The following is a 72,089-nucleotide window of genomic DNA, read 5'->3' on the forward strand; positions in this document are numbered from 1 at the left end:
AGCTCCTCTTTAGTGAAGCTTTTGGCCCAGAGTCTTACCTGGAGTTGGATTCATTCATGAGCACCTTCAGGGAATTCTGAGCACTTAAGAACATTGTAGATATGCTTGCTCAGTGATCATAGGTCTTTTAAAAGGGCACACAGACATCTCAATAAAGCACACAGTCAGGAGCTCCTTTCTTATGGTTTGCAGTAGCAATGATTTCTGCTCCCACCTCACTGAATGCTAAAGGCTGACTCCTTATCCAATCACTGTAGCTCATGGAAGAGTATCATGTCATGCTTTACTAAGCCCATATGATTTCTATTGCTTCTACCAGCCATAGGAATGATAAGGCTTCCCTGATTCCAACGTACTTCTTTATTTCCAAAGACGAACTGGAACTATTTCTCCAAAGAACCCCATTTTCTTGTCAAATCATTTCAATATTCTGTAAACACAAAACCACATGGACATAATTAGGCTTCAGGTCAGGAGATTTGAATCATAGCTCTGTCATATATAGGGCTTAGTATTAATTATCAGCTCAACACCTAGGAGGCAAGCCATCCAAGGACTTCTGTGAAGGATCCTCTAAAAGAAGCTTCTAAGAATGCCTTTGAAGGATTTTCAGTTACCATCACTGGTGTGGCATGGCTCATCTTAACTCTGTGCTGGACCGTTCCCTGGGCAGAGGCTCCTGAATTATATAAAATAGAGAGGGCAGGCTGAGTACTAGCTGGCATAGCATTGTTCTCTACTCCTGCCTACGTGTATACTGTGACCAGCTCTTTCAAGTTCCTGATGCCTTCACTTCCCTGACAGATGAACTGTAACCTGGAATTATGAGCCAAAAAGCAAACAAACAAAAATTAAACAAAAAAGACTTTTACTTCTAAGGTGTTTCTGTCAGGATGTTTTATCACCCCAGTGTAAAAGAAACTAATACACATTTTAATTTTATGACATGGGTAAATACTTAGCATATTGAAAAATAGCTTATTATTATTCAACAACACAGTTTCCTTCTCTCTTGTTTGCAAAATTGTGCTCATTTTCCCCCACAATTAGGTACAGTCAACTAACTGTGGTTTGAGCAGGGAAACTGAGAAAAAATTGCAGCACTGTATACAATTCTCCATTTTCCTGGCCATTAACGAGATAGACTATCTTTTAGGTATTTACACCCTGTCCCCTTAAGGCTCTTTCTAAAGTTTTCCATATTAGGAAACTACACTGACATTTTCCCTGAATAACATTATAAATAATCGTGTGCTTTGTCAAGACACTAAAATTTTAGGTTCTATGTTAGCAGGTACCACCCCCTTCCTCAACCAATGTTGAAGGGTGGTGTTATACACTCTGTTCAGATGCTGATTTCTGTGCCTAAAAGTCACGTTTCAGTCAGGACATGGGCATTGTGATTTTTGGAGAATTTCCTGTGTCAGTGTTGTGTAAAGAATTCTTCCCAATTATCTCTGATTGGTTACCAAAGAAGCTGAAGAGGAGACAGAGTAGACAGTAGGCAGGACTTCTGATCCCAGTCTGGAGGTCCCAGGTAGAGAGCAGTGGTTAGAAGAAGAAGGTCCGTATATATATATCCGGGCACAGGGTCTTTTCTGAGACTGACACTCAACCAAGGACCATCTATGGATATAACCTAGAACTTCTGCTCGGATGTGGCCCATGGTAGCTCAGTAACCAAGTAGTTTTCCAAAGTAAGGGGAACAAGGACTATTTCTAACAGGATCTCAAGGGCAGGCTCTTTGACCTCCCCCCCCCCTCCCAGGAGAGGAGCAGTCCTGTTAGGCCACACAGGAGGACTTTGCAGCCAGCCCTGAAGATACCTGATAAAACAGGGTCAAATGAAAGGGGAGGAGGTCTTCCCCTATCAGTGGACGTGGAAATGGGCAGGGAAGAGACCAGGGAGGGGTTGGCGAGGGAATGAGGGAGTGGGATACAGCTGGGACACAGAGTTAAAAAAATGTAACTAAAAAGAAAAATAAAATAAAATAAAATTTAAAAAAAATTTAAAAAAAAGAAGAAGAAGGTCCCTGGGCCATGCGGAGTTGCAATGAGGACAAAGATGGAGCAGGAGCTGCTAGAGCGAGACTAGAGGACAGGTTCCAGAGCATATGGCTGGGAAGTATTCCAGGATAGCATAAAAGGGTTAGAATAAATGAGAATCTGCCCAGCTATTGTGCATGAAAGCTTATTAAGAAATGTAACACATATCTGTCTCACTATTTGGGAGTTAGAGTGGGTGATTAGAAACAAATGGTGGCTGTTATGACTAGAAATAGATATTAAAGAATTGGAGTCTTCATGTTATACATAAAATATGTGTGAAATATTGAAGCAGTAACAAAATTCTTGCTATGTTTCCATTAATATCTAGTCATTTCCTTTTTAGTTGAGGATAGATGTGAACTAAAGATAGCTTCAAATAAAGTATTCTTTGAGAATATTTATGGAATTTAAACTTACATACTTTTTAGTTTCTACTTATCTAATGTGTGAGACTTTACCTGGTTAGATGTGCTGCAGACATCTATTTATACCAGATCAGAAACCAAAGACAGACCAAAGTATTCATTCTGCTAAGTCCAACTTGATGAGCCAATGAGTTTAATGGAAATACGTACAGGAACATTGGGTGATTCCAAGCCAGCTGTATTACTGAAAAGCCCACCAGGCAGGAGTGATGAGTTATAAAACATATACGCTGGAGTTCTCAGTACAATTTCCAGGCAGCTCAACAGGCCAGAGGGAGTTTTCTCCTCCAGCAGTTGTTTAACTTTCATAACTTCAAGGAGAGACTTTGTGCATCTTTTTAATTTCAGAAAATTTCTGAGACAGCTGAATTGTTTGCTTCCCAAGTCTGGAGCCTAACTATCTCCTTCCTAGAGGAAAGGAAGAAAATGTTTCATTTTGGAGGAAATTGTTACGCACTGTCCCTGTGCTTCCACCATTCTCCACCCATCTGACAGAGCAAAACACAAACACTCAAAAATACTTAAACGTTATTATGACTTTTCAGGGGTGAGATTCTACACAGATGACCTTGGAAGGAAGAAACTGGGTACTGAGGCATAAACCTGGCAAAAAACTCTGTTTGTTTTTTTTTTTAAACCAGAGTAGGGGTTACAGATTGTTACAGTATCTCCAACATCAGTTTTTACCCTTGCTAGAACGTTGGCCTGTCCCTTTGTCCCTTTAAAACAGTACTCCCATTTAAAAAAAAAAAAAAAAAAAAAAAAAAAAAACTAAAGATTGATTTCTTTATATTTTATGAAGGTTTTGCCTGCATGGATCTACATACACCATGTGGGTTCCCTTTCCTGAAGAAATCAGAAACGTGTGTTGAAGCCTTTGGATCTAAAATATAGAATAGTCTTGAGGGGCACTGTGTGTCTTGAAAACTGAACATGGGTCTTCTGGAAAAGAAGAATGTACTCTAAAACACTGAGCCATGTCTCCAGCCCCAAGCTGTCACTTTTAAGGAGTCAGATCCCACAGTCTGGAAAAACCCAGCCATCCCCACCAGAAGTTCGCTACCTGGTATGCACCGTTGGAGAGTTGTTTTGTGCTGTAGTTTTTACAGCTCTTAACTTATGGTCCTAGACAGAACTTGATTCTTCCAATGGTAGTATTGAATCAAATGTTATATCCCCCTTCCAAAACAAACAAACAAACAAACAAACAAACAAAAAATGGTGGTTCTTAACCTTCTTAATGCTGTAATCCTTTAATATAGTTCCTTGTGATGTTGTAAACCCAGTCATAAAATTATTTCACTGCTACTTCATAACTGTAATTTTGCTACTATTAGGAATTGCAATGTGAATATCTGTTATGCAGGATATCTGACATGTGACCCTCAAATTAGTCACGACCTACAGACCTATAATGTTATAAAAGTCAGGGGTTCCCTTCATTGTGGGATCTGTTTGTAGATTTTCTCTGAGGTATCTCTCTAACCTCATTTCTTTCACTTTCTCTCTCTCTCTCTCTCTCTTTCTCTCTCTCTCTCTCTCTCTCTCCTTTCTGTCTCCTATTCTCTCTTTCCCCAACCTTCTTATTTTTAACTTTTGATAAAACTTCTCTCAAGGTTTTAAAGGAAAGTCCTTCCTTCCTTCCAAGGCCCCTGTCATGTTTACTTTTATAATTTGTAGTACCATACTTTCCCTCACATCTTTCCCTCCTATTTTGAGGCTCAATCGTGGTCCTAAGATCTCTTCTAATAAATCTAATTCCTGAAGGTTAATTATGTATACCCTTGCTTCCCAGACCAGCAACTGTATTATTATTACTACTATTAGTAGTATTATAATTTATTATTTTCACCATTTAGTGCAAGAGACATAGAGATACTGAAAAATTAAGTTTTACTTAGCTTAGGGATACATGACATTTGTTTACTTGAGCTTGAGAGTATATGTGACTCATGAGTTTCTGAAAATCAAGAGTGCTGTCTAGGTTAACAATATAGTCAAGGATTATCAGTTTTGGTTATAATGTTTCCAACTTCACATTTTTACTCTTAGTATCTAGTGCTTGCTGTGTAATAAGCATTTACTATAAATTAATTGAATACATGATGAAATGACATAATGTTCATGAGTCATAGAAGAGGTCTCTTATCAACTTACTTCAAAAGAATGAGAATTGAGAGGACATCCTCTGGCTAAATTTACTGACATTTTAAAAAGTTTTGTGTATTCCTGGCTTATTAATGAGTAAAGAGCATAGCTGAGTTTACCCAAATTATCAAAAATCACTTACTTCAAAGTTTAAATATTTAAATCTAGGCATACTTGCTTCCAAACTAGTAGGTTATAAAATTTTCTATTCTATTTGAAATATTTTCATGGAAGACGATTCAATGAGTTCCCTCAATAAATAACTCTAATATCTGAACAGCTTATCTGATTATCTACTTTCCCTTGAAGCTATTTCTCCTTGTTCTGTCCTTGGTGGTAATAGGAAAAAAAAGTAATAACCACCATCCACTCATTCAAAGACTTTTCAAGGTAAATTATAGAAGACACAATTTCCACTTACAAAGAGCATACACTCTACCAGAGGAAAAGAACAAATGCATTAGATATGCTTGAGTGAGAGAGAGCTATTTGGAGGAAGGCTTATTAAATGATTCCTTATATATGGTAGCACTCTGGGAGGAGATCATTATTTGTCAGTAAAACAACAATACCACTCAGTCTCAAAAAGGAGAAAGGATGTCTCAGGTGTCCTAGTTAATAACTGAGAGGACTAAGAGAATCAAATTATTTGATATTTGATGTTTGTAAAGGAACACTTCTGTTTTATTTAAGCTAGCAAAATAAGGTTTCTTCTAGAACATCTCAGGCTACAGCCAACTATCTCATATATAAAATCAATCTGATATACATATGTATATAAACACAAATTTATATGTTTTTCATACATATGTATGTAAACACAAATTTGATTGAGAGAAAAACAGACATTGAGTTAAGGAATATGTATTTGTGAAAGGGTCTATATTTTTCTGTGCAGCCAATACTCAGCATTATTAAGCCTCCCCATTCTTTGGAACTTTGTTTTGACACATATTAAGCTGTGATAGTATAGAATGTACATATACTTGAAGTTTGCACTGTTAACTTACAAAATCAATACTAAGTGGGTTGAGCTGCTAGATTTGTTTCTTGGATCAAACTTATAAGTTAGGGACATTAGATTTAATGTGGTAACAACAAAGTCAACAGCCATGGCAAAACTTCCTCTCAGCCTCATAAGAAGTGCAATGGGTAGTAATATCCTAGGGATAACAGTGCAAAAACCAACAGGGCATTCTATTAAGGGAATGGCAAATTAATCTTAGCAAAAAGAACCTCATAGTTGATGGTAGAGACCAAGTTGTAAGAAAGAATCAAACCTAAAGCTTCTCCTAACTCCTCTTAAGAATCCTTCAAGGAAAAGGCCACTTTGCAACAAAATTCAAAAGGCAGTGTGACATAGGAGGAATACCAAAGTTGCAGAGATGTCTTAGTAAGAGGAGACAAACATTAAGTGGATTCTGGTGCCAACTACTAAGCCTCTATCTAAGAGAGGCTGGATTTAACATTGAATTTGTCTTTGTTTTGAGATAGTTCACATCTGGTCAAAGCACAAGTCTGCCTAAAATTGGATGAGTGAACATTTGGCTCTGCAGCGATGCACTGAACCAGGAGCAGCCTGACCACATTCCCCAGCCCAGCCAGAGCTGATATCCAATCTTGTCATATTCATTAGTTTGAATCTTTCTTCCTCTAGATAAGATCTAATAAGGGATTTGAATTTTCTATGTTCTTCTCCCTTTAGTAGACCTCTGATGGGGCTATTAATGAGTGTGAAATGGCTAGAGGGCAGGCAGCCTTAGAGAACAATAGATAAAACAGATGGCAAAATGAATCCACAAACTGGATAAGGCCATTTAATAGCCACTCATCATCATGATTAAACATTCGGGATGTGAATTTTCTGCACATTAAATAGACAGTACAATGAGAGCCTTTCTGCAGTTCAGTTTTAACACATGTAAAATATGGAGCTTGGACTAGCTTGGCCATTACTAAAGTGAGTAATTTAATATAAATATATATAAATTAAATGAAATTAAAAAAAAAAAGACTGCTCAAAGGAGCGCTAGGATCCATACATGATCTTTAAAGTTACCTGAAGCTATAAGAGCAGGTGTAGGCCTTTCCTCTAACCAAATCACACTATTCTTTAATGTATATTTTAACGTATACCTTAATGGTACAGTCATATTAAATTCTGTAACAGAGGAACAACAATCCTGTTGCCAATATTAAGTTGTTATCCTGGGAAAGGCAGAGTGTAAGACCACCAGTGATTTCACAGTCTGCGACTCTGCTGGGTTACAAACAAGAAGAAAATACCTTACAGCTCACTGAAGGTAGCACCATATCTGTTTGTTGGTTTTCATAATCAGAATTTAACTTTCAATTACCATTTTCAAGAAGACACTAAATAAAGAGCATGCCAAATTCAAGCATGTTTATATTTTTCTCTAATACCTGCTGATTAGGACTGTGATTAACAACTGATTATAACAAAATGGAAGACAGTACTTTGTGACATAAGACAGTGTGAACATTTCAGAAGTTTGCATGATTGGAATTTTGGGTGGGGGTGACGCATATGGGAAGATAACGGAGAATGCCCCTAGCCTGCTCTCTTTCATTTCCTCGTGCATCTTCTCCCCCTTACCATGGGCCATTGAGGTGCTGTAATTTCCTTTGAATTTAAAATGTTCTATAAAATGTCATGATTTTAAACTTAAGATCATATTTATTGTTAATGGGAGAACATATGTACATGAGGAAACTCTCATGCTATGATGTGTGGTATGGAAATCACAACACATCTTTCAGGAGTTGGTTTTTTTCTTTCCACCTTTACATGGGTTGTCAGGCATTGGTAGCAAGAGTCTTTACTCCCTGAGTCATTACACAGGCTCCACATGCCTGTGCTTTGAATGTTTGTTCACCAGCTTGGGGGTGCATTTTGAGGGGCTCTGAAGACTCTGGTTGGTGGGCCTGACTAGAAGAAATAGGTCATTATAGTGAGGCCTTTGAAACTTGGCCTGGCCCTTGGTTTCTAACACTTTTTCCAGTCCTCTATAATAGGCATAGCTCCCACCACCCAGAACTCTGCTCTTCTACATGAACTTCTATAAGATGCCAGTCCCGAAGAGATGGGCTGTGTTTTCTAAATGCGCCTTTCCTCTTCAAATTGTGTCTCAGATATTTTGGTTGCAGAGGTAAAATAGTGACTAATAGTGTCTGAACACAAGATTAGTAACAATATTTTTTATCAAAGTACACATCTTAGTACAAAGAAGGGTTCACATAAAACTAAAAAAAAAGAGGTCATAAATTGGAAAGACAGAGACACACAGAGAGAGGGGGGAGAGAGAGACATGGAGGATTTGGAGGGACAGAGAAATTGATGTAATTGCATTATAATTTCTCTCTATGTGTGTGAATATATATGATATATACTGCATATATGTGCATGCACCTTTCTTCCATTTATTTTAGATGTACTTAAATAACAGATATAATTGTTACACTCCAGCTGTGTTATGTATTTGAGTATGCTAAGTACCATCCTTTTCTGCCCAGAGTGGCCAACAGAAAAGAATTTCTGATTCCTAAACACATCATGGACTCATTGAAAAAAAAATCATTCAGTGTCAGCAGCAGTGAAAAAATTTCAACCTGTAATACTTCTGTCTTTTAAAAATATTTTAATGTTTTATATATCCTCCTAGAATATTCTTTTAAGATATCTACAGAGATATACTATTAAAGATAGCATTGTCCCTCTGAAATCTATTATTTACATCAAAATGGTATTTTGTAAATATTACCTATATATAACTGAATTTAAAGAAGCCAATTTAACCATTGATACTACATTAGAGAGAGAAATGAAGAGAGAGAAATGAAGAGAGAGAAGAGAGAAGAAAGAAATAGTATGTAAATATCTGAGCTTGAACTTCAAGTCAAAATTATGGAGACAGCTGAGCAGAGGCTCCATCCTGAACTCTATCTTGTGGTCTTCTAGCTGAGAGTCGTCAGATTTGGCTTCTTGCACTCCTACGGTTTCAAAATGATGGTTAACTCCAATGAGGAGACCATTTTAGTTCCTTGCTTTTGTTTGTGTGTGTTTATTACTAGTTTTGTTTTATATTCACTATGCAACAAAGCTAAATCTTATGGTTACAATAGAGTTTTTAAGCCAACAATGACTTAACTTTAACTGAGGAAACAGAACAAAAACAAGGCAAATGAGTCTCCTAAGAGTCTAAACTATTTGATCTCATAATCTAAATCTTTTATAACACAAGCCTCTTATTTTTAATAGCTGTCTTTTTATTTCCATGCTAAAACCGAAAGTAGTTTAACATAATGTTAGAGCTAAATTTGATCATGTGCTTGACTAGTGAGGCACCAATTTTTGATGCTTTCATGTTACTCTTTAGGTCTCTTTCCCATCAGCTTGAAGAGTTCTCTTTAGCCTTCCTTATGGGACAGTTCTAGTAAACATGAACTTCCTCCAGTTTTGTTTGGATAGTGTGTACCTCTGTTTCTGAAGGATGGTTTTGTTGACTGGTAGTTTTTCCACCATAACTGGACAATAGTAGTCCACTGTCTCTGGCCTGCAATTTCTCTGTCAGCCATCCTAGGACTCCCACATAAACCATCTCCTGCGCCCCCCTCCCCCGCAACTCTCTTCTACTTTTCTGATTCTCTCTTTGTCTTTCAGTTTTGGAAGTTTGGTTATGTCACAGAATAGCTTTTTTTTAAAGTGAATATGTTGGGAAACTTTTGATGTCTCTGTAGTTAGATATTAACACATTTCTTCCAGCTGATATACTTTCTACCATTGTAACTATAGACGTTTCCTACATCTTTATTCTTGTTTTATTTAGACTCCGACTATTTGAAAATTTGCTATTTTGATGCTGACTCATAAACTGCATAAGCTTTTGTCTTTGTAAAATTCTTTTTCATTTTTTTTAATATTTTGAGCATGTAGCTCTTGGAATTACTGATTAATCTGCTTGCTCCACTATGCTGTTAATGCTTTTCATTGCATTCTTTATCCTACTCATGGCATATTCAGCTCTGGAATTTCTTTTTCACTATTAGTATTATTACAATCTCTATTCAATTTCTTATTCTTCTGACACATTTTCTTCATTTTGTTGAACTGATATTGTTTTTAAAGTTTACAGAGGTTTTTAAAAATGATTATTTTTATTTCTTTGTCAGGTATTTTACATATCTTCGTTCTTTAGGAGTAATCATTGATGCTTTATGTTGTTATTTTGGTTGACTAGTTTTGATTGTGTTTTTTCATATTTGATAGACTGTGTGCTGCTGTTTATGTAATTAAGGAAATGAGTAGCTACTCCAGTCTTTTTTTGTTTGCTTGGTTTGGTTTCTAGACACAGAGTTTCTCTGTGTAGCCTTGTCTATTTTAGATCACTTTGTAGACCAGGCTGGCCTTGCACTCACAGTGGTCCACCTGCCTCTCCCTCCTTGAATTCTGGGATTGCAGGTATGCATCACTGCACCCAGCTTTACTCCAGTCTTAATCTGACTTTGTCTAGGAAAATCCTTCAACAGTTAGCTTGCATTGAAATTCTGGGCAGAAGGTCTAGGTTGATCTGTAAATCCAGGTCACTGCTGTCAACTTGGGACTTTAGTGTGCCTGAAAGGATGGTTACTGAACCTTTCTGTTGCTGTGGACAGAATAGCACCCCAGTTTGCCAATATTAGATTAGTAGCAGTTTGCCTTGATAAAGAAGTCTGTGATGCCAACATGAAAGCCAAGACTGTGTGGTCCCACTTGGCATCTAAAAAATAAATTAAATATCAAAATAGACTAAACTGGATTGAAGATTTAATTGTTAGTAAGAATCAAAACTAAGCATCTACTGAAAGAAAATAATGGTAATTCTCTGTGATGTTGGTTGATGCAGTGAAGTTTTAGGTGTTACCCCAAACACTCAGATATCAAAAGCAAAAAGAGATTGGATTATATCAGACTAGAAAGATTTTGCACAACAAAAGAACTAATTAATTATCAGATTGCAGAAACAACCTATGTAGAGGCAGAACATTTTTAAAACCACACATTTGATAGAGATGAATAGTTAAATACACAAGGTCAAACAACTCATCAGCAAGAATGCAACAAAACAAACTAATTTAATAAATGAACAAAGAAATACATGTATTTATCAAAACAGGACATACAAATAGCAACAGTATATATAAAAATATTCCAAGTCCTTAATCATCATAGAAATTCAAATTAAAGCAATAGTAAGAAAACACATTGTTTTGAGTAACTATCATCAGAAGACAAATGTAGGCATGTATGGACAAGGTTGTGGAAGAAAGGGAAACCTTGTGTACTTCTGAAAAGTATGCAAATCTGTAAAGTCATTATACAAAACAACATGGAGGTTCCTCTAAAAATTATAACTAGTATTGAACTACCACCAAGAAACACTTTCTCTGAGGGCTTGCAGAAATAAAGGACCAACCAAAGACCATGCATTGATTGCACCTAGGCCCCCTGCACAGATATAGCCTATGGGCTGCTTGTGTTTCATGTGGGCTCCCTAGTAAAAAGAGCGAGGGCTATCTCAGACATGGACTCTGTTGCCTACTTTTTGATTACTTCCTCCTGGGGGGTCTGCCCTGCCAGGCCACAGGAGACAAGGATGTGCTCAGTCCTGATGTGACTTAATTTGCTGTGGTGGGTTGGTAGTAGGGGCTCCCCTTTTCAGGGGAGTATGAAAGGTGGGAAGAGGGGTAGGAGGAAGAGAGAGGCAGAGTGGAACTGCAGGTAGAGGAGAGAAGGAGCTACGATTGGGATGTAGAAGGGAAAAATAAAATAATAATAATAAAAAAATTTCCTTGCTGTGTGTGGGTGTTTATCTGCAAGTATGTCTGTGTGCAACAGTAATGTCTGGTTTCCAAGGAACCTGAAAGAGGGCATCAAATCGGAAGGTTGTAAGAAGTCAGGTGAATGCTGGGAATCAAATCTGGGCCCTCAGGAAGAGCAGCCAGTACTCTTTTTTATTATTATTCTTTTTAAAAAATTCTTTATTAATTACACTTTATTCACTTTGTATCCCCCCGCCCTGTGGTTCTCTCCCTCTTCCCATCCCAATCCCTCCTTTCCTCCACCCTCTGCATGCATGCCCCTCCCCAAGTCCACTGATAGGGGAGGTCTTCTTTTCCTTCCTTCTGATCCTAGTCAATTAGGTCTCATCAGGAGTGGCTGCATTGTCTTCTTCTGTGGCCTGGTAATGCCCCCCCCCTCAGGGGGAGGTAATTAAAGAGCAGTCCAATCAGTTTATGTCAGAGACAGTCTCTGTTCTTCTTACTATGGAACCCACTTGGATACTAAACTGCCATGGCTACATCTGTGCAGGGGTCTTAGGTTATTTCCATGCATGGTCCTTGGTTGGAGTATCAGTCTCAGGAAAGACCCCTGTGCTCAGATTTTTTTGGTTCTGTTGCTCTCCTTGTGGAGTTCCTGTCCTCTCCAGATCTTACTGTTTCCCACTTCTTTCCTAAGATTCCCTGCACTCTGCCCAAAGGTTGCCTGTAAGTCTCAGCATCTGCATTGATAGTCTACAGGGCAGAGCCTTTCAGAGGTCCTCTGTGTCAGGCTCCTGACTTGTTCCCTCTTTTCTCCTTCTTCTGATGTCCAGCCTCTTTGCCTTTCTGGATAAGGATTGAGCAACCAGAATGCTTAACCATTGAACCAACTCTTTGGCTCCTATTACCCATCTTTTAAGTAGTATAAAAATGATTTAACTGAGCTGCATGTGGTTTCAGATGAAATCCTGTACTACCAAGAATTTATATGAATGTTAACTGTCATGGTGCCTTTGAGTCCTTCCTTTCTTTCTCCCTTCCTTCTCCACTCTGTTCAAATATGTGTGGGTGCATATATATCTGTGGGTGCATATGTATGTGTGTACACTTGTGTGTGGAGGTCTGAAGTTGACATCAATCATGTTCTTCATTGCTCTCCATTTTCCCTATTGAAGTGAAGTCTCTCACTGAACCCAGAGCTCCATTTGGGCTAATGTGGTTAGCCATCTCGCTGAGTCTGTGCTTCACACACACTGGGATAACTGACAAGCCATCCCCAGGTGAAGCTCAGTTTTCCATGAGTCCAGAGAGCTGAACTTTTGCAGCCAGCACTTTACCAGGTTCACCACCTTTCCAGTCCCTGAGTTACACAATGAGTTAAGACATTATCATTCTTTCTGATCTTCTTCTGATCTCTCTTGGTTCCATATGTATAACATATGTACTGGGATATATTTGAGATGTTCCTTCCTTTTGTCAGCAGGGAGCTGAACACGTTGCTTTGCATCAGTGCACTTATCCAAAGTGCCAAACATCATCATTCTTGGAAGATTTCCAGGAGCTTTGCAAAGAACAGCAACATCATCAGGTAACATTGAGTCAATAATCCCATGTGCAGGGCGCTGAGATGGATACTTGGAGAGCTAAGTAAAGAAGGAGAGAATGCTTTTAGTACTTATGTAATACAGGAAACAAGTCCAGATGATACTGCAGAGTTTGGGGACTATGCAGATAAAAGCTGCATTTAATTATAAAGGAAATGAAGTAATTAATAGTGAGTGCACATGTTAAGATTATGAAACTAAAAAGGAGTGACTGTTACATATAATATTTTGTAATTTGAGATATTAAACCCCCTTTTAATTTGTATAATGGGTGAGTAAAAAGAAACATGCATAAAAATGTTTCACTGTATCTGACAATATTGGAAAGACAGTACATATTCTATATGTGAGGTTATATAATTAAATTTTTAAATGTTTAATATATTACTTTTTTAATGGTAAATAAAAACGTGTTTATACCAATCATCTATTTCTTCATTCCTGGTTATATCCCTGGCTTATCCTTCACAGTACTATGATATAGAACCAGAGTCCCTGAAAACTGCATCTCCCAGCTTCCTCCCTCACTTTCAAATAACATTAGAATGGTCCTCAGTAAGATAATTAGAAATTAGAGAAAAATGAAATGAACAGCTTCTTTTTTCTCCTCCTTACCCAAATTGTACTAGTGGTGATTCTGTGTCCTGAGTACCATGTGCCATCTACCTGCCATTAATCTCACTCTGAGTTAGAGTCATTGGTTATTCAGGGCTGATGGAGAGGTGTGTGGAAGACAGGGGAGGGACTGATGAATGGGTAAAGTATTCCTGTTGATAAGAATTCATTTAAGAGAACTATTTCACATTATAGTGATTAGCTGATAACAATATGCTACTTGAAAATTATTAAAAGGCTTACTTTTAAATGTTCTTACTGCAAAAATATGCAAGTTAATGCATATAATTAGGTTTGATCTCATACTTCAAAATATGATGCCATACATCTTATATATGTAGAATTTTATTTGTTAACTAAAACTAATTTAAAGTCAAATTAAATTCAACATATGTCAACTTACATAAATGTCTTAAATCTACCCAAGAAAATAAATTCTCTAGCTAATAACATTAAAAATCCTTCAAATATGGGATTTCCAAGATGGTGGCAACCTGTTTGTACCATATCTAAGGGGCAGAAGATCGGAAACTATGGACTCAGTGAGTAAAGAGGCAGCTGGATCCAAAACACCTACTTTAATGTTTTCTGGACTGAAGGGGACATCCTATAAGTTGAGGATGTTCAGATGTAAGCTTCCCATGACCAAGCCCTGTGTCCAGGAGTCACGAACTGTGGTCCCCCTGAACTTTTCACCTACTCCAGTGATTGCAGTCCCCCAGTTCCAGGGACCTTCTGCTCCAGTGGCCACACATCAGATTACTACCACACCCCCAAGGACAGTGTCTGGATTCCTAGGACAGCATCCCAACCTCCAAAATACAGTTTTACTAGTTCCCCTGAGGAGACCATATGGAGGATAAAATCATGCAGAATCTCTGATTCCAAGATGGCAGAGTCTAGGTGAATCTGAGTCCCAGGAGCACAGCGTGTGCTAAGCCTATAAGTCACATCTCAGCTGACTTCTGAGGCACCAGAGCCCCTGCGGCTGCCATCTGGAACACCCAGGATCCCGAGGCTGCCACCTTAAATACATTCACCCCTTCCCTCTGAGGCACTAATGCTCATGACCTTGCTTTTCAAGGTACCTGCACCCTGCCTTCCAAAATACCCATCCCATCATGGCTGCATCGGAAATGCCAACACCCATTCATGTTACCCTGAACCTCTATCCTTATCCTGAAGACTACTCTGTACTCCAAAGATGGGCATATTCAGTCTTCAGTGCAGCTCTTCAAGTTGAGGAGATCAATAGGTACTTATCTAATCATAAAGGTCCAAGAAACCCAGAAGGTTCCAGGAATACATAGCCAAGGCTACTGGGAACCAGATAGCTAAAGGCCAGCATAAGCAAACAATCACAAAAACCAGGACATCATGACTTCACCAGAACCTCTCCCCCCCCCCAAAAAAAAAAAACAAAAAAAAACAATGGATATCTTAATGCAACTGCAACACTGGAGAAGTTAAGTCTATGCTTATGCAGTTATTAGAGACATACAAAGAGGAAAAAATATCTCCAAGGAAAAAACAAAAACAAACAAACAAAAGGAAAACATAAACAACCAAATAAAGGCCATTGTGGACAGAAACCACAATCAAACAGGTGAAGGAAATGAATAAAACTGTTCAAGTCCTGAAAACAAAATTAGAATCAATAAAGAAAACACAAACTGAGAAAAACCTGGAGATGGAAAACTTAGAGAAGAAATCAGGAAACACAGAGGTAAACATCACCAACAGAATATAAAAGATGGAAGAAAAACTCTTAGACATTGAAGATATAATTGAAGAAATAAGCACATCTCTCTGAGAAAATATTAAAACAGAAAAATTCATGACAGAAAACATCCAAGAAACCAAAGACACCATTTAAAGATGAAACCTAAGAATAATAGGAATAGACAAAAAGAAGATTCCAGGCTCCAAGGTCCAGAAAATATTTTTAAGAAAATAATAGAAGAAAATTTGCTCAATCTAAAGAACGAGATGCCCTTAAAAGAAAAAGTCTTACAGATAACTAAATAGAATAGACTAGAAAAAAACAAATTCTCCCACCACATAATAATCAAAACACTAAATCTACAGAACAAAGAAAAATATTGAAAGCAGCAAGGGAAAAAGGCCAAGTAGCATACAAAGGTGGAAATATCAGAATCAAACCTGACTTCTCAACAGAGACTATGAAAGCCAGAAAGACCTGGGCAGATATGCACACACTAAGAGACCACAGATGCCAACCCAGACTACAGCAAAACTTTCAACCACCGTTGATGGAGAAAACAAGATATTCTGTTAAAAACCAAATCTAAACAATATATATGCAGCAACCCAGTACTACAGAAGATACCAGAAAGAAAACTCCAAATCAATGGAGGTCAATTACACCCAAGAAAACACAGGATATAGATAACTTCATAACAGCAAAACCAAAAGAAAACAAGCACACAAACACACTATCACCACCAACTCCACAATAAAAGGAACAATAGATATTAGTGACAACAATTATTAGTCACTAATATCTATCAATGTCAATGGGCTAAACTCTACAATAAAAAGACATAGGCTAACAGAATGGTTGCAGAAACAGGATCCAACATTCTGCTGGATTCAAGAAAAATACCTCAGCAACAAAGATAGACATTACCTCAGAGTAAAGGGCTGGCAAAAGGTTTCCCAAGCAAATGGACCCAAGAAGCAAGCTGAAATAGCCATCCTAATATCTAATAAAATAGACTTTCAATCAAAATTAATCAGGAGATGGGAAAGGACACTGCATTCTCATCAAAAGAAAAATTCACCAGAAAGATATCACAATCTTGAGCATCTATGCCCCAGATTCAAGAGCACCTGCATCCGTAAAAGAACCCTGGTTAAAGCTTAAATCACACAGCAATCCCAACACATTAACAGTGGGAGACTTCAATCCCACTCTCAACAATGGCAAGATCATTGAGGCAGAATCTAAGTAGAAAAATAATAAAGCTAACAGAGGTCATCGATCAAATGGACCTAATAGATGTCTACAGAAACTTTTCACCCAAACACAAAAGAATATACTTTTTTTTTCTCAGAACTACACAGAAGTTTCCCTAAAATTGACCATATACTCAATTACAAAGCAAACCTACACTGATTCATAAAAATCAATTAACCCTTTGTCAGATCATCATGGATTAAAGCTAAAACTCAACAACCACACAAACAACAAAAAGCCTATACATTCAGGGAAATTGAACAGCTACCTGATCATTGATCACTGAGTAAGGGAGAAAATAAAGAAACAAATTAAAGTCTTCCAAGAATTCAATGAAAATGAGGGCACCCAAACTCATGGGAGACAATGAAATCAGTGTTAAGAGGAAAGTTCATAGCATTAAGTGCTTTCATAAAGAAATTGGAGAGATTCCATACAAGCAACTTGACAGATCATCTGAAAGCTTTAGAAACAAAACAAGCAAACATACCCAAGAGGAGTATAGATAAATAATCAAACTCAGGGCTGAAATCAATAAATTAGAAACAAAGAAACATTTCAAACAATCAACAAAACCAAGAGCTAGTTCTTTGAAGAAAATCAACAAGATATACAAATCATTAACCGAACTAATTAAAAGGCAGAGAGATAGTACCCAAATTAACAAAATTAGATATTAGGAGGGGGACATAACAACAGACACTGAGGCAATCCAAAGAATCATTAGGTCTCATTTAAAAACTCAGTATTCAACAGAATTGGAAAAATTTAAGGGAAATGGATGATTTCACTTGAATTAAACTTGAATATTTAGAATCATCTGGGGATTTTATTCACTATTTACTTATGGGTTTTGTTATTTCATTTAGTTTATCTTTGTCTTCTTTAACTTCATTTTGGTGTTTATTATTTCTGTAGTCCTTGAACTTTTTGAACATGTTTATGACTGTTCTTTTGAATTTTCTATCTTGCATCTCAACTCAAGGATTCTTTTTTAAATATTTTTTTCTTATTTTAAATGTATTTATTTTGTTTATACATTATAGTTTATTTACTTTGTATCCCCGATGTAACCCCTTCCCTCATCCCCTTCCAATATTACTCTCTGTCCTTCATTTCCTCCCAGGCCTCTCCCCAAGTCAACTGATAGGGGACTCCCCAAGTCCCCTTCCCTCTGACCCTGGCCTATCAGGTTTTATCAGGACTGGCTGTATTGTCTTCCTGTGTGGCCTGGTAAGGCTGCTCCCCCATTAGGGGGAGGTGACCAAAGAGCCAGGCACTGAGATAATGTCAAAGACCATCCCTGTTCTCATTACTAAGAAACTTACTTGGAGGCTGAGCTGCCAGGAGAAACTCTCTGCAGGGATTCTAGGTTATCTCCATTCATGGTCCTTGGTTGGAAAACAATTTCAGAAAAGAACCTTGTGCCCTGATTTTTTTTGTTCTGTTGCTCTCCTTGTGGAACTCTTGTGCCCTCCAGTTCTTCCTATCTCCCCTTTCTTTCATAAGATTCCCTGTACTCTGCCCAAAGTTTGGCTATGAGCCTCATCATGAACTTCGATACCTTGCATGGTAGAGTCTATAAATGCCCCTCTGTGGTAGGCTCCTGTTCTGTTGTCTATTTTCTCCATCTTCCAAGGTCCATCCTGTTTGCCTTTCTTTTTTTTAAATTTTTTATTAATTACACTTTATTCAATTTGTATCCCACAATAAGCCCCTCCCAATACAACCCTCCCTCCCCTTTTTGCATTCATGTCACTCACCAACTCCACTGATAGGGGAGGTTCTCCTCTCCTTTCTGATCTTAGTCTATCAGTTCTCATCAAAATTGGCTGCATTGCCCTCTACCATGGCCTGGTAAGGCTGCTCCCCCCTCAGGGGGAGGTGATCAAAGAGCAGGCCAATCAGATTATGTCAGAAGCAGTCCCTCTTCCCATTACTATGTAACCCACTTGGACACTGAACTACCATGGGCTACATCTGTGCAGGAGTTCTAGGTTATCTCCACAAATAGTCCTTGGTTGGAGTATGAGTCTCTGGGAAGTTCCCTGTGTTCAAATTTTCTTGTTCTGTTGCTCTGCTTGTGTAGTTCCCATCCCCTCCAGCTCTTACTATTTCCAACTTTATAAAGAAAATTCCATTCACTCTGCCCTTCAGTTGGCCATCAGTCTCAGCATCTGCTTTGACAGTCTATATGGCAGAGGCTTTCAGAGGCCCTCTGTGGCAGGTTTCAAGGTTGTTTCCTGTTTTCTTCTGGCTTTCAGAGGCCCTCTGTAGCAGGTTCCGAGGTTGTTTCCTATTTTCTTTTTCTTCTGATGTCCATCCTCTTTGCCTTTCAGGATGGGGATTGAGCATTTTAGTTAGGGTCCTCTCTTTTGCTTAGTTTGTTTAGATGTACAGATTTTAGTGGGTTTATTCTATGTTGTATGGTTATATGAGTGAGTATATATCATGCGTGTCTTTTTGCTTCTGGGACAACTCACTCAGGATGATCCTTTCCAGGTCCCACCATTTACCTGCAAATTTCATGATTTCCTTATTTTTCATTGCTGAGTAATACTCCATTGCATAGATATACCACAGTTTCTGCATCCATTCTTCAGTTGAGGGGCATCTGGGTTGTTTCCAGCTTCTGCCTATTACAAATAAAGCTGCTACAAACATGGTTGAGCAAATGTCCTTTTTGTGTACTTGAGCCTCTTTTGGGTATATGCCTAGGAGTGGTATGGCTGGATCTTGAGGAAGTGCTATTCCTAATTGTCTGAGAAAGCGCCAGATTGATTTCCAGAGTGGTTGTACAGGTTACATTCCCACCAGCAGTGGAGGAGGGTTCCCCTTTCTCCACAAACTCTCCAGCATGTGTAGTCCCTTGAGTTTTTGATCTTGGCCATTCTTGTGGGTGTAAGGTGATATCTCAGGGTTGTTTTGATTTGCATTTCCCTAATGGCTAATGAGGTTGAGCATTTCTTTAAGTGCTTCTCTGCCATTCGATATTCCTCTACAGAGAATTCTCTCTTTAGCTCTGTTCCCCATTTTTTAAGTGGATTACTTGGTTTGCTGCTTTTCAGCTTTTTTAGTTCTTTATATATATTGGATATGAGTCCTCTGTCAGATAAAGGGTTGGTGATGATTCTTTCCCAATCTGTAGGCAGTCGCTTTGTTTTGATGAAGGTGTCCTTTGCTTTACAGAAGCTTTTCAATTTCATGAGGTCCCATTTATTGATTGTTGCTCTTAGAGCCTGTGCTGTTGGTGTTCTGTTCAGGAAGTTGTCTCCTGTACCAATGAATTCTAGGGTATTCCCCACTTTTTTTTCTAGCCGATTTAATGTGTCTGGTTTTATGTTGAGGTCTTTGATCCACTTGGACTTCAGTTTTGTGCAGGGTGATAAGTATGGATCTATTTTCATTTTTCTACATGTAGATATCCAGTTGGACCAGCACCATTTGTTGAAGATGCTATCTTTTTTCCATTGTATGGTTTTGGCATCTTTGTCAAAAATCAGGTGTCTGTAAGTGTGTGGGTTTATTTCTGGGTCTTCTGTTCGATTCCATTGATCCATCATTCTGTTTCTATGCCAGTACCATGCAGTTTTTATAACTGTTGCTCTATAGTACAGCTTGAGATCAGGGATGGAGATACCTCCAGAAGATCTTTTATTGTAGAGGATTGTTTTAGCAATTCTCAGTTCCTTGTTATTCCATATGAAGTTGAGAATTTTTTTTTCCAGGTCTGTAAAGAATTGGGTTGGCAATTTGATGGAAATTGCATTAAATCTGTAGATTGCTTTTGGTAAGATGGCCATTTTTACTATGTTAATCCTGTCAAGCCATGAGCATGGGAGATCTTTCCATCTTCTCATATCTTCCTCTAATTCTTTCTTCAGAGACTTGAAATTTTTTTCATACAAGTCTTTGACTTGCTTGGTTAGGGTTACACCAAGGTACTTTATGTCATTTGTGGCTCTTGTGAAGGGTGTTGTTGCTCTAATTTCTTTCTCAGCCCTTTTGTCTTTTGTATACAGGAGTGCTACTGATTTTTTTGAGTTAATTTTGTATCTGGCCACTGTGCTGAAGGTGTTTATCAGCTATAGGAGTTCCCTGGTAGAGTTTAGTATACTCATGTATACTATCATATCATCTGCAAATAGTGATAATTTGACTTCTTCCTTTCCCATCTGTATCCCCTTGATTTTCTTCAACTCTGTTATTGCTCTAGCAAGGACTTCCAGCACTATGTTGAAGAGATATGGAGAGAGTGGGCAGCCTTGTCTTGTCCCTGATTTCAGTGGGATTGCCTTAAGTTTCTCTCTGTTCAGTGTGATGTTGGCTATAGGCTTGCTGTATATCGCCTTTACTATGTTTAGATATGTGCCTTGTAGCCCTGATCTCTCCAATAATTTAAATATGAATGGATGTTGGATTTTGTCAAATGCTTTTTCAGCATCTAGGGAGATTATCATGTGGTTTTTTTCTTTCAGTTTGTTAATATGGTGGATCACATTGATGGATTTCCGTATATTGAACCACCCCTGCATACCTGGGATGAAGCCTACTTGGTCATAGTGGATAATATCTTTGATGTGTTCTTGGATTCGGTTTGCAAGTATTTTGTTAAGTATTTTTGCATCAATGTTCATAAGGGAGATTGGCTTGAAATTTTCTTTTTTTGTTGAGTCTTTGTGAGGTTTAGGTACCAAGGTGATTGTGGCTTCATAGAATGAGTCTGGTAATGTTCCTTCTGTTTCTATTTTGTGGAATAGTTTGAAGAAAATTGGAGTTAGCTCTTCTTTGAAGGTCTGGTAGAATTCTGAGCTGAAGCCATCTGGTCCTGGGCTTTTTTTGGATGGGAGACTTTTGATGACTGCTTCTATTTCTTTGGGGGATATAGGACTATTTAATTGATTTACCTGGTCCTGATTCAGCTTTGGCAAGTCAAATCGATCAAGAAAATTGTCCATTACATTTAGATTTTCAAATTTCGTTGAGTATAGACTTTTGAAGTAAGTCCAAATGATTGTTTGGATTTCCTCAGTGTCTGTAGTTATGTCCCCCTTCTCATTTCTGATTTTGTTGATTTGGGTGGTGTCTCTCTGCCTTTTAGTTAGCTTGGCTAAGGGTTTGTCGATTTTGTTGAATCTCTCAAAGAACCAGCTCTTGGTTTCATTGATTCTTTGAATTGTTTTATTTGTTTCTAATTGATTGATTTCAGCCCTGATTTTGATTATTTCCAGCCATCTACTCCTTTTTCGTGTATCTGCTTCTTCTTTTTCTAGGGTTTTTAAGTAGGCTATTAAGTTGCTTGAATGAGCTGTCTCGATTTTCTTCTTGAAGGTACTTAGTGCTTTGAACTTTCCTCTTAGCACTGCTTTCATTGTGTCCCAAAAGTTTGGGTATGTTGTGTCTTCATTTTCATTGTGTTCTAGGAAGACTTTAATTTCTTTCTTTATTTCTTCCCTGACCCAGCTGTCATTTAGTAACAAGTTGTTTAGTTTCCATGAGTGTGTAGGCTTTTTGCTATTTCTGTTGTTGTTGAAGTCCAGCTTTATTCCATGGTGATCAGACAAGATACAAAGGATTGTTTCACTCTTCTTGTATCTGTTGAGGCTTGCTTTGTGACCAACTATATGGTCTATTTTGGAGAAGGTTCCATGAGGTGCTGAGAAGAAGGTAAATTCTTTTGTGTTCGGGTGTAAAGTTCTGTAAATGTCTGTGAGGTCCATTTGATTCATGACCTCTGTCAGAGACATTGTTTCTTTGTTTAATTTCTGTTTTGTTGACCTGTCCTTTGTTGAGAGTGGGGTGTTGAAGTCTCCCACTATTAATGTGTGGGGATCTATATGTGGTTTAAATTTTATCAATGTTTCTTTTACAAATGTGGGTGCTCTTGTATTTGGGGCATAGATGTTCAGGATTGTGATGTCTTCCTGGTGGAATTTTCCCTTGATGAGTATGAAGTGTCCTTCCCCATCTCTTTTTATTAATTTTGGTTGAAAGTCTATTTTATCAGATATTACAATGGCTACTCCTGCTTGTTTCTTGGGTCCATTTGCTTGGAAAGTCGTCTTCCAATCTTTCACCCTCAGGTAATGTCTATCTTTGTGCCTTAGGTGTGTTTCTTGTATGCAACAGATTGCTGGGTTTTGTTTATGTATCCATTCTGTTAATCTGTGTCTTTTTACTTGAGAGTTGAGTCCATTGATGTTGAGAGAGATTAATGACCAGTGGCTGTTAGATCCTTTGAGTTTGATGTTGGCTGTGGTCATAAGGTTGTGTGCTTGGTTGCTTTTTATTTTACTGTAGTAAGGTTAATTATTTCCTGTGTTTTCTTGACAGAAGCTAATTTTCTTGGGTTGTATTTTCCCTTCCAGTGTCTTCTGTAATGCTGGATTTGGGTGTAGGTATTGTTGAAATTTGTTTTTGTCATTGAATATCTTGTTTTCTCCGCCTATGAGCACTGAGATTTTTGCAGGGCATAGTAGCCTGGGCTGACATCTGTGTTCTCTTAGGGTCTGCATGATATCTGTCCAGGCCCTTCTGACTTTCATAGTTTCTGTTGAAAAGTCAGGTGTGATTCTAATGGGTTTGCCATTATATGTTACTTGGCCTTTTTCCCTTGCAGCTTTTAGTATTTTTTCTTTGTTCTGTATACTTACTGTTTTGATTATGTACCGGGAGGATTTTCTTTTCTGGTCAAATTTGTTGGGTGTTCTGTAGGCCTCATGTATACTTATTGGCTTCTCCTTTAACTTGGGGAAATTTTCTTCAATGATTTTGTTGAAAATATTTTCTGGGCCTTGGAGAAGGGAGTCTTCTTTTTCCTCTATTCCTATTATTCTTAGGTTTTGTCTTGTCATATTGTCTTGCATTTCTTGGACGGTCTGTGTCAGGAATTTTTTGGATTTAACATTTTCTTTGACAGATACATCGATTTCTTCCATTGTATCTTCTACACCTGAGATTCTTTCTTCCATTTCTTGTAGTCTGTTGGTCATGCTTACCTCTGTAGTTCCTGTTTTCTTCCCTAAATTCTTCCTCTCCATTATTTCATCCATTTGTTTTTTCTTTAATTTTTCTAGTTCTATCTTCAGGTCTTGAGTTGTTTTGTTTAATTCCTTCACCTGTCTGCTTGTATTTTCCTCTTTTTCTTTTAGTTCCTTCAACTCTGTCTCTTTTATTTCTTTCAGTGATTTAATTATTTCTTCTCTGAAGGCCACAAGCTCTTTGGCTGCATCACGGATGGCCATAATCTGCTTGTCTTTATCTTCCTCCATTTCTTTAAGGATAGCCATGATCTGTTTGGTTTTATCTTCCTCTAATTCTTTACATATTTTATTTGTTTCCTCTATTATCCTCTTCATCAATATAGATGTAAGGTCATCTTCTTAATTTTCTATTATGCTGCATTGTCCATTGCTGTTCGCCCCTGGATGGCTGGGTTCTGGAGATGCCATATTGCTCTGTCCTTTGTTGGTTGAGCTTTTATGCTGACCTCTACCCATTGGGCTGATTTAGGTGTTGGCTGTTAGTTTTTGTGCTTCCTGGAGTTTTGAGGTAGGGAGTATCCCCTTGACAGGAAGATGATTTTTCCTGAAGGAGTCCTTCTCTGCTTTTTGGTTATGGTCACTGTATGGCCAGTGTTTCTCAGAAGTTGCCACTGCTCAGCTCAGGTTTATAGCCCTGAGTAGTAGCTGTGGTCTATGTTAGGCAGGGGGGGATCTCCTCTTACCCATAGAAGTTATCAAGACAGCTGCCCCACTGCTGGGTTTCTTGTTATAAATTTAGTGTGCTGCTGCTCACTAAATTTCCAGGTATAGTCCTCTTGAAGAACCTGCTGATTCCCTAGCTGTGGGGTTTTCTCCCAACAGGGAAACTCAGTCTGTTATCCTGGGGCACACAGTTTTGTCCGGGAAAGTGAGAGGTGCACTCAGCAAGTCTCTGGGCCAGAGGCTGAGTGCTCCGCTCTGGACCTGGAGAATGTGCACCTAGGTTGAGTTGGCGCCTGGGGGAGCTGCTCTGGTCTAGAGGCTGGGTGCCTCACTCTGGACCAGAAGCTGTGTGTCCCTGTCTGGGATGGCGGCTGCAGGCACTGCTCTGGTCCAGACGCTATGGGTGCAGCCGCTTGAAGGACCAGGGATTCCCACAGTTTTGACAGTCTAGCTAGGGATAACTAGTTGATCCTTGGCACAGCATCTGAGGGCTGCTGTAATGGCTCTCTGGTTTTTGTAGGTCTGAGGATGCAGCTGTGTGTCCCAGTGCCCTAGGTAACTCAATAATGGTGGCTGAGCACAGCGCTCCTGCCTGCATTAGAGCCTAGAGTCTGTGTGAATCTCGGAAGTGTTTTGGTGCTGGGTGTCCTAAGCGTTAGAGCTGATGATCCCTTCCGCTGGGGGTTTCCTCCTGCCAGAGACACCCAGTCTTTGCTTTGGGGACTGCTGTTCTGTCTGGGGTGGAGAGTAGAACCCACAGGCACAAAAGCCCTCTTGTGGCTCCGCCTTTCTTCCTGTTTGGAGCCTTGGCTGCTGCCTAAACTGGGTAATTTTCCCTAGTCCTTTTCGGTGTGGGGTTGTCAGCTGAGCGCTCTGAGATCAGACCAGCCATTTCCCTCCCTGTGGGTTTGCACCTGCTAGTGAAATACAGTCTCTGGTGCCTGGTGCCCTGGTGCCCACAGTTCTATCTGAGGCAGCAAATCAGGTGCGAAGGCAGGGCTCTGTGCAGGCACCTGGGTCCCGTTTCTGGGTCTGGGCTGGCTCTTGGGGCACCCGCGGAACCCGAGTCTTTTCCAGGGGATGTCTGGGTAACCTGAGGTTGGTTTCAATCGTTTCCTGCTCCATGGGGTTATCTCTAGACTGGGAAATCCAGTCTATGGTGTTGTGGGCCCACAGTTCAGTCTGGGACAGTGACCAGATCATGCTGGGGTGTAGCTCTGGGCTGGTGACCAAGCGCCTGGCGGAACCTGGATCTCTTCCGCAATTTAGACAGGTGAGTTAAAGCTGATTGAATCCCCTACCGTGGGGTATCCTCTCACCTGTGAAACACAATCACTTGTGTTTTATGGCTGCGAGTTCTGATTGCTGGTCACTGTGCTAATCCTGCTGTGCTGCTCCTCAGAATGAGAGTCCTCCTGGCGCAGCCATCTTGCCCCCGACCCTGTTTGCCTTTCTTAATGAGGATTGATCATCAGGCCCAAGGTCCTCCTTCTTGCTTAGGTTCTTTAGGTGTACAGGTTTTAGTATGATTATTCTATATTATATGTCTAACATCCACTTATAAGTGAGTATATACCATGTACATCTTTCTGCTTCTGTGATACCTTACTCAGGATGATCTTTTCTAGTTCCTACCATTTGCCTGCAAATTTCATGATTTCCTTGTTTTTAATTCCTGAGTAGTATTCAATTGTGTAAATGTACCACAATTTCTGTATCCACTGCTCAGTTGAGGAACATCTGGGTTATTTCCAGCTTTTGGTTATTACAAATAAAATTGCTACGAACATGGTTGAGCAAATGTCTTTGTTATATACTTGAGCATGTTTTGGATATATGCCTAGGAGTGGCATAGAAACAGAATGGCAGATCAATAGAATTGAATAGAAAACCAATCAATAAACCCACACACCTACGGATGCTTGATTTTTGACAAAGAAGCCAAAACCATACAGTAGACAAAAGGAGAAAGAGGAACTGTCCTCCATTGTTGGTAGGAATGTAAACTTGTACAACCACTTTGGAAATCAATCTAGCACTTTCTCAGAAAATTAGGAATAGTACTACCTCAAGATTCAACTCAAGGATTCTTATTGGGGGCCGTTATGTTGGCTTGTGGAGAGGTTGTATAATCTTGTTTTTATTACACTTGTGTGTGTGTCTGTGTGTGTTTTACTTCTCCTCATACTTTATTTGTTACAAACATATAATTTTTTAAATATAGACTGTAAAACTCCATTTGCAAAAGTGTACTATTGGAAGGAATGCACACCAGCAATAAGGATTCTTAAACATTTATTTCTATGAGTTTTTCTGTCAGTTTTGCTAGTTAGTGGTAAATATGGGACCCACCATTTTACAGACCTGTGTGTGTGTTTTTAATGAGATCGATCATTTAGAATAAGTAAATTTAAACATGAGATTTTTGGACAGAGTTTAGAGGCAGGGCTGCAGACTGGACAATGGACTGTGGAGGAGTGCTGAACAGGAAAGGCGAGTATCTATTTGGTCTGTGTGTGGTAGAGGTGTAGAGTAGAGAGGAGTAATGTGGAGCAGGGACTAGAGGAGGTAGGTTGCTGGCAGAGAGAGTTCAAGGTCAGAATGGGGAGAGCTGTAGAGCAGAGGTGGAACAGTGGCAGAGGATAAGTTTTTATCACCAGGTCATTTGTGGCGATGCCCAGCAGTAAGGTCTTAGTGTGGATGGTGCCTGCATACAATTTTATCTCCAGCATTGAGCCCTATAGTAGCACTGAGAATGTTGCTACTATGCATTCATCAGTTCAATGGTAAGTGTTGAGACAGATGACAATGTCTGCTTTGAAATGCATATCCCTGAGCTTCTCCAAGTCCCTTCAGAGAGGAATGGAACCTTCCATCATTGCCATTATTCCCAAATTTGCTTCTCTGAAGCACAGAGGCCATTGTTATAAACTCACTCTAGATCCTCCTAGGCCATCTGCCCATTTTCCTATGCTCTTCTCTTCTAGGAGTTCAAGAGATGAAGGGAAATGTTTGTTGTGGTACAAAAGATTATAAGATAATCCTATGTGTGTGCATCTTGCTCCATAATGTATTTAATGTGGTATTTCAAAATTGTTTCTTCAAAAATAGAAAATGCTTAATTGGCGTTTGACAGAAGGATCTCTCCCATTGTGTAATTTAGTGTATCTAGACCTGAAGCCATATGAGAAAAGTCATGACTGCTGTCAATTTTGTTCCATGTTTTCGCCTTTATAACATCTTTCCTCCATTTCCTTCTACTCTTAATTCAAAGCTAAAAGTAAATATTTTTCTCCCTAAATCTTTCCAATCTGCCAAATGTAAAAATATCTCTTATTTTCCTGAGATAATTGTTGTCTTGGATGCTTACTGTCTCCATCTGTTAGTCTGTGCCTAGTCCTGGAAGTGTCTAGGCTACATACAATCTAATCTAGGCCTAGAATGTTTTCAGCCTGAGACTTACTGCTGAATAAGCTCATCCTTTCTAATTATTGCTAAACTCTGGCTGTCTGGTTCAACTCAGCTGCTCCTGCTCAAATTCTACTTCAAGCTAACTGATTCAAACTGGCTTCTCTCAGCTTATGACTGAATTGCTTTGTTTGGTGTCAAACTAACTTTGGCAATCTGTTCTAATCTTCTGGCTCCTTCTCATTTTCTGGCTCTTTCTGTCTTTACCTGTGTCTAGCTTGTTTTCTTTTAACCTGTCTCTGTAAAACTTTCCCAGTAAAGCTGACTGTAAATTCCACGAACTGAACTGTCACAAAGTCAATACCACTGCACTGTTTCTCAACTCAATGACTCAAAAGAACTGCCTGAATAGAACTCAGAGATCTACATGCTTCTGTCTTCTGAGTGCTGGTATTAAAGGCATATACCACCACGAAATTTCTCTACTTGAAACTTATTCTATACCAGCCCGGCCTTGAACTCAGAGATCAGGTTGCTTCTGTTTCCTGGGATTAAAGGGGTGTCTATATTACAGCCAGATCACACAGATGTAGCAGTTCTTTGGATATAATCTCTTGCCAGAGCAGCCATGTTCTGAATTAAAACTTCTCTATATCCAAACAAAGTAAAATGCTTTTCTTTTCCTTCCAGTAGCTTCTGTTACTATATTCATTTGATACTACTTTGGTCTTTTAAATATCTTTCATTACCTATTTTTACTAGGACAGAGCACCCGCCTTATCTTATTTTCACAGAAGTTGCCATTCTGGTTATCTCATAGAATATATCTAAGATCAGAAAGAAGAGAAGAACCTCCCCTATCAGTGGACTTGGGGAGTGGCATGCATGCAGAAAGGGGAGGAAGGGTGGGATTGGAGGGGAGGAGGGAGGGGCTTATGGGGGGATACAAAATGAATAAAGTGTAATTAATAAAAAATTAAAAAAATAAAAAAGAATATATCTAAGAAATATTTGTGGAATTAAATTAAAGGGAAATACAGGAATTAATCAAAAGATTTAGTTCTGAACAAGCAAATATTTTAGATTTTGTTAACATACAAGCCAGATGTGTTCTCAGCAATTTGTGAAGTGTCAACATTTGAATGTGGAACATTAGAGCATCTGTTTCTGTCACCCCTGTGCAACTTGCTCCTTGGATAACATGGTATTGCTGAGTCTTAAAGACAGAATTCTAAGTGCCTTGTAATATATGCTTGGAGTATATTTTGCCAAGAATTGTTGTATTTTAATTTTAATTCTTTTTCAATAAAAGAACCACTAGAACAAATAATGCTGGAACTTCAGACACCGTGATGACTGTTGTGGGATGGTAGTGAATCAGAGGTGAGATCTCAGAGTCCCTTTCCAAGCAGTAAGTACCAGCAGTTGCTGTCTAGCTTTCTATAGTAAATTTTTGTGTTTTGACATGACATATGTGTGACTAAGACAGAGACACCTAAGTTTAAGGGGACAATATCATAGGTTAAATGTGAACCTCTATGAAAATATCTCTGATGTTTTCACCAAAGCAGAAGACATTCTTAAGTCATCTAAAGCAGACTTCTTTTATTTTAATCTGGCTCAGTTGGTGGGAAGAAGAACAGAAGCCTGGAGATTCCATCCACACAGAGAATGCTATCAGGTGAATATTATCAGTTTCTCACTGACATTACACAGCTGTTCTACTGGCTTTCCAAAGGAGCAGTAAAGCTGAAGGCACAAGTGGGGAATTGCTGATATTTATCAGGTAGGAGCCAGTTAACATGGAAACAGACAAAGTAAAAGACATGCAGCAATTTCACCTGGCGTTCTCTTTCAGGGAATAAAACGCACAGCATGCTTTAAAAGCCATCTCTTTCACCCAACTATATGGTGTATGTGTGTAAATACTTGTGTCTTAAAATAGATTTGTTTCAGAACATATTTGTGAGCTTATTGTCAAATTAATGTTGTAGACTTGATTAACTGCTACTCAAACTTATAAAACAGCCTTTGGCCTAGACCCTTCTCTAGAGAGAAGACTAGAAAGTAGTTAAAGAACAAATGGTGAAATGCTGAGGACAAATTCTGTTTCTCTGGGTTGCTCAGTAAGATTAAGTCCTGTGATATTTTTGTGGTCAGCAGTTTATTCCTAAACATTTTCTGATTTCCTAATCAAGGTTCCTCCCTATATTCTATATGCATATGACAAAGCATTTTATTACTTTAATCTGTGATTACATAAAACAATGAAACTAAAGTTCTCTTTGGTGATATCAAATTTTCATGTCAATTGTGCTTTTCTACAAGGCCCCCTTTAACTTGTGTGCAATGTTTTCCTACTTCAATGATGACCTAAGCAAAAACGGGAACATTTTAAGTATACTCATGTGTTATCTCAGAGTAGTGAGAATGTAGAAGTCATTTAGGACAGAAATGACTAATTATAGCAAGATTTCAGAAGAGAAATGGGTACTCTCCAGGGACTACAGGTCAGTGGTCAGCACCTCAGTGACAGTCAGTCCAGCTGCTGAAAATAAGTTAAACAAATGACAAATGTGGAAAGCCATTGAGGTTTGTAAGCCACAGTGTCTGTGTGACACCAAGTACACTTGCCTTGCCACTGACTGAATTATAAACAGATCTCAGAACTCTTGTCCTCTTGATGCATTTTAGCTAAATGGTAAATAAAAATACCATGCCTGCAAGTTGCTTAATAATACAGGTGTATTCTACCTTTAAATGATAATAACTTTTCCCAGAATAAAATTAGAAAGCAATTATTATGTTTCTGAAGGAAAAAAAAAGAATAACAATGAATACCCATTGTATAGCTATATACTAAATAATTAAACCCGTGAACCGGAGTCCAATATTACTTCGCATTGTTCTCTCAGAAAATAGTTGGATGGTCTGGGTTTACAGGAGAGTTTATGATCAGTGATTGTTTCATCTGGACGAGGAAGTAAACCTTCTCTAAACTCTGTCAGGGAAGCTCTTGATATACTCTGAGACTTCCTGTTGAGGAACATGCATCACATTCACATCGATGACTAGAATGTCTGGATCTTTGTCCTTGATGAATCACAACCTACAGGTAGGAAGTGAGCATCTTCCAAGAATTATGCCTGAATCATAGTTAAAAATGTTTGAAAATGTCCAAGTTTGTGAAAAAAAAAATGCTTGCTAAGCTCCTGAGATTATTTTAGTATATAATTTTAATGTTAAATGAATCTACTAGTTCATCTTTTGAATGAAAATAAGTTATACATTGCCCCCACCTTGAGTCATCCAAATTCTGGTCTGTTGCCTTCCTTAGCTTGTAACCAAATGCAGTGAAAAATATAACTTTGAAGAACACGAGCTGGCATGAAATTGTCCAGCACATCTTAACAAGGCCAAAAAATGGATGTTTTTAACACTTGCATTTGGACGATATGTGCTTTTAAGTATGGAAGAGTAAAAACAAAAACAACAACAAATAAACAACAAAAACAAAAACCAACCAACCAAATATCAGCAATAAAAATAAAACAAAACAACACAAAACACAGCAAACTGAAAAATAAATTAAAGTATTTGAGATTGGAGAGTTTTCTGAACTCTAGATCCTTAAGCATCTTTGGAATTGAGGCTTCAACAGTCATATTAAAGTAGATCATTGATAGCAAACATCACCACACCGTGCTGGTGAAACAATTGACAATAGAAGGGAAATACAATTGATTAATTCTTATAAAAGCATACTCAAAACAAAACTTCATGCAACAGACAAGAATGTTTATATTTAAATTGTTTTTTTTCTATATGGAGAAAATTGAAGTACAATGTGGAGTCACACTGAAGAAGGAAGAAGAGAAATCCCAAAGGACCTTATATATGATATACTATTAATATATCTATGACATGAGTTTTCAGAACTGTTGACTTAGACACACAATGAGAAATCACTATGTTGCATCCATTGTAAGTTTAGTAACTATATTTTTCAGAGCAACCCCTTTCTGAAAAGAATGCTCTGGTAAGGGCTAGCTCAATAGAACAGCCAATGCTGCCATCCCGTGTTTCCCTTTTTCCTTAATCTCTTGGATTTAGAAAGGATTAGAAAGTAGAAAATACCCTGCTGGATAGTCTTTCAGAGTCCCTCTGTGGTAGGTTCCTGTCTTGTTCCTTGTTTTCACCTTCTTCTGATGTCTATTCCTTTTGCCTTTCTGAATGAAGATAGAGCATCTGACCTAGGGTCCTCCTTCTTGCTTACCTTTTTTTAAATTAAATTTTTATTTTTTTATATTAATTACAGTTTATTCACTTTGTATCCCAGCTGTGGCCATCTCCTCCATTCCCTCCCAATTCCACCTCCTCTCCCTCATCTCTTCTCATGCCCCTCTCCAAGTCCACTGATAGGGGAAGTCCTCCTCCCCTCCCATCTGACCCTAGCTTAATAGTTCTCATCAGGACTTGGCTGCATTGTCTTCCTCTGTGGCCTGGCAAGGCTACTCCCCTCTCAGGGGCAGGGGTGGTCAAAGAGTCCTGTCCTCAAGTCCCACTATCTCCCCCAAGCAGGGTATTAAAGCAGATGCTGAGACTCATAACCAAACTTTGGGCAGAGTGCAGGGAATCTTATGAAAGAAGGGGGAGATAGAAAGACCTGGAAGTGTCTGGAGCTCAACAAGGAGAACAACAGAACCAAAAATCTGGGCCTAGGGGTCTTTTCAGAGACTGATACTCCAACCAAGGACTATTCATGGATATAACATAGAACCCCTGCACAGTTGTAGCCCATGCCAGCTCAGTCTCCAAGTGGGTACCCTAGTAAGGGGAACAGGGACTGACTCTGACATGAACTCAGTGGCTGGCTCTTTGATCACCTCCCCCTGAGAGGGGAGCAGCCTTACCAGGCCACAAAGGAAGACTATGAAAGACAGTCCTGATGAGACCTGAAAGACTAGGGTCAGATGGAAGAGGAGGAGGTCCTCCCCTATCTGTAGACTCGGGCAGAGGCATGGGAGGTGATGAGGGAGAGATCAAGGGCGGGATTGAGAGGAGATGGGATGGAGCTACAGCTGGAATACAAAGTGAATAAATTATAATAAAAAATTATATTAAAAAAAGAAGTAGAAAATAGAAAAATGCTAAGAGAAGGGTACCAAAGGCGCCTTTAAGGATAGAAAAGTGCAATGTTGTCCCAACCCAAATATATTTCTTAACCAAATTCCTTGTGACTGGAGGAAAATTTATGCAAGAAAGGCATATACAAGTCAGTCCCATATACACAGAACCTGATGTCTGCCTGGTAGCCTTGGCATTTGCTTCTTGCCAGCTTTCACCACGGCTGGGAGAAATGACATGACTTGGGAAGAGATGAGCACAATTTTAGGGTGCACATGGAACTCAGAACAATAAAGTTCTTACTGCCTTAGAAATCCAAAGATAGGATTTGTAAATACTTGGAGCCTTGTAGGGCTAAAAGATGTATCGTGGTTGCACATAATGACAAAGAGGCATAGAAAACAGAGGAAAGAGGCATGATGCTATCATTTGGGGACTATTTGAAAGAGATGCACACATTTTTTTCAAGGGGCTCCTTACTTCTGGTATGATGCCAATGAGTTAGACAATCAACTGCATGACTGACTTGCAATAGCTCTGCCTCTCTTCTGGTATAAAGCCAGTGGATGACAATACATATGGGATTTTGTCAACACAGGCCAAAATATTATTTCAGGTATAACTGAAATATTAAAAATGTCTCAGTTGAAAATGTTTTTGGTTACTGTGTTGATTTGAATGAGACATGTCTCCCTTAGGATCAGGTATTTGAGTACTTGGTCCCTAGTTTGTGGTGCTGTTAGGTGAAGTAATACACCTGGAGGAAGTATGTCACTGGGAAAACAGTGAGAGCTTACAGCATTATCCAACTTCCAGTTTTCTTGTTCTGCTTCATGCATTTGGATGGAGATGTGATCTCTCATTTTCCTGCTCTGGCTGCCTACTACTGTAGTGGGAGTTTTCATTGTGTTGTGTCGATACATTTTTGTTGTTCTCCCAAGTGTGGGATTCGGGAGTGCTTTGTACATAACTGATAGCAGCCTCATGAGAGGTGTGTGCTCTTTTTCAGCTGATAAACAGCCTCAGGAGAGGACCCCTAATCCTTGTCAGATGGAAACTGCTTAGTGAAGGGGCTGCGGTTTTTGCCAGCTGAAAAACGTCCTGCTATGGAGTCTGAGAAGGTATAAATAGGGGAGGGATGGAAGAGAGAGGGGAGAGGGGAGAGAGAGCAGGAGGGGGAGAGGGAGGGAGAGGGAGGGAGAAGGAGGGAGAGGTAAGGAGAGGGAAGGGGAGGGAGGGAGAGGAAAGGAAAGGAAAGGGGAGGGAGGGAGAGAGATGGAGATTGGATGCTTAGCTCCTAGAGTGAAAAGTTCCAGAGAACTCTTCTTGCCAGTCCTACTGAATTGTGCTGCTTCTGCTGAACTCTGCTGCTGCTACTGCTTCTGGTGGTGGTGTTCCTTTTCACTGTTTTCACTATTGCTGGATTGCTGGATTGGTAGATTGCTGGTTTGCTGGTTTGCTGGACTGCTGGGTATCCTGAAGAGGAAGAATGAAATTGCCCCAATAAACTACTTCTAATTAGGTCTACACCCTCTGTCCCTACTAACTTACTTCTGTGCTACCTAGTGTTGGAAGTTTAGAAGTGAGGTAGAGGCTTGAGGAACCACAAATAAAGTACGCTTTAGAAAAGTCAAATAAAGTACACTTTAGAAAAGTACTCCCATACCTCCTCCCATATTATGGGTTCTCCCTCTGTAGCAATAAGTCAAAATGAACTGTTGCTTCCATGAGCAGCCTTTGATCATTGTATTTTACCACAGCAACAGAAAAGTAACTGACACAGCTATAAATAACACAATTCCTTAACAACTAGACCATTGCCTTTTTAAATAACCAGATGTCTAGTAGGTAGTACTTGTTGGCCTTGATTTCATATCTCCAAGATACTCTTGGTGTTTCCCTCCTGGATGTCCAGAGTCTAGGTATCTAGTACACATTTAAGGAAGAAGGGAATAGAAAGATTGAACAAAAAGGTTGTTACTTTTATTACAAAAGTAAAATGTTCTTGATAGCCATATAGTAAATTTCTGCTTCCTCTTACTATCTAAAATTGGGTTGCTTGGAGACTCTATATGCAAGAAAGAAAGGGACATTTTTAGTTTCTTTAAACTTTAAATTAGATAGACAGATTTTCACTTGCCTTTCAGATTGGTAGTCAAGTTAATAGAGGCCGTGCCTTCTAACACTCCTGTTTAACAGTGCTGACTTAAGCAGGAAAAGCTAATGTATATTTGTCTGTGCTAACTGGAGACAAGAGATGTGAAAAGGGAAGAGGAAGAAAAATTTCTCTAGACTATTTATGATAAAGTTTCAGAACAACAAGGCATAGTCTTCAAAGCCCAAATGAGATAATTCTAATTGAAAGAGGAAAAAGAATTAATATCAGACTTAAGATTATTGAGAATCTTCTGGATAGAAATGAGACCTTTACTGAATATAGCCAATAGCAGTTATTAGCAGAATAAAATATTTTTTTATTTCCATTAAACCAATGCATTCAGATTTGTTGCTAAGCTAAAGTGAAATGAACAATTTATAACATGGAGAATCCCAGAAGTCAGAAACACCTTCATCACTGAACTATTCTAGAGGACTTACAGGTCTGTGAGAAATACTGTGATGGGATGTTAATTAATGATGTTACATTTTATAGAGATTTTTCTTAAAACATCTGGCTCTATTTGGGAAATATGTGTGGGTGTATATGTTTAAGTATATATGTGACAAACATATACATGACAAATATATACAATGTGACAAATAAATATATGCTTATATATGACAAATTAAATGTCATTGTCAATTCATTTGTACTCAGCTAACTTAGGGAATTGGTTCTCACTTACTCATCTTTTTACCCAAAGTCTAATATTTTATTTTATTATAATATTTATTTCAAAAACATGACCCAAATATAGTTTCTTCAAAAACATGGGCTCTTTTTTTTTTTCTAAATCACTCAATGCAAAGGTTTTTTTTATTTGCTTGTTTTGTTTTCGTTTTGTTTTTTTATTTTTTATTTATTACAATTTCTTCACTTTGTATACCAGCTGTAGCCCCCTCCCTCTTACCCTGTCAATCCCATCCTCCCTCCCTCCTACTCTTTCCATGCCCCTTCCCCATTCCTCCTCTCCTTCCATCTGACCCTAGCCTATCAAGTCTCATCAGGACTGGCTGCATTGTCTTCCTCTGGCCTGGTAAGGCTGCTCTCAATTCATGGGGAGGTGATCAAAGAGCCAGCCACTAAGTTCATGTCAGAGTCAGTCCCTGTCCCCCTTACTACAGAACTCACTTGGAAACTGAGCTGCTATGAGCTACAACTGTGCAGGGGTTTTAGGTTATCTCCATGCATGGTCCTTGGTTGGAGTATTAGTCACAGAAAACACCCCGTGCCTAGATTTTTGTATCCCATCTGTGGCCCCTCCCTTTCTCCTTCCAATACTGTCCCCCTATGCCCTATATTGATTGGGATATCGAAACCCATTGATTTTTCTTTTTTTATGTTTTTTTTAAATTTTTTAAATATTAGTTACAGTTTATTAACTTTGTATCCCAGTTGTGTCCCCCTCTTCATTCCCTCCCAATCCCACCCTCCCTCCCTCATCTCCTCCTTGCCCCTTTCCCAGTCTGCTTTAATACCTGCTAGGTAAAGTCTTTCAGAGGCCTTCTGTGGTAGGCTCCTGTCTTGTTCCTGGTTTTTACCCTCTTTCAATGACTGTCACGTTTACCTTTCTTATTGAGGATTGAGCATCTTATCTAGGGTCCTCCTTCTTGCTTATCTTCCTTAGGAGGTGGGAACTAGAAAAGATCATCCTGAGTGAGGTATCCCAGAAGCAGAAAGACACACATGGAATATACTCACTTATCAGTAGATATTAAACATATAACATATTATAGTCATACTAAAATCTGTATACCTAAAAAAGCTTGTTTTGTTTTTAATGTTTAGATCTATTCCAATTATGGGCAACAATTAGTATGTTGTGTTTGTGTTCAGCCTGCAGAACTTTTAGAGTACTCTGATGGTCTAAAAGACAAATAAATTTATTTGATCTAGAGTAGTTAAGATTTCTGACTGACAACTACACTAATATTTATAAAGCTCCAGCTTTACATAAAAGCTACAACAGACACTGAACTTGGAAGCTGTTCACTCTCCTGAGAAATTCAAATTTATCTCTAGATATACTAGCTGCAGGAATAGCTAACACAACACAGCATAGTAATAATTGCTATGAGGAAAGTTTATTCCAGGCTACGAAGTATTTTATGGCACAAATATACTCATGAACAGTTATTATTCATTTATAAAGTCAAAACATGAATTGAGTCCAGAAAAGTTTTAAAATTAGTGAAGTTCTTCCATGGGTTGAGAAGATCAAGAGAAAAAGGCCATTTTTCACCAGCTCAAGGAAAACTTCTCAACCTAAGTTCTGGCTGCCTCTGCAGATACCTGCAGGGACTTATCCTTACACTGCATCAGGTGGAACAGAAGGAAACAGCTGGACATAGAGTGGCAAATATCAACAGCTCCCTGCGAATGCACGGAGCTGCCAAGTACAGAAGGACAATCCCTCCTCACAGCATCTCCTGTCTGTGTGATGCTCTGTCTTAATAAACAACAGATATGAGTATTAGAGTGTCTACATGACATTTGCATAAGGCTGGAACTGTAAAGTAAAATAGACATTGTTCATAAATTTTACTACAATCATATTATAAAATAGATATTTTCCCCTCCATTTTACAAAATAAAGTCATGGAAAAAAGCAAAAATTACTGCACCAGATGAGGAAGACCTTTGGTGATGTCTCTGTAGAGCATGGAGTGACATTCTTTCCTGGCTTCTTTCTCCATCAGAAATTCAAGCAGTATGGTTTTGCCTGGTATACTACATGTATTTCTATTACCTAGGACAATGGACCATCTAGTAATAGAATTTATAAACAATTATGTATCAGTAAATATTATCCATTTTTTGCTATTTAATTCCCCCCTCTCAAATATGATTTTGGTTATGCTCATAAATATTGCTTCTATCTCTATCTATGTATGAAACATAGGTATGTTGGACTGTCACAGGCTCAAAATGACTTTTGGATAAATTTAAACTGCATTAGAAAAAAGAGAGTTAAAACAGGAAAGAATGTTTAAATATAAAACATAAGATTGAAACATAGGTTTAAATTTACTTGCAATGAGAGTTGCAAAAGAATTAACATGTTTAGTGTGACTTTTCAAGTTTTATTTTTAAATTTTATTATTATTATTATTATTTATTAAAGTTTATTCAATTTGTATCCCGCTGTGTCCCCCTCCCTGCACTCCTCCCAATCCCATCCTCCTTCTCTCTTCTTCCCCTGTTCCATCCCCTAGTCCACTGATAGGGGAGGTCTTCCTCCACTTCTACCTGACCCTAGCTTATCAGGTCTCATTAGAATTGGTTGCATTGTCTTCCTCTGGCAAGGCTGCACTCTCCAGGGAAAAGTGATCAGAGAGCCTGCCACTGAGTTCATGCCAGAGACAGCTCCTGCTCCCCTTATGTTTCAAGGACATAATTAGATCAGCAAATAAATACACACTCTTTTCTAGTAAATGCAGCTTGTCTTTGCTATTTTCTGGGTTTCCCTTTTTTCCAACATTCTCCCTCCCCCCACCCCCCCGGGTTTCACTCCCTATCACTAGAAAAGAGAGAAAGAAGGAAAGAGGGGAGAGAGAGAGATTTGAATCTGTTTTTTCTTCTTCTTTGAGCAAGACTACTAACAAACTGCACCTCCCCCAATTACCCACTGCCATCAACTCCATCTATTCGGCTCTAGTATTTACATATGAGATGAACAGTTCCCAGAGTTCGAAACATCACACAATTGCAGAAATCATCTGCAGCTGGCAAAACCATGCTTCTGCTAGAGCATGAGACAAATCATACTCAGCTGCTGCGAAGCAGCCCCATATTCACACACCTGTGATTAAACTGAAAACAGTCTTATAATAGTTCTGATTTTTAAAAAAGAAATTCAAAATTCTCACTACAAGTAAAAATGCATGTCCACCTATCTCTACACCAGTCATTTTGTCCTCAGTGAATGCTGGGTTTTTCTTTGCAGATGCATGCTCAGAACAAAAAAAGCTAGCTTGAAAAATCATAGCAGTATTTTTCCTGATAAAGCACAGGGCTGCTAATAACAGGGATTCTGTTACCTTTGCATCTATGCCTTTTCTGAATAGAGATGAACTCAAAGCAATTCCACTAATATCAGGGACAAGACACAGTTGTCTACTCCCTCTATGCCTATGCATTATAGTACTTGAAGTCATAGCGCAATAAGACAACTGAAGAAGACCAAGGGAATACAGTTTGAAAAGGAAGATGTCAAAGTATCTTTGTTTACAGATGATATGATAGTACGCATAAATGACATAAATATTCCACTGGGAAACTCCTTCAGCTGACAAATGCAGCAACATAATAGATTACAAAACTAACTCACACACACACACACACACACACACAAACACACACACACACACACACACACACACATATATATATATATATATATATATAATGTATATTATATTATGTATATAATATATAAAAATTTTTAGGGGTAACTTTAACTAAACAAATGGAAAGACTTGTATGTTAAAAATCATGAAGTTATAATATCCCAGATTAACCTGTAAGCTACTCCTGTCCAAGGACCGGGTAACGTCCTGGAATGCTGAAAGTTGCTGTTATTGGAAAAGAACAAAAGCCCTGTGAGAAAGTATGGTGGCCTATGGGTTTGTCATTTTAAGACTCTGCAACACATGTCTTGGGACCACTCAGCTGGAAGTTCCAAAGTCCATCTTGATCAGCAGAAAACTTTCTTAATTTGCTTCAAATTTGTGTCAAAATGGTGGAACTCGTTTTTCTCTTGCAAATCTCAGGATTAATGTTTGAAGGCCCCAGTGAGATAATTCCACCCCAAATTCTGTGGAGCTAAGTTCATCCCTCTGGCTCTAGGGATCCCTCACAACAGTGGATGGCCATGACAGCAAGCATTATTTTATGGATACCTCCTTTTGTACGAAGTCATAGAAGCCCATTTTTAGTCAGGTTCCTGCCTGGTTTCTGGATTCTGGTTAAGTGGTAGCCTATGTGGAGACCAAAGGTAAGTGAAAAGATTCACCATTTTTTTTTTTTTTTTTTTGTTTAGGGCACAGGGAGATGTTCCAGAGCCCAGTGGTTATTTCTGGTTAATTGGGAGTTCAGCGGAGATACCAGTTGTTTTCTGACCTGCCTTGGAGCTCTGAGGGTGCCCTAGCGACAACTGGGGACTGGGTCAGGAAACTTGTGGAGGCCCAGGACCTCTTCATCAGAGTTCCAACACCTAGAAGGCGCAGCAAATCCAAGGGTACCCAGAACATTGGGGTGCTACAACTAAAGTTTGGAGAGGTCCAGTGTGGGAATATCAAACAGGCCAGGGGTTGTGCAAGGAAATCTGTTAAATTCTCTTGTCAAACTGGTAAAACTTCTTCATGACACTAATTATTACTGTCTTTTTCTCTGTCATCACTTAGTTTTATGGTTTTTGTTGTTGCTTTGTGTCTTGCCTTTTGTCTGGTCTGTCTTTGTGTGTTCTGACTTGTTCCTGTATGAAGTCACATACCTGTACTTCCATGTGTTTAGGTATAAGAACTTACCTTGCTGACAGGCAAACTTTGTCACATAAGAATCATGGAGACTGCTAGGTAGAGTCTTTCAGAGGCCTTCTGTGGTAGACTCCTGTTCTATTTCTTGTTTTCTCCTACTTCCAATGTCCATCCCATTTGTCTTTCTAAGTTAGAATGGATCATCTTACCCTGGACCTTCCTTCTTGTTTAAGCTTCTTTATGTATACAGATTTTAGTATGTTTATCCTAACTTATAGGTCTAGTATCTTTATCAGAGCAGATGCTGAGACTCATAACCAAACCTTGGGCAGAGTGCAAACAAACAAACAAACAAACAAACACAAAAAAAACCTCAACTCCAAATGAATAAAAAATCTCAACATAAGACCAGGTACACTGAACATAATAGAAGAAAATGAGAAATAGCCTTATACTCATTAGCACAGGAAAAGATTTTCTGAAAAGAAAACCATTATGGCACTAAAGCCAACATCTAACAAATGGGACCGCATGAAACTGAGAAGCTTCTGCACTGCAAAGGACACCATAAATCAAATGTAGCAGCAGCCTATAGGATGGAAAAGATTTTTACCAACTACGTGTTCAAAGAAGGCTAATATCTAAAATATGTACAAGACTCAAGAAAGTAGATATCAAGAAAACTACCCCCATAAAAATAGAGTACACATGTAAACAAAGAATACTCAATAGAAAAAACTCAAATGGCTAAGAAACATTTAAATAAATGGTCAACATTCCTAGCCTTTAGCTAAATGGAAATCAAAGCTACTTTGAGAGTCCATGTTACACCTGTCAGAATAGCTAAGATTAACAAAACAATTGACAGATCATGCAGATGAGAGTGTGGAGTAAGAGAAACTTTGCTAGTGGGAGTGTATACTTGTACAGCCATTGTAGACATCAGTGTGGCAGTGTGGCAGGAAGATGAGAATTCATTTCCCTAAAGATTCAACTAAACCTGGGCATATAACTAAAGCATGCTTCATCCTGTGACAGAGACACTTACTCAACCATGTCCATTTGTAATTTTTACATAAGGTAATAAGTACACTTAATTGCAAAAACAAATAATACATTTAATAATATTAAAGTATGACTTGTCTGGTCACTTTCTTTCCTTGGACCTCCCTCCCCCTCGGAGTAGCTGAGCCACAGAAGATCTTGCTGCCTGAAAACTGAGGCAGCAAAGGCGGGAACGCTAGCACTGCACCCTCGGCAGCCAGCCTAACCCCCAGATCAGGTAAAAGCCTGCCTGAGCCCCACGCCGAAGAGCAGCCGGCTCTATCAACTCCACAGAGTCTGACTCTACTGCTCAGGGCCGCTTAGTACCTCAATAGTGAACAGCGAGCTGTGCTGCGGGCTGTGCAGTGGACCTGCAAAAACACCCAGATGCACCAAGCACAAAGCCAGGGAACAGGAGCCACAGGACTTCCTGGCAGGCAACTAGACACCCCAGTTCTGCACCTGCAGCTGGACTCCTGGGTACAGGGGCTATAACACCACTGAGCTGTCTGACCACACATTTGGCTCAGAGAACAGGGAGGAACCCCTGTGCTTTATGATTTGACCTGCTAGAGGGTGAGTGAGCCCCCTAGTGCAGGCAGAGCCCCAGATCCAGGGTGCTTCCAAGCTAGCAACCAGACATCAGAAACCTCCCACCCACACATCCACTGTGGGAAACAGAGGGTATCCTGAGACATGGAGACCTTGGCTCTGTAGCACCATCAGTGGAGTTTAGGCAAATATCTCCTGGAGCTCAGTTAGAGAGAATACCAGTAGCCAGTAGACCACTGACATACCCAGGAAATTTGCTCACGCGATCAAACCAGCGCATGCAATAACTTCAGCGCCCTCAACCACTTCGGTGACCTCAAGGCGCCCTTCCCTCACACTGAAAGCCTCTACTTTCTCTAACACCCTGTTCCTGAATGGAAACTTACACGCACACACATGCATACACCCTTGACAGCATCTGTCCTTTTGCTCCCGTGGACTTCCCTCCCACAGGTACAGTTGAAGCACCAACTCACACGCTGAAACCATTGGACTTCTCTAATCTCCCTGAAGTATTTTCCAGACACCAGAGAAAGATGGTACCAATCTGAACTGCAGAATCCAAGAACAAACAGTGAAGAATACAAATAAAAAAATGCCTAAAGGTCAGCAAAAGAACACACCCCCCAAAAATCAGGAAATCATGGCCTCACCAGCAACCCCCCAAATCAATGGATACCCCAATTCTTCAGAAACAGAGGAAAATGACCTTAAAGATATCCAGTTATTAGAGTCACATAAAGAGGAAACAAACAAATATCTCAGAGAAAAAGCCACACAAATAGTAGGACAAGTAGAGGCAAAATTTATATCATATAGAGAAGAAACAAACAAACAAACAAAAAAAAGAGGCCATCATACAAAGACAGGAAGCCACATTCAAACAGATGTCAATAAAGAAAACACCAACAGAGAAAACCCTGCAGCTGAAGAACTTAGAGAAAAGATCAGGAACCGCAAAAGTAAGCATCACCAACAGAATACAAGAGATGGAAGAGAGGATCACTGGAACTGAAGATACACTTGCAGAAATTGATACTTCTCTCAAAGAAAAAGCAAAATCAGAAAAGTCTCAAACACAAAACATACAAGAAATTAAGGATGCCATGAAAAGGTGAATTTAAGAATAATATGAATTGATGAAAAAGAAGACTCCAGTCTCCAAGATCCAGAAAATATTTTTAAGAAAATCATAGAAGAAAATTTTCCCAACTTAAAGAAAGAGATGTTCCATGAACATACAAGAGGCCTATAGTACACCAGACTAGACCAGAAAAGAAAATCCTCATGTCATATCATTGTCAAAACATTAAATATACAGAACAAAGAAAAGATATTAAAAGCAGCAAGGGAAAAAGGCCAAGTAACATATAAAGGTAGACCTATCAGAATCATACCAGACTTCTCATAAGAAACTATGAAAGCCAGAAGGGCCTGGTCAGATGTCATGCAGACTTTACAGGACCACAAATGCCATCCCAGACTACTCTACCCAGCAAAGCTTTCAATCAACATAAATGGAGAAAACAAATATTCCAAGATAAAACTAAATTTAAGCAATTTCTACACAGCAACCCCGCCCTACAGAAGATACTAGAAGGAAAACTCTAATCCAGTGAAAACAGCTATACCCAAGAAAACATAGGACACAAATAATGTCCCTACAAAAATTAAAAGAAAACAAGTAATCAATTACAATAAGACCACCAACACCACAAGAAAAGGGACTAACTTACACTGGTCACTATTATCTATCAACATCAATGGGCTCAACTCTCCAATAAAAAGACACAGACTAACAGAATGGGTGCTGAAACAGGATCCAACATTCTACTGCATCCCAAGAAACACACCTCTGCAACAAAGATAAACATTACCTCAGAGTGAAGGGCTGGAAAATGTTTTTTAAGCAAATGGACCCAGAAAACAAACTGGTGCAGTAATCCTATTATCTAATAAGATAGACTTTTAACCAAAATTAATCAAAAAAGATGAGGAGGGACATGACATCCTCATAAAAGGAAAAATCCACCAAGAGGACATCACAATTCTGAACATCTATGCCCCAAATACAAAAGCTCCTACATTCGTAAAGGAAACATTATTAAAACTTAAATTACACATTGATCCCAACACCTTAATAGTGGGAGACTTTAACACCCCACTCTCACCAAGGAAGAGATCATCTAGACGGAAGCCAAATAGGGAAATAAAGGCACTTACAGAGGCCCTGATTCAAAAGAATCTAATAGATGTCTACAGAACTTTACACCCAAACTCAAAAGAGTATACCTTCTTTTCAGCACCTTTTCAGTATACCTTCTTTTCATGGAACCTCCTCCAAAATAGACCATATAGTTGGTCACAAAGCAAGCCTCAACAGATACAAGAGGATTGAAATAATCCCCTCTATTCTATCTGACCACCATGGATTAAAGCTGAATATCAACAGTAATAGAAATAACATAAAGCCTACACACACATGGAAACTGAACAAGTTGCTACTCAATGACAGCTGGGTTAAGGAAGAAATAAAGAAATAAATTAAAGACTTCCTAGAATTCAATGAAGATAAAGATAAAACATACCTAAATTTATGGGACAAAATGAAAGCAGTGCTCAGAGGAAAATTCAGAGCACTAAGTGCCTACAAGAAGAAATTTGTAACATCTCATACAAGCATCTTAACAGTCCTACTGAAAGCCTTAGGGGAAAAAAAAAAAGAAGCAGATAAACCCAAAAGGAACAGACAGCTGGAAATGATCAAACTCAGGGCTGAAATCAATCAATTAGCAACAAATAAAACTATTCAAAGAACCAATAAAACCAAGAGCTGGTTCTTTTGAGAAAATCAACAACATAGAAAACCTTTAGACAAACTAACAAAAAGGCAGAGAGAAATTATCCAAAGCAGCAAAATCAGAAATGAAAAGAGGGACATAACTACAGGCACTGAGGAAATCCAAATAATCTTTAGATAGTACTACAAAAGCTTATATGCCACAAAATTTGAAAATCTAAAAGAAATGCACAGTTTTCTAGATAGATTCCATCTACCAAAATTAAGTAAAGCTCAGGTAGAAAGATTGAATAGGTCTATATCACCCAAGGAAATAGAAACAGTCATCAACAGTCTCCCTTCTAAAAAAAAGCCCTGGGCCAGATGGTTTCAGTGCAGAATTCTACCAGACCTTCAAAGAAGTGCTAATTCCAATTCTCTTCAAACTATTCCACAAAATAAAAACAGAAGAAACTTTACCAGACTCATTCTATGAAGCCACAGTCACCTTGATACCTAAACCACTCAAAGACCCAACAAAAAAAAAAAAAAAAAAAAAAAAAAAAAACTTCAGACCTATCTCTCTTATGAACATTGAATCAAAGATACTCAGTAAAATAGTGGCAAACCGAATCAAAGAGAGCATAAAAGATATCATTCACCATGACGAAGTTGGCTTCATCCCAGGAATGCAAGGATGGTTCAATATAGAGAAATCCATCAACATAATCCAATGTATAAACAATCTGAAGGAGAAAAACGACATGATCAACTCCTTAGATGCTGAAAAAGCATTTGACAAAGTCCAACACCCATTTATGTTTAAGTCTTGGAGAGATCAGGGATACAAGGCACATATCTAAACATAGTAAAGGCAATATACAGCAAGCCTATAGCCAACATCAAACTCAATGGAGAGAAACTTAAATCAGTCCCACTGAAATCAGGAACAAGGCAAGGCTGCCCACTCTCTCCTTATCTATGCAACATAGTACTGGAAGTCCTAGCTAGACCAATAAGACAAGTAAAGGAGATCAAGGAGTTATGAATTAGAAAGGAAAAGGTCAAGGTTTCACTATTCACAGATTAAATGATAGTATACATGAGTGACCCCAAAAATTCAACCAAAGAACTCCTTCAGCTAATAAACACTTTCAGCAAAGTGGCAGGATACAAAATCAACTCAAAAAAATCAGAAGCTCTCCTGTATACCCTAGAAAAAAGAGCTGAGAAAGAAATCAGGGAAACAACACCCTTCACAATAGCCGCTAATAAGATAAAGTACCTTGGGGTGACACTAACCAAGCAAGTGAAAGACCTGTTTGAAAAAAACTTGAAGTCTCTGAAGAAAGAAATTGAAGAAGATGTCAGAAGATAGAAAGATCTCCCTTGCTCATGGATTAGTAGGATTAATATAGTGAAAATGGCCATCCCGCCAAAAGCAATCCACAGATTCAGTGCAATCCCCATCAAAATACCAACTCAATTATTTACAGACCTTGAAAAAAAATTCTCGACTTCATATGGAGAAACAAAAAACCCAGAATTTCCAAAAATATCCTGTACAACAACAGATCATCTGGAGGTATCTCCATCTCTGACCTCAAGTTGTACTACAGAGCAATAGTAATAAAAACTGCATGGTATTGGCATACAAGCAGAAAAGTAGAGCAATGGAACCAACTGGAAGACCAAGAAATAAACCCAAACACCTATGAATATTTCATTTTTGACAAAGAAGCCAAAGCCATTCAATGGAAAAAAGACAGCATCTTCAACAAATGGCGTTGATCAAACTAGTTGTGTACATGCAGAAAAATGAAAATAAATTCATATTTATCAAAAAAAGTCCAAGTGGATCAAAGACTTCAACATAAAACCAGATACGGTAAATTGGTTAGAAGAAAAAGTTTGGAAGACCTTGGAACTCATTGGCACAGGAAACAACTTCCTGAATAGAACACCAACCGCATAGGCTCTTAGAGCAACAATTGGTAAATGGGACCTCATGAAATTGAAAAGCTTCTGTAAAGCAAAAGATATTATCATCAGAACAAAATGACAGCCTACAGAATGGGAAAGGATCTTTACCAACCCTATATCTGACAGAGGGCTGATATCCAGAATATATAAAGAACTAAAGAAATTAAAAAGCAATAATCCAAGCAATCTAATTAAAAAATGGGGCATGGAACTAAACACAGAATTCTCTGTGGAGGAATATAAAATGGCAGAGAAATACCTAAAGAGATGCTCAACGTCCTTAGCCATCAGAGAGATGCAAAATAAAATGACCCTGAGATTTCACCTTACAACCATCAAAATGGCAATGGTTAAAAACTCAAGTGACAGCACATGCTGGAGAGGTTCTGGAGAAAGGAGAACCCTCCTCCATTGCTGGTGGGGATGTAAACTTGTACAACCACTTTGGAAATTAATCTGGCGCTTTCTCAGACAATTAGGAAAAACCATTTCCTCGAGATCCAGATATATATATCCACTCCTAGGCATATATCCAAAAGATGCTCAAGTACACAACAAGGACATTTGCTAAACCATGTTTGTACTGGCTTTATTTGTAATAGCCAGAATCTGGGAACAACCCAGATGTCCATCAACAGAGGAATGGATACAGAAATTGTGGTACTTTTACACAATGGAATACTATTCAGCAATTAAAAACAAGGAAATCATGAAATTTGCAGGCAAATGGTGGGATCTAGAAAAGATCATCCTGAGTCAGATATCCCAGAAGCAGAAAGACACGCACGGTATATACTCACTTATATAGTCCTATAAGATAGGATAAATATACTAAAATATGTGCACCTAAAGAAGATAAACAAGAAAGAGGACCCAGGGTAAGATGATCAATCCTCACTTGGAAAGACAAATGGGATGGAGATGGGAAATAGGAGAAGACAAAAAACAGGACAGGAGCCTACCACAGAGGGCCTCTGAGAGACTCTACCTAACAGTGTATCAAAGCAGATACTGAGACTCATAACCAAATCTTTGGTAGAGTGCAGGGAATCATATGATAAAGGGGGGAGTTAGTATGAATGGGAGAGGACAGGAGCTTCACAAGGACAAAAGTATATCAGGGCACAGGAGTCATCTGTGAGACTGTTTCTCCAACCAAGGACCATGTATGGATACAACCTAGAAGCCCTGCTCAGATGTAGCCCATGGTAGCTCAGTATCCAAGTGGGTTTTCCTAGTAAGGGGAACAGGAACTATTTCTGACATGAACTCAATGACTGGCTCCTTTACCTCCCCTTCCCTCCCAGGGGAGGAACAGCTTTGCTAGGCCACAGAAGAGGACATTGCAGCCAGTCCTGAAGACACATGGTAAGCTAAGGTCAGATGTAGGGAAGGAGGTCCTCCCCTCTCAGTAGACTTGGAAAGGGACAGGGAGGAGATGAAGGGAGGGTGGGAATGGGAGGGAATGAGGGAGGGGGCTATGGCTGGGATACAAAGTAAATAACCTGTGATTAATAGTAAAAATATAAAAATTAAAAAAAAAAGTATGACTTGTCTGTCATTTCTAGGCCCAACCATATTTCATTCCATTCCATATTGCTGTTTCAAGGCCCCTTTACTATATGGATTTCTTCAAGTTCAGGAAAATGAGTTCATCTCTTGTGAGACCATGATGGGACTATTTCCAGGACTGAGTTTCTTTTGATATGAATACATATTTATAAAGATCAATGACTTAGGAGGTCCAAGATTATGGTCACCAGTTCACACCATATCTGAAGGCACATGATCTGAAACTCCAAAATTGGTGAGTTGAGGGGTAGATAAAGCTAGAACATCAAATTTGAGGCTTCCTGGACAAGAGGAGGCAACACATGAGCTGGGACAGTTAGGATCCAGATCACTGTAGATGTCTGCAGGGAGTGAGAGTGGTGAATATTCATGTCCCCTGCACTTTTCCTTGCCCCAAGCACGGGCATCCCTCCATGCTTGGTAACTGTGACAGCAGAGACCCAATCAGTACAGGTGTCCCGACCCGCGGGACTTAGTTATTCGTGGGGGGCGAAGGGGGTTAATCCTGAAAAAGATGGGGGAGAGAGAGAAAGGACACAAGCAGACGGTTGCTGGTCAAGTGTCAGCTTTATTGAACTTTGGTGTTTCTTTTAAAATGTGGTTCTGGCATGTCGGGGGAGAGGGGCGAGAAAGGGAAGTAGTAGTGGAAAAATACCAAGGCCCTTGGTGGGAAGTCCCCAAGGCTAAGAAGGTGGGTTAAAGAGTTACAAGGCCCAAAGATAACATCGGTGGTCACGGATGTGTCCCAAAGCAAACAGTTTCGGGAACAATGGGTCTTAAGAAACTATGGCCTGCTGGTGTCCAGTGCTTATCCGGCAGGTCAGGCCCTCAGGAAGGGTCCCAGGGCTTAGTTCCCAACATACAGGCCTCCTAGGTCTGCTGCTGTGGTGGGGCAGCAGCTAGCCAAAGCAGGACCTCCATGCTCTGTGACTGAGACAGCAGAGCAGCTGCCCCAAATATTGGTCTCTCTGCTCAGTGAAAAAACAGTGAACACCACTGAGCTGACTGATCTCCTACACTCTCATTTGCCTCTGTGAGCACAAATTTGAGAGTAGAGAACCCCTCTGCTTTCTGATTAGGCCTGTCAGCAAGTGAGTATACCCACAGTTGATTGCGTACAGAGCCCCAGATCCAGGGTTCTTCTACTCTAGCAGCCAGACATTCAATCCCTCCTATCCATATGCCCACTGTGGACAACATAGGGATCCTTGGGACAGTGTTCTCAACATTGAAGCCCCTGTTTTATGTGTCTTCTGGTAGAGTCCAGGCAAACAATTTCTGGAGCCCAGACTGATATGAATATCAGGAAGATAGTACGACAGGCCTGTAGGCCACTGAGGTATTCAAAGGTGCCTGCACATGCGCATTACACCCAAAATTAGCACCAGCATCTGAGCTCCAACCTTCCAGGCATCTTCACATTCTAGCACCCTGTCCTCCAAGGCACACTTCCACACACATGCCTGCACTTGCGCAATGCACCTACGGCATTCCTCCATTAGCTACAGCTGAAACACCAGCATCCACTCTCAAAACATTGTATCTCTCTCATATTCCTGAAGAATACTCCAGACACCAGAGACAGAATGGCCCAGTCTGAAGTACAGGCTCCAGGAACAAACAGCAAAGGATATAGATAAGCAGATGGCTAGAGGTTGGCATAGAACACATTCAACAAAAATCAGGACATCATGGGATCACCAGCAACCCCCAAAATAATGTATATGCTAATGCATAAGAAACACAGGAAAATTATCTTAAATCTATGCTTATCCAGGTATTCGAGGCACATAAAAAGGAAACAAACAAAGCCCTAGAAGAAATATAGGCAAATACAACCAAACAAATGGAGGCATATGTAGAGGCATAAAGAGAGGAAACAAACAAAGCTCTCAAAGAAATACAGCCAAATACAGCCAAACAAATAAATGCACAATTAGTGGCATATGGAGAGGAAATAAAGAAATAGAGGCCTTCATGGAATCCACAATCAACCAGATGAAGGAAATGGTGCAGAATGTGAAAACAGAATTAGAACCAATGAAGAAAACAAAACAGAGAAAACCCTGAAGCTGGAGAACTTAGAGACAAGATCAGGAACTACAAAAGTAAGCATCACCAACAGAATACAAGAGATGGAAGCAGAATCTCAGATGCTGAAGATAGAATTTCAGAATCTGAAACATCTCTCAAAGAAAAAGTAAAATTGGAAAAGTTCCAAACACAAAACATCCAAGAAATCCAGGACACCATGAAAAGAAGAAATCTAAGAATAATAGGAATTGATAAAAAAGAAGACTCCAGTCTCCAAGGTCCAGAAAATATCTTCAAGAAAAATTTCCCAAATTAAAGAAAGAGATGTCCACATACAAGAGGCCTAAGGAACACCAAATAGACTAGACCAGAAAAGGAACTCCTCATGTCACATAATAGTCAAAACACTAAAACTACAGAACAAAGAAAAGATATTAAAAGCAGCAAGGGAAAAAGGACAAGTAACATATAAAGGTAGACCTATCAGAATCACACCAGACTTCTCAATGAAAACTATGAAAGCCATAAGTGCCTGGGAAGATGTCATGCAGACTCTTAAGAGAACACAGATGCCAAGCCACACTACTATACCCAACAAAGCTTTAAGTCAACATAGATGGAGAAAACAAATATTCCATGACAAAACTAAACTTAAACAATATTTACACAGCAACCCAGCCCTACGAGAAGATACTAGGAGAAAAACTCAAATTCAATGAAAGCATCTACACCCAAGAAAACACAGGATATAGATAACTTCACAACAAAAAATTAAAATAAAACAAACATTGAAACACAGTAAAACCACCAACTCCAAAACGACTAACATTCATTGTTCACTATTATCTATCAACATTAATGGACACAACTCTCCAATAAAAAAGACACAGACTATCAGAATGTTGAAACTGTATCTGATATTCTGCTGTATCCAAGAAACACACCTCTGCAACAAAGATAAAAATTACCTCAGAGTAAAGGGCTGGAAAAAGGTATTTCAAGCAAACAGACCCAGAAAATAAGCTGGGATAGCTATCCTACTATGGAAAGTCACAAACGGTATATATTCACTTTTAAGTGGATATTAGACACATATTATAAGATAAACACACTAAAATCTGTACACCTAAAGAAGCTAAACAAGAAGGAGAACCGTGGGTAAGATGATCAATCCTCACCTAGAAGACCAAATGGGATGGACTTTGGGAGATGGAGAAAACAGGGAACAGGACAGGAGCTTACCATACAGGGCCTTTGAAAAACTCTACCCAGCGGTGTATCAAAGCAGATGCTGAGATTCATAGCCAAACTTTAGGCAGAGTGCAGGGAATCTTATGAAAGAAGGGAGATGCAGAAAGATTTGGAGCAGACAGGAGCTCCACAAAGAGAGCAGCAGAACAACAACAAGAAAAATAATCTGAGCTCAGTGGTGTTTTCTTAGACTGATGCTCCAACCAAGGACCACACATGGAGATAACCTAGAACCCCTGCACAAATGTAGCCTGAATGGCAGCTCAATCTCCAAGGGGAGCAGGGGCTGTCTCTGACATGAACTCAGTGTCTGGCTCTTTCGTCACCTCCCCCTGGTGGAAGAGCAGCCTTACTAGGCTACAGTGGAAGACAATGCAGCCAGTCCTGATGAGTCCTGATAGGCTAGGATCATGGGAAGGTTGGGGGGAGGACCTCACCTATCACTGGACTTATGTATTGGCATGGGAGGATGTGTGGGAGGGAGGGTGGTATTGGTAGGGAGTGAGGGAGGAGGCTACCACTGGGATACAAAGTGAATTAACTTTAATTAATACAAATATAAATAAATTAAAAAATCTAAAAAAATAGATCAATAACTTACTATACTTGAGGCACTTTGTTTATATTAGCTTCAATAATAATGTATCTAGCACTTGAATAAACCTAAATAAATGACTAAAGAGCCATAAGGCACAGTTTATCTGCAGGCAGGCTAGGATAGGCTTTGCTGTAGTAATGAACAATCTCTTACATCCTCAAGGGCTTAATAAAGTATAACTATTCCTCACAGGTATTCCCAAGCTCTTCTACACATCTTGCTTCTAGCAGCAGAGTGCTCTCCTTCACTTGCTTAAGAGAGAGAAGTAAGTTGGAAAAGACATTTTTTCTTTTCATTTTTAATTTTTTTTCTTCACATATATAATGAATATAATTTATTCATTATATATCCCAATTGAAGTCCCTCCCTCCACTCAAGCTATAGGCAGATGGCAATAGTGGAAAAGACATTTTAAAATTGAGCTTGAACATGATATGCCTCATCTTTCCATAGTGCAGTTGTTCTCAACCTGTTAGTCATTACTCCTCTGGGGTTCAAAGGACTCTTTCATAGGGGTCACCTAAGACCATCAGAAAACACATACATTTACATTACAATTCATAACAGCAGCAAAATTACAGTTATGAAGTAGCAGCTAAAATAATTTTATGGCTGAAGGTCAACACAACATGAAGAACTCTATTAAAGGGTCTCAACATTAGAAAGGTTAAAAACCACCGGCATAGCGCATTGGATAGAATTCAGTAGCAAATTGGCAAAAGTGGGGCTGGAAAGTTGGACTCCTAATGTTCCTATGAAAAAGTATAAGCAAGGAGTGAATTCTTAGTATTTCTAGATCACAAACTTGTTCATCTGTTAAGTACAAAATAAACAGTCTGTGTCTGAAGCCCTTCTTTTCTATTTTCTGAATAAGCAAGTTCAGCAAGACAATCAGACCTCATTCTGGCATAATAAAGAACCAAATTTCTTTAATTTTTTTAATGTTAGTAAGGTGTGTTAAGTTTTTCATGTATTTGGCATTTTCTATGTCAAATCAAAATAAGAGAATAAGTTACATTCTCTTTCCTAAAACATTTTTTCCCACAGCTTTCTGGAAGGCTGTAGAAACAGAAGGAAATTTATCAGTGGACTTTTAGGAAATGTGACATGTCAAAGAAAATCAAGATTTCTGAATTTAAAGTTAAGCCCTTCTAGTAACAATAAATTATCTTAAGCCAAATACTTATTTATCTTCTCTTGCACTGTATTTTTTTAAATTTATTTTTAGGAGTTATAACTCAGTTGGATGTTATGAAAATCAAATGTCAAGTTCATGGAAGATACTTTATATATTATAAAGAACAACACAGTTTAAATGATACACTAGAAGAGAAAAAAAAATAAGCAAGAATGAAACCAAAGCAAGAGAATACAGAGGCCTGGAGTCTTGGAATTTAAGACACAAACATAATGATCTCACTACTCAGAGGGAATCAAATGTTGGGTTTCAGACCCTTACAGGAAATCACATAGACAGCATGAAAAATCAGAAGTCTAGAAAAGTGAGAAGTAATCAAAAGGAAGAAAACAGAAAGAGGAGTGTCTAAGTTAAGTTAGTGTTCCGTTGCTGTGAATAGACAGCATGACCATTGGCAACTCTGGTAAAGGAAAGCATTTCTTTGGGGCAGACTTACAGTTCAAAGGTTTAGTTCATGGTTATCATGCCAGGAAGCATGGAAGCACTCAGGCAGTCATGGTGTTGGAGAGGGAGCTAGAGACTTCTACATCCAGATTCACAGGCAGCAAGAAGAAAGAGAGTTCCTGGGTTGGGCTTGAACTTCTGAAACCTCAAAGCCAACCCCCAGTGACACATTTCCCTTTATAAAGCCAGTAGGGTAGGTTTTGAACCTAGCATTTAATGGCTGATCCATCTCTCCAGCCACAAGGAGAACAGCAGAACCCAAAAGTCTTAGCCCAGGGGTCTTTTCTGAGATTGATGCTCCAACCAAGGACCATGCATGGAGATAACCTACAACCCCTGCACAGATGTAGCCCATGGCAGCTTAGTCTCTGACTGGGTTCCCTAGTAATGAGAACAGGGGCTGTCTCTAGCATGAAGTCAGTGGCTGGCTCTTTGATCACCTCCCCCTGAAGGTGGAGGGCAGCCTTATGAGATCACAGAGAACAATGCAGCCAGTCCTGATGAGACCTGATAGGCTAGGGTCAGAGAGAAAGGGAGGAGGACCTTCCCTATTAGTGGATTGGGGAAGGGGCATGGGAGGAGAAGAGGGAGGGGGACAGGATTGGGAGGGAATGGAGAAGGGGGCTACAGCTGGGATCAAAGTGAATATATTGTAATAAATAAATAAGTGAAAATGTAAACAAAAACAAAAAACAAAGCCACATCTACTCTAAGAACACCAAATGTTCTAATCTTATCAAATAGTGCCTCTCCCTATGACTTAATGGGCCATTTTCACAGTATATTGGGAATAAGCAAAAGAAGTTTAAAACATAATTTTTAAAAATAAAAAGAATAATTATTAAAGAAAGTATTTTAGTAATACAAAATGTTATAAAGGTACCACTGTTGTAGGTTGCAATTAATGATGTATCTTCTCGTAAAGCTGCTGTTAGTCCTAAACAGCTGTATAGCCAAATCACCACACAGAGACTGGCTTTATTTAGTTAACCTAGAGCACAATGTAGGGCAATAGTTACTCCCTCTTAAACCTCCAAGCCCTCATAGTTTTCTATCCTTTAGATTTTACCCATTATACTTGCTTTTTGTGAAATCTTAGGTCTGGTTCATTCTCTCCATCTGTTCCTAGATCTCCTCCCAGCTCAGCTCTCTTCACTCTCTCTCACCCTTTCTCCTCCCACCCATTTCCTGCCCTCTGGCTCTTCCCACTCATTTCCTGCCCTCTGTCTCCTTCCAGCTCAACATTGTGGCTAGTTCCATTATTTTGGCCTGTTTACACAAATTTGAGACAGGATGCTTAGAATAAGTATAATGCAGTATCCGGATTGAAACCAGAGAGTGGAGGGAGAAATCAGCATTCGAATGAACAAGGGTAAAGTGTATACATTTCAAAAGAACATTATACCAACATTTCCCCCTTTAAGTCCAATAAAAGGCTCCTTTTCTCTCAATATAATAATAATTATGAAATTATGAAAACTGTTAGGTAAAATCTACATGTGCAATGTCCAGTCCATGTGTATTTAGCAACTTAGAAGAAAGTATCTGATTATCCTATCTATCTTGACAAGTTAAAAGTTCTATACCTAAATTAACTTTTATCCTTATTGGTATTACCTATATCAAAGGATTTCTTAACTTCTAAACTAGTTAAGCTTAATTGTAGCACAATAACTATTTGGTCTTCAACCCCATCAGAGACTTGAGAAGGAATAAAATTAGTTGTTAGAGTAAATAGGAAGTGCATGTTAGCAGCTTTCAAAAATAAAAACTGACAGAAACAGTTTGCTTTATAAGGTTGGAGCATCAACTTTGAATAGAAGCTGTCCAATAAAGAGATATCACTAGAGGGTCTTACCACAGGGGATTTTAAACAGTCCTACTTTGTGCCAGTATTTTGTACAACAACCGTTGGAGATAACTTGTAAGCAATTTCCTCAATCCATAATTTACCACTATATGGATGCTATCTTATTGGCTGATTCAGATACGAAAACATTAGAAAATATTTTTGATGAAATAAATAGAACTTTGCCTTGTTGGGGATTACAGATTGCTCCTAAAAAATACAAAGAGGAGATTCTGTTAATCACCTAGGATACAAAATAGGTCTACAGAAAATTTGACCACAAAAAAATGCAAATTAGGAAAAACCAGTTAAGAACTCTTAATGATTTTCAAAAATTGCTGAGAGATATTAACTGGCTACAGCCTACCCTTTGTTTATCTACTCAAGAGCTAAGTAACTTATTTCAAATCTTACAGAGTGATAAGGACTTAAATATTCCAAGATCGTTATCAACTGAAGCTGAAAAGGAATTGGCTCTGGTAGAAAGGAAATTGCAAGATGCATGTATAGACTGTATTGATCCAACGAGGGCCTGTATTTTGGTTATTCTGCCCTCCACTCTTTCTCCCACATACCACACAGACTCTTGCATTGTATTTTTTCTTCATTTGTTTTCCCTTTTGACAGCATCACACACAACCATAGCCCATCTGCCTATTGATCAATGTACTTTATCTGATGCCCATCATTTTCTATTCAGCAAACTTCTGTTAATGGTTGCTAATGCAGTTCATGGTTGTGTGGGTAAAGTGCTTAACTCTGACCCTGTATCAATTTCCCTTTACTTCTTTAGTAATATTAGGCCTTTCAGGTTCAGTTACTGAAAAAAACAATATTATAAATTACAGACAACCCAGAAGCCTTTCAGGTTCATTAGGATGACACATATCTGCCCACTGAGATGATACTCTAGGAAGAATTCTATAAACTTCCTATTGAACCCTTTGGAGGTAGCACATCACAATGATTTTAAAACCTAGACCAAGAAAGAGAAACATTCATAGTTCATATTTATTCAATTTCAAAAAACACAAAAGAATAGCTCTTAAAATGTGGAAGGCCCTAGCAGAAGTACACATTTTGTAGTCTCTGGAATCTGGGCAAATAACAGAAACAATATAAGAGAAAATTTTGTTGAGCATCCCTCCCTTGTGAAACAGATTTTGCTTCACTTTGGATGGTCCTGACTGAATCATTTTATTTATTCAAAGACACCATGAGGAAAAAGAAGAAGATGAGAAAGAAGAGAAAGAGGAAAAGGAGAATTTCCTCCTTTTTTATGGTAGACTGAATATCAATCATAGTTGAAGTCTTTGGCATTTGATTTATTTGGGTCGTCTTTTCATTAAACTCTATTGAAAGTGTTTGTGAACTGAGTGAGTAAGTAATCAGTGACTTATATTTGGTGAGCCAAGGGATAGGATATAGAACAATTTTAGAAGCACAAAAGGTTATAGACAGCACAAAGAGTTTCATACTATCCCTCTCAACTTTCTGATTGACTCCACATGATGAAGACCTGCACTTGTGTAGGTGTTAAGCAGACATTGAGGGTTATCTCTAAGAAATAATTATATTTGTGGTATATCCTCATGCATTTCCTACATGGGCCAGGGTTTTTAGGGGAGTGTTCTTAGCAATGTAGTACTGTTCCATCTTGAGAATATAGAAGGAGGTAAACTGGGACACCACATCACGACACCATAGTCAGAAATAGCCTTGAATACAAGAGTACAGCTTATAAATTGTTTCCTGGTTTGTGTGAATGTATGTGTGTGTGCGTGCATGTGTGCATATGTGAGTGTGTGTGATTTCTGTGCTGTAGCAGAAATAATCAAACTCTGTTGTTTGCCCAGTCCCTTAATTCAGTGACTGTTGCAAGCCACACTTTTGAAGTAATTGAATTCTGAGAAGTAAACATCAATAAGTAGCATGAAATGTTTCTCATTATGTTGCATATTATTTTTCTCTGCATTTGCATCTCAAAAGAGCCTTAAAAGTTTTACCAGGGGCAGGAGTCCAATGCTTTAGCACATGTGCTTTTAAAAATGTTAGAAATCACTAATTAATTTGATCAGTAAACTATGAAATCAGATCCCAGTTTATTCTTCCAGAGCCCAATTAATAGGTAGTTTTTGTCTTATCTTTTCTTTTTTTCAAGAAGCACAAGAGGTGCTGTGATCTGAAGGATCATGCTTCATAATTCTGTGGACACAAGGACATATGTGGGTGTGCACATGCATACACGCAAGCAAAAGACTTATAAAGACAAAACAAAATAAATCAAAGGATTAAAAAATCTTTATTGGAAAGTTGATGGTATTTAGACTCATCATGGACACAAACCTCTGGGCATATCTGTGCAGAAGTCTTTTAGATTAGATTAGCTGGGGAGGGAAGACTCATGTTAAATATAGGCAGAGCCATCTTATGGGCAGGGATCCCAGATGGAGTAAAATGGAGAAGGTAAGCTGGCATTCATCTCTCTGCTTCATGATTTTAGACAAAATGTAATCAGCTGACTCACATGCTGCCACCATGACTTTCCCATCAGGATGGGCTCTACCTTTGAACTGTGAGCTTAAAAAAATAAAAATAAAGAACCCTTACTTAATTACTTTTGTCATAACAGTCACAAAAAAGAGAAAAGTAGGTAATGAATGCATCTAAGATTCATGATTTGACACATCTTTTATTTTTTATAATTAATTCAATTTACATCTCTGTCTTAGGCCCCTCCCTCCTCTCCTCCCAGACCCTTCCTCCCTCTCTCCGTCCCTCCCTCCCACATCCCCTCTCCTCTATCCCTCAGATTAGGAGAGCCTTCCTACCCAGACACCCAAGCTCATCTATTCACATGAAGACTGAGTTTGTCTTTCTCCCCTGTGGCCTTGTAGGGAAGTCACAAGAGGGGGTAGTTATAAAGTAAGCAAACTAATCTGTGTTAGAGATATACCCCATCCCCCTAACTAGTGGGCTGACATGAAGCCTAAAATGTCTATCAGACTTATTTTCTTGTTCTCTGTGCATTGTAGTATTTCTATCATGTACTATATAACTAAATTACACTTAGAAGTGAATACATACCATGTGTGTTTTTTTGGGTCTGTGTTTCCTCAGTCAGGATGATCTTTTCTAGTTCCTCCATTTGTCTGTAAATTTCATGGTTTCATTGTTTTTAATGGGTGAGTGGCATCCATTGTGTAAATGTACCGAATTTCTTTATCCATTCTTTAGTTGAGGGACTAAAGGTTGTTTCAAATTTCTGTCTATTAGAAATAAAGCTTCTATGAATATGGTTGAACACATGGTGGAACATCTTTCTGGTGTATGTCCAGGAGAGGTATAGCTTTTCAGGTATGGCTGTTGCCAGTTTTCTGAGAAATGTCAGAATGACTTCCAAAGTGGTTGTACAAGTTTTCACTCCCACTAGCAATGGAGGTGGGTTCCTCTTTCTCCACATCCATATCAACATGTGTGGTCATTTGAGTTTTTGATCTTAGCCATTCTGACATGTGTAAAATGGAATCTCAGAGTCATCTTGATTTGCATTTCCCTGATGACTAAGGACTTTGAACATTTCCTAATGTGCATCACCATTCGAGATTCCTCTATTGAGAAATCTTTGTTTAACCCTATTTTAAATTTGATTATTTGATTTGTTGATGTTTAATTTCTTGAGTTCTTTATATACTCTGTATATTAGCCCTTTGTCAGATCTATGATTGTTGAAGCTCTTTTTCCAATCCTTAGACTGCCATTTCAGTATATTGATAGTGTCCTTTCCTTTATAAAAGCTTTTCAGTTTCAAGTGGTCCCATTTAGTAATTGTAGATCTTAGAGCCTGAGCTGTTAGTGTTCTGTTCAGGAAATTGCCTCTTGTGCCAATGAGTTCAAGGTTCTTACCCATTTTCTCTTTTAGAAGATTTAATGTATCTGGTTTTATGTTGAGGTCTTTGATCCACTTGGGCTTGAATTTTGTTCAGTTTGATAAAGATGAATCTATTTTCATTTTTCTATATGTAGACATCTAGTTAGACCAGCACCATTTGTTGAAGATGCTGTCATTGCATGGTTTTGGCTCCTTGTCAAAAACCAGGTATGTTCAGTTGTGTGGATTTATTTCTGGGTCTTCAATTTGATTCTATTGATCAACCAGCCTATTTTTATGCTAGTAACATGAAATTTTTATTACTATTGTTCTGTAGTGCAGCTTGAGATCAGGTATGGATATACCTCCAGAGGTTCTATTATTGTATCGGATTGTTTTTGCTATTCTGAAATTTTTTATTTTACATATAAACTTTAGAATTCTTCTTTCAATTGTGTTGTATTGGTATTTTGATATATTGGTATTTCAATTGTGTTGGTATTTTGATGAGGATTGCATTGAATCTATAGATTGCCTTTGGTAAGATGGTCATTTTTACTATGCTAATCCTACTAATACATGTGCATGGGAGATTGTTCCATCTTCTGGTATCCTCTTTAATTTCCATGACAAATTTAAATTTAAACAATATATATGCACCAACCCAGCCCTTCAGAAGATACTAGAAAAAAAAAACTTTAACCCAATGAGATCAACTATACCCAAGAAAACACTGGATATAGATAACTTCACAATAGCAAACCAAAGAAAACCAGCAAAACAAACACACACATGAAATTAGACTCAACTTTCCAAAATAAGAAAAACAAAACAAACAAACAAACAAAAAACAGGCTAACAGAATGGTTGCAGAAACAAAATCCAATATCGTTAGCATATCTCAGCCACAAAGATAGACACTATCTCAGAATAGAGCTGGAAAAAGGTTTTCCAAGCAAACAGACCCAAAAAGCAAGTTGCAGTAGCCATCCTAATATCTAATAAAATAGACTTTCAACCAAAATTCATCAAAACAGATGGGGAAGGACACTTCATTCTCATCAAAGGAAGAATTCGTCATGAGGACATCACAGTCCTGAACATCTATGCCCCAAATACAAGGGCACCTGCATTAAAATTTTAAAGATGAAGAAGTAATGGCGCAGGCACGTTTGCTGTAGTTCATTGAACTTTGTATCACTTAAACTCAGACATGACCAATATGTTATACCTTATCAGAATAATCACTCACCTAATTTGCAGTATAAAAGTTATGCTGTCATTGTCATTTACTACATCTGATGAATCAAAATGTAAAGAAATATCTAAATAGAAAGACCATTATAGTCAAGGTAGGACATGTGGCAGAGTGAAAGTAGACATGGCACTGGAGACAGAGCTAAGAGTTTAACATCTTGATCCACAGGCAGCAGCAGGAGACTTCACACCCTGCCCAGCAGTGTCACACTTCCTCCAACAAGTCCACACCTGCTAATAGTGCCACTCCCTATGAGCCAAGCATTTAAACAGAGTAGTCTGTGGGAAACATACATATTCAAAACACCACATCTAGGAAGTGATTATTGGAGTGATCTTTCTTAGAGTAGCAGTTATGCCATCCTAGAAAGAATTCTCACTTGAGGTTCCAGTTGTTCTAGTGAGCTCTGGAGTAATGGCAGATAAGGTCTAGATGCAGATTAGTACAGACTGAGTCTGGAAAGTAGTGTATGTATGTATGTATGCATGTATGTATGTATGTAAACATACAGAAGACTTTAGCTGGCAAACAGAAAGGCTTGAGAAACACTTCCTGAAGTGTCCTCTCCCACAGCTGAGGCTCCAGAATGTCTGGAGATGACCTATACCTCCTTATAATATTAAAACACTGATCTCTGGCTGGAGATTTGTGCTGCTAATGAGGCATGTGATGTAAGATGTTAAAGAACCCCCCAGCTATGTAAAGGATCTATAAATGCTGACCTATGTATGTGAACCCAAAAGCTCACATTATGCCACATAAAGTCAGGAGTGTGTATATAAGAACACTTAAACTGTTCAAGTTTTGCTCTGCTTTGGCCTTCTCCCCCCTTTGGGAATGTATTATTTCTTAGTAAATTCTCTTAATTTTCTTTGCTGCTATCTAGTTCCTTGTTCATGAATACAAAAACCTTGGACCCTTCTGGACTGCCCTAAAAATTCAGTATCTTCTGAAATTACCAGGCTCACATAGTCTGCAAATAGTTCATTCAGGAAGAATATATAGTCAATATTTCTCTTGATTGGAACCACTTCTTCGATTGACATGTAAATCACTGAGCTCATTTTCTCAGGTTTTTTGTTTTAATTTGTTAACATACTATTATAGTCAATGTTCAAAAATTATGTTATAAATTTAAAACATATTGAATATTACTCTGATTTTTAATTATGTGCATTTTAGTGTAAGTGACTTGGAAGACCAGAAAAGGTGTCAGATACCCTGGAGCTGTAGTTACTATAGTTTTGAACCATCTCATGGGTATGATAGGAACAAAACTTGGGTCCTGTGCAAGAGTGTTATGTGCCTTTAACCATATTCCAGCCTCCATTGTTGAATGTTAGTCTAACACTGCTAATTTCCTGTAAGAAGTCAATATTTATGTTAATTCACACCAATGGTTGTCTTCAACAACCATTATTATCTGAGCATCAATGGAAGATGTTGTTTATCTTTAGGATTTCATTTTATAAATTTATGGGTGCACACATTACTTTCCACCACAAACCAAAAGAGTAGTGGGTTTCTGGTTAATTCTGTGCCCTCACTGTGTGCTGTACCCAGCATTAGCTGAGGCTGCTGAGGATGACAGCTCTGATGCTGCTCTTTTGGGCTGCTTCACATTGAAATGTTTTGAAATCTGAAATTTTGCTCTGCCATTTTCATGAGTTATTTAAAGCACCCCGTCTGTGCACTTGAGAAAGATGGGGATTAAAGGGTGCCAAAAACTCACTGAATTAACTGGAACTGAATTCTTCTTTTAGATTCCTCACTTCTTCCTATCAACATCGCACTCTCTTGAGGAATGCTGAAAAGCTGTGTGAATTTTATAGATTTTCTCTCTGCCTTTTAAATTTTGTTAAAGACCTTTGTTTATTTCAGCTGGAAAATAATGTTTTGGGTTTTTTTTTGTTTTTTTTTTTTTGTTTTTGTTTTTTTTTGCTCTTGCTTTTGATGACAGATATTTTCTGTCACCCCCACTCCTTTCTTCTTCCTATCTGCGACACCTTACCTGGTAAAGATTTAATGTTGTAATTGAGAGGATAGAAAGAAGCAGAGAGAAGCTCTCAATACCTGAAAGAAGGAAGAATGAAGAAGCAATCAAACATTAAAAATACTTCCACTTGGCTGTATTTCTCCATAAAGGTTTCTGCTTATGCTGTTTCTCACACGTTACTAACAAGGTACCTTTACCTCTCAAAACATACCCCTCAAAAATGTAACCCTGTGGTGCTGCTTCCATTTATACATCATGCTGTGTCCATGATCTGTAGCTGGTTAATAGCAAATGTTAAACTTCATGTAAGAGTGTCTATAAAAATGACATGTTATGAAGCCCCTCTCTGCAATTGGAAGGAATCCTGACATATTTAGACCCAAAGAATATTTAGCTCTGAATTCATATTCTCTCTCTCTCACTCTTTCTTTCTCTCTCCTCATATAGTCACTTCACATGCATTTTAATTAACTTCAAACAGCATAATAAACAGCCATAGAGAATATGGTTATAATTACTGTATATAATATATTTGGTAAATATGAATCCAGGATATGGTCAGTTTTATTGACTGAGTTCTTTGTTTTTCTTTTTTCTAGTAGCATCTCAAAAATATCAATTGTCTTCCTGTGAATGCTTTTTAAAGAATAGCCATGAGATTGATTGTAAAATGATAATGTTGTGTTCGAATCTTTTTGATCTTGTGTTGACTTCCACATCAAAACAGTTAAATTGGGTAGACAAAGGATGCTTCCTTAACTGCTGGCAGCACAAAGCTCCTTTGTACTCTGAGTCTTCTCTACAACATCAAATAGGCATTCCACGGGAGCCACTGAAATGTCAGTCTTTCGACAGAGCAATCAAGTGCAGTTTGTTCTTTACTCTGTAATTAAAGCCTGATGCTGGGCAAAAAAAGGAAAGCACTACCCCCACAGCTGAAGATAACTTACCATGTTACTTGTAATCTGCAGCTACCCTTTCAACAACATGAACTTTTAAGACTTGCTCCAGTTTTGCTTTCTTGAAACTATCGACAATCATGCAAAACAATAGTGGGTCTTTTAATAGTATTAAATTTGTGTGTCATTTCCAAGAGCTTGTTCTTAAACAATCAGCATGACAAATGTGGAATTTGCTGAATGTACTATAGGCCCTTAGGAAGTGCAGTCCCCACCCTGATGCCAATTCTTGACTTTGCTTCAGACTTTGGCAGGAAGCAAGAAGAGGTTAACCCTAGATATTAAATAACCCTTTTCTTCACTTCCCCATGGAAGGACCTAATCTGTTTCTTAGCTTCGAACTTTGATGTCATCTTTGTGTACAAAGATCCAGTAAAGAATCCGTACCTTCCACTGAACTTTCTGTAAGTTACCTTTCTGTTAACTTACTAGAAATTCAGTGACTTAAAAATATCACTATCAGTGGGCTAGGGGAAGGACATCAGGAAGAAGAGGGAGGAAAGGTGGGTGGAATTGGGAGGAGACGAGGGAAGAGGACACAGCTGGGATACAAACTGAATAAACTGTAATAAATGATAATAATAAAAACTTTAAAAAATATCACAGGTTCAAGTCTAGTTATAATTGATCTTGGACTGTGACTAGTCTCCTAAATAACAATTCCTAACCCATCTTTGTGTCTAATCAAACATCCTCTGATTGACAGATAAAATCTTTTGTAATTTTTTTGTTTTTTTTAAATCTTTTGTAATTTAATAAAATCCTAGCTTCCACAACACAAAGATGTCATGAATCCTGTAATAGAGATTCTCCATTTTCTTCTAGTCTGTCTATTAATATTTCTACCAGTGTATTTAGGTAGTATCTCAATTTATGATTTTATTTGTCCTGATCCTATAAAATCATCATGAATCTGTCACCATTGAAACATAGACTCAGAGAAAAAAATAAATTAGTGTTCCCAAATCATGGCCTCTTATACTAGCCTCAGAATATAGTCTTTCTTATCTCCTTTGAGGTAAAAGGTGTGGTTTTAGTTAATACCCTTCTCCTCAAGACTTAAGCACTGCACTTGGTTCTCTTCCCTTCATCTCCAAATCTCAGACTCCATTGTGGTTTCCGGCTTTAGTTTCCATGGTGAAAACTGAGAAAAATATTAACACCATAAATCTTATTTGCCTATAAAAGAAATGATTTTTGTTTCTAGTACTAAATGTGTTTTCTCTATTCAATCTTTCTGATTATTTGATCACATATAGAACTAAAAGATGTATTAAAAGAATTTTCTAAACAAATATGGATTTTGTCCAAAGACATTAATATAAATATCTTTCAAAGCCATTTAAATATGCCATTATTTTTTTAAAATTTATTTAGTTTTATCTTATTGGTGTTTGACTGCTTTTATGTCTATGTGAGGGTATCCAATCCCCTGGAACAGGAATTACAGACAGTTGTGAGCTGCCATCTGGGTGCTGGGAATTGAACTCAGGTCCTCTGGAAGAGCAGTCAGTGCTCTGAGCTGCTGAGCCATCTCTCCAGCCCCCTAAATATGCCATTCTTAAATAGCCATATCCTGAAAAGTTAAGTCTTTTCTCCTAAACACTTGGGTTCTGAAATGTGCTTTTTCACTAGGACCTTTTCTAGTTTAGAAAGTTGTTTATATATTAAAGTATTTATACAAGATTTACCAGGTCTTTCCACACTCTTACCCCTGAGGCTAATATATGCCAATGTTCTATTCCACAGTTCTCATGTTGGTACATGGAGCAAACCACAAATGCTGCCTACTGTGTGAATTTAAATTTTCTCATTGTCATATTACAAAATGTTAAAAAAAATACTCAAACACCTCTAAAATGGCCAGGATATATTCTTTGTGGTGTTGTTAATGTTAAAACATTTAACAATGTTTTGTTAATGCTCAGCAGCGCATAAGGTGAGTGGTGTCTGTCCTGGACAGCGCAGCTTTGCATTACTGACATTCCAGTCTTTCCTCTGCGTGGACTGAGGAGTATGCACAGAGATGGACAATGGGCTTATTTGCATGATATGCCCAGGAAGCTAGCTCTCAGGCTCCTGCTGCAATAGTCCAGCTGCCACTTTCTATATTTCTCAAGCTCATATCTTTCTAAAGCACCTAGAGACTAAACAAGGAGTCAAGCATGCTACTCAGAGGAATTGCCTTCATTCCACCTACCTGCTTTCAGATTTGCATGCCAATAACCTACAAAAAGTCCACACCTGTGGCCTGTTAATGCAGCCACTTTTGATGAGAACTGATAGACTAAGACCAGAAAGGAGAGGAGAACCTCCCCTATCAGTGGACTTGGGGAGTGGCATGCATGCAGAAAGGGGAGGGAGGGTGGGATCTGGAGGGGTGAAGGGAGGGGCTTACAGGGGGGGAGATACAAAATGAATAAAGTGTAATTAATAAAAATTTTTAAAAAAAAGTCCACACCTAGAGCTTTCCCACTTCCCTGCCTGACTTCCAGATTTTTCCACATACAATTTGCAGCACACTCCTTAGCTAAGTAAACAGCTGCTGTTTATAGTTACTTTGTAGTGTTGGGCTAATACTAAGTACTTAAAAGGCACTTTCTTTTTTCTTTTTTTTTTTTTTTTGTGTTCCTTCAAGCTTCTTTTTGTGTGTGTGTGTGTGTGTGTGTGTGTTCCTTCGAGCTTCTTTTTTTTTTAATTTTACTTTTTTCTTATCAGTTACATTTTATTAACTCTGTATCCCAGCCATGTCCCGATCCCTCATTCCCTCCCAGTCCCTCCCTCCCTCATCTCCACCTTGCCCCTTGCCAAGTCCACTGATAGGGGGAACCTCCTCCCCATTCATCAGATCCTGTTTTATCAGGTATCTTCAGGACTGGCTGCAAAGCTCTCCTCTGTAGCCTAACAGGACTGCTCCTCCCTTGGGGGGTGGGGAGGCCAAAGAGCCAGTCATTGAGTTCCTGTTAGAAATAGTCCTTGTTCCCCTCACTATGGGAAACCAATTGGTTACTGAGTTACCACAGGCTACATCTGAGGGATGCACGTTAAACATTGACAGGAGTCTACTGAGCGCATTTGAAAAACTCTAACTAGCAGTGTTTTCAAAGCAAAGACTCATGACCAAACCTTTGGCAGAGACAGGGAATCATAAGAAAGAAGGGGAGTTAGTCTGATGAGGAAAGGATAGGAGCTCCACAAGGACCAAACATATCTGGGCACAGGGTCTTTTCTGAGACTGACATGCAACCAAGGACCATGTATGAATGTAACCTAAAAGGCACTTTCAATGGCACAAAATCACAGGCATGTGCTGCATGTGGAGGGCACTCAGAGGGTGGTAACGGTGTGGTCATCTGTTTACTAGCAGCAAATCTGAGGCCCTTCTGCATCAGGCCTCCAAAGACAGGCATATCTACCCAGGAGAAAAAAAGAGAACTCAGTACTCTTGGGTTTTCACAATCCCATTCTCACTCTGTAGCCCATGCCTGGAGAGACAGTTCTAAACTCTGAGAAAGCTGGCTGGCAGTCCTATGACTAGGTAAGATGTATGCTCACAATGAGGATTAGGACTTTTGTTTTGGCTACAATTAAAGTAGAAAGAAAACTCAAAGCAACAGCCACTTCCATGGCTGCTCAAACTACAAAGCAGTTTGTACAAATATTACCAAGAAAATCTAGAAAGTACTTGTGCACCCAGCAGTGTAAATATTAATTTTAAAACATTAATTAAAGAAAAATTTAATTACAGCACATAGACAAGCACTTTTTTTTCAAGCCCATTTCTTGTTAAAGAAAGTTGAGAAAAAAAATTTCCTGAATATTATTTTTTTGCTTAGAATTCTGTCCTATTAAAATGATTTAAAATGACAGTGAAATGAACTAAATGAAATCCTTTGAGTCTTTAAATTGTCATTGCATAAAAAGGTTTATTTTAAGGAAGAAAAAGAAATTTATTTTTATAGCTAGGCTAAGGAAATCACACTTCATTATTTTTAAAGCATTTATGATCCAAGAGTCTACAATGTTCTATTAATATGTTTACCCCATTTTGCCACGTCTAGAAGTAAGGAACTTCAGGAATTTGAAGAGACTTATGTACCTTCCCACAGTTTATCAGTTCCAGCAGTAACTAGCTGGCCAGCAAGATCCCAGGCAATCTGCTTCAAACTTATATGAACTGCAGTATTTTTTCATTTTATTAAAAAATATTCCCCTTTCTGTAGACTCTTTTTGAGATAGTACATGGTGAGAGTGTGCCATTTCTGCCCTCTCAAAGATTTACAATGCAAATATCATACAAAGAGTAAAATCATATCACCTCACTATGATGATGAGCTCTAGTTCATCATTTGCTAATTGAGAAACTTCACAAAATATTAATATAAATGTCATATCTCTGTTGGGCAGGATGCAGACTGGTGATTTCGATTTGGTTGTAACTTAGATCATCAGTGAGCCTTGAAGTCTGCTATCTTACTCTTGCAGCTAGGGTCTTATCTCCGATGTGAATTTCATTGGGAAGCTGGCTGTCTTGAAAAGGAGGGTGAGAATGAGAAGAAAAATGAGACTCTGAGGCTTAACAACATTTTCACTACTCATCAACAACATGAACATTTTCATGATCAGGGGATGGTGCTGCCTTCTGTCAAGATTTCTCATTTTTGTTGTAGCCTGTCCATCTGCGGTCACCTCCTACCACAGTAGTGTGCATACCCATGCTGGCTCTGAGGCCAGATGGGAAAACAAGGAGAATTATGAGGACCTGGCGGAGGAAAGGAGTTTTTTCTGCTATAGTCTCATAATTTGGTTAAAGCCACTTACAAATGTAAAAGCAATAATTCCAGTATAATTAATAACCCCTGCTATGGAGGTTGCTGTCAGATGAAGAGTTAATATCCCCTCCATATTTTTGTATTTTGTGATAAAGCAACAATGAATCAAGCATGAACCCTGAATGATAAAAGTTTTCTCTTCCTAGACATAGTCTAAGAATCTCAAACAAGACTATCAACTTTGTTGATTGGGAAAATTTATCCCTGAGCTCTATAGCTTTTATATTATTCAACATTCCCCAGGAGCCACCTGCTGATCTCATTTATGTTCTTTAGTGCCCCCACCACTCCAAATCCTACATATGGTTGTTATAAAAACAGCAGAGTAAGAGTCACTTTTAAAGAGGCCCATATCTGTGCATTCCATTGTCTAGATGGGTTCTTTTCCTCTGCTAACCTTCATGCTTAAGACAGTTTTACAGTATCTTTACTAAACACAGTTCTTCTTCATACTGACCAATTCTGAAATTCTTTTCTGAGCTGAAGCCACCTGCTCCAGTTTGGTTGAGGAAATGTCCCTGATATTAAAGGAATTCAGCAGTTACATATGATAGAGTGTTGCTGATCTTCCTGTCTCTGTCTTTCTTGGCAGCTTTGCAGTTTAATCCTTGTCGCAGTACAGCTGTATGGTACTATCTGTCAGTGAGTCAGCAAAAATTCATTAAGGATATTGCTTTTCTATTTTAAACTTTTAGTATTTGTTGATATTTCTAGAAATAGGAAGTAATAATAAACACCTGCTTGACTGGGGAGATACCATGATCATGGAGTGGGTAGGGAGACACTGTTATCATGCAGGGTGCATTCCCATGGTGAGGCTCATACATTACACACTGGATATGGGGACCTCTGAGAGTTCCTTATATTTGTGATACACCACTGTATCATTAGTGGTAGTGGGGAAGTATGATTATGCTTTTTCAGAGAGAGAGAGAGAGAGGCAAAAAAGTATTGAAAGTCCTTGCCTGTTCCTCATTAGACTTACATGGCAGAGAAACTACCCATGAACTGTCCTGAATAGATCTGAAACAGGGTGGTTCTCACATTTATCATTTGCATTTGACTATTTTTGCTTTTACCATATGGTCCTTTGGGATAGTTGGTATTTTAACTGTCAACCTGACACTGTCTATCATCCATTGGGATAGTTGATTTTTAACTATCACCTGACCCAATCTAAAATCACCTTAAATAAGAGTACAGGCATTCATTTCCTAGATCAGGCAGGCACATGAGTATGTCTGTAAGGGGTGTGTGCTTTGATTGTTTGGATTTATGTGGGAATCAATATAAAAGTAGCTGTCATCATTTTCCAGTTTGGGTCCTAAACAAGAAAAAGTAAATTTAGTACAGGCACTTGTTTTTCAGTGTTCTTGATTATGGATTTAATGTCACTAGCCATTTTAAATTTCTTATGCATTAACTTTACTACTATGATAGATTATAACCTAGAACCATGAGTTAAAGCAAATCCATTCTCCCTCAATTCACTTTTTGTCAAGGTATGCTATCACAGCAACAGAAGGAAAACTAGATTATCCTGGAAAGATGTACAAGGCTAATTTTTTGAGGCTTATACTGGATGTTTAAAGAAATTAAGTCTGTGAAGATAAAGCTGCTTAGTCAAAGTTTCATGTTAGCTATACCCATTTCTGTCCACCTTAGTTTGCTATTCAGTTTTCTTTTTTTTTTCTTTTTTTTTTCTTTCTTTATTTTTTTTATTATTTTTTTCTTTTTAGTTACATTTTGTTAACTCTGTGTCCCAGCTGTATCCCGCTCCCTCATTCCCTCCCCAACCCCACACTCCCTCCCTGGGCTCCTCCCTGCCCCTTTCCAAGTCCACTGATAGGGGAGGACCTCCTCCCCTTTCATCTGACCCTGTTTTATCAGGTATCTTCTGGGCTGGCTGCAAAGTCCTCCTCTGTGGCCTAACAGACTGCTCCTCCCCTGGGGTGGGGGGGTCAAACAGCCTGCCCTTGAGATCCTGTTAGAAATAGTCCGTGTTCCCCTTACTTTGGAAAACTACTTGGTTACTGAGCTACCACGGGCCACATCCGAGCAGAAGTTCTAGGTTATATCCATAGATGGTCCTTGGTTGAGTGTCAGTCTCAGAAAAGACCCTGTGCCCAGATATATTTGGTCCTTGTAGAGCTCCTATCCTTTCCATATCATACTAATTTCCCTTCTTTCATATGATTCCCTGCACTCTGCCGAGGGTTTGGTTATGAGTCTTAGTGTCTGCTTTGAAACACTGCTAGGTAGAGTCTTTCAGATGCCTTTTGTGGTAGACTCCTGTCATAAGTTCAATGCACATCCCATTTGTCTTTCTAAATGAGGATTAATCACCTTCGCCTGTGTCCACTTTCTTGATTATCTTCTTTAGGGGTGTAGATTTCATTATGTTTATCATATCTTGTAGGTGTATATAAGCGAGTATATACCAAGTTTGTCTTTCTCCTTCTGGGATACTTCACTCAGAATGATCTTTTCTAGATCCCACCACTTGTGTCCATCAACGGAGGAATGGATACAGAAATTGTGGTATTTTTACACAATGGAATACTACTCAGCAATCAAAAAGGAGGAAATCATGAAATTTGCAGGCAAATGATTTCCTCCTTTTTGATTGCTGAGTAGTATTCCATTGTGTAAAAATACCACAATTTCTGTATCCATTCCTCCCTTGATGGACATCTGGGTTGTTTCCAAGTTCTGGCTATTACAAATAAAGCTGCTATGAACACGGTTGAACAAATGTCCTTGTTGTGTACTTGAGCAAATTTTGGGTATATACCTAGGAGTGGTATAGCTGGGTCTTGAGGTAGCACTACTCCTAGTTGTCTGAGAAAGCACCAGATTGACTTCCAAAGTGGTTGTACCAGTTTACATTCCCACCAGCAATGGAGGAGGGTTCCCTTTTCTCCACAACCTCTCCAGCATGTGCTATCACTTGAGTTTTTCATCCTGGCCATTCTGATTGGTGTAAGGTGAAATCTCAGGGTCGTTTTGATTTGCATTTCCCTAATGGCTAATGAGGTTGAGCATTTCTTTAGGTGTTTCTCTGCCATTCGATGTTCCTCTCTCGAGAATTCTCTGTTTAGCTCTGTTCCCCATTTTTTAAGTGGATTACTTGGTTTGTTGCTTTTCTGCTTCTTTAGTTCTTTATATATACTGGATATTAGCCCTCTGTCAGATAAAGGGTTAGTGAAGATTCTTTCCCAATCTGTAGGCTGTCTATTTGTTTTAATGACAGTGTCTTTTGCTTTACAGAAGCTTTTCAGTTTCATGAGGTCCCATTTATTGATTGTTGCTCTTAGAGCCTGTGCTGTTGGTGTTCTGTTCAGGAAGTT

The sequence above is a fragment of the Psammomys obesus genome, unplaced genomic scaffold, assembly GCF_907164565.1.
Source record: "Psammomys obesus unplaced genomic scaffold, mPsaObe1.curated_primary_1811, whole genome shotgun sequence".
NCBI classification, from domain to species: Eukaryota; Metazoa; Chordata; class Mammalia; order Rodentia; family Muridae; genus Psammomys; species Psammomys obesus.